At 35.1% G+C, this 72,089-nt stretch overlaps 1 protein-coding gene and 1 non-coding gene across 2 annotated transcripts; one reads left to right on the top strand and one right to left on the bottom strand.

Annotated features, from left to right (window-relative positions):
* Positions 1 to 16,767: 16,767 nt before the first annotated feature.
* Positions 16,768 to 18,581, top strand: LOC139893993 (cytochrome P450 81Q32-like). The gene is made up of 2 exons (XM_071877197.1): positions 16,768 to 17,684; positions 17,801 to 18,581. Exons 1-2 carry the CDS (start codon positions 16,770 to 16,772, stop codon positions 18,413 to 18,415), a joined length of 1,530 nt encoding a protein of 509 aa, XP_071733298.1. The 5' UTR covers positions 16,768 to 16,769; the 3' UTR covers positions 18,416 to 18,581.
* Positions 18,582 to 35,223: 16,642 nt separating this feature from the next.
* On the bottom strand, positions 35,224 to 35,330 carry LOC139894886 (small nucleolar RNA R71). The gene has a single exon (XR_011775364.1). It is a non-coding gene; the product is annotated as a small nucleolar RNA R71 (small nucleolar RNA).
* Positions 35,331 to 72,089: the final 36,759 nt, after the last annotated feature.

The following is a 72,089-nucleotide window of genomic DNA, read 5'->3' on the forward strand; positions in this document are numbered from 1 at the left end:
AAAACTGAATCTCAAAATTTTTGAACTACTTTTATATATTTAAATACCCTTCGGTTGTTTTCGACGATTCGCGAACAATTATATGTAAATAGATACATATATACTATAACTTGAAAAGGTAACAATGTATTAATTGTTTGATACCGTACATTAAACTTATTGGTTTAAATATCTATTAGAATATATATGATAAGTTGAAATATTTATTATTAAAATTTATTTATAAATAACTTTCAATGTGTATTTAAAAACTGATTTATGTATATTAAAAAGATATATACATATATATAATTTCAAGTTATTTAGTAAACGATAGTAATATTCGTTTATTGATTCGATTGATATTTAGATAAGTTAACTAAAGCGTTTAAGATGAACCAGTAAAACACTAATTTGCTACAGTATTTTCAAATTGATACAGTACCCAAAATGCTACAGTGTTTTCGAAAATCACTATTTGTTACAGTGAAATTGACTTTGCTACAGTAACTTTGCTACAGTAAAAACTATTTTAAAATGTATTTTAACAAATAGCGAGACGATGATTTGTAGAAGTAAATGACCAAAACACTCAAATGTATAAGTTATATTTCGAGTGATATAATTTAGGGATAATTTAAGGCTATATTTTGACTAAGGTACGTGTCCCAAAATGTAATGTACAAGTTTTCTCAGCGTACGAAAGGACATTCGAAAAACCGAAACTGAGACATAAGTCGAGTGATGACGTACGACTTATCGGAGCAAAAGTTACAAGTCAACTAAGCACGGGAATAAAATATAATATATAATTAATTAATTTAAATTATATATATTATATATGGGGGATGATTCTCACACACTGTTTTTTGATCCTCACACACCAATTTACTTGAACTCCTCCCTAATAATAGGGTAAAAGGGTGTGTGAGGATCAAAAAACAGTGTGTGAGAATCATCCCCCATTATATATATTATTATTAAATTATGTCGACAAACAAAAAGTTAAAACATTGTGACCAGGTACAGCTGGCCATGCGATCGCAAGGCCATATCAAATGAAACTCATGCGATCGCATGACAATGGATTCCAGATTACATCTATAAATTGATCGATTTCTGCACTTTGATTTCATTTATTTCACATACTCCGTAAACATTTAATTATTATTATTATTATTATTATTATTATGATTAATATTATTATTAATCTTAATATTATTAATAGTATTATTATTAATTAGTATTATACATAAAATACTACGACGAGGTCATGAGCGTGTCACTTTCAAAATGATTTTCAAGCGGGATAGAGCTAAGGAAATTATGGGTTATTGCCAAGGAGATTATGGGTAATGTTCGGGGGTATATTTGTGAATCAAACCTAGTGTTTATCATCTCCGTTGCGTCTACGTACTTTCCTACAATATTGAATCTCAATATTGATACGTTAAAATCTACAGTTATTTGGTAATCCGTGTTTCGATCACATTTTGGTGAACGACTTTATATGCTGCTAAGGTGAGTTTCATTGATCCTTTTTTAATTGCTTTTGCAATATATATTTTTGGGCTGAGAATACATGCACTTTATTTTAAACGCAATGGATACAAGTACATACTAAATTCTACACTGAGTTTGAACCGAAAATCCCTTAGTTTTGGTAATTGTTAACTGCCAGTTATAAGAACTGTGAAATGTCCCGTTCTTATTGATTAAAAACGTTCCATATTAATTGATTTCGTTGCGAGGTTTTGACCTCTATATGAGACATTTTTCAAAGACTGCATTCATTTTAAAACAAACCATAACCTTTATTTCATCAATAAAGGTTTAAAAAGCTTTACGTAGATTATCAAATAATGATAATCTAAAATATCCTGTTTACACACGACCACTACATAATGGTTTACAATACAAATATGTTACAACAAAATAAGTTTCTTGAATGCAGTTTTTACACAATATCATACAAGCATGGACTCCAAATCTCGTCCTTATTTAAGTATGCGACAGCGGAAGCTCTTAATAATCACCTGAGAATAAACATGCTTAAAACGTCAACAAAAATGTTGGTGAGTTATAGGTTTAACCTATATAATAATAGACCACAAGATTTCATATTTCAATACACATCCCATACATTGAGATAAAAATCATTCATACGGTGAACACCTGGTAAACGACATTAACAAGATGCATATATAAGAATATCCACATCATTTCGGGACACCCTTCGGATATGATATTAATTTCGAAGTACTAAAGCATCCGGTACTTTGGATGGGGTTTGTTAGGCCCAATAGATCTATCTTTAGGATTCGCGTCAATTAGGGTGTCTGTTCCCTAATTCTTAGATTACCAAACTTAATAAAAAGGGGCATATTCGATTTCGATAATTCAACCATAGAATGTAGTTTCACGTACTTGTGTCTATTTTGTAAATCATTTATAAAACCTGCATGTATTCTCATCCCAAAAATATTAGATTTTAAAAGTGGGACTATAACTCACTTTCACAGATTTTTACTTCGTCGGGAAGTAAGACTTGGCCACTGGTTGATTCACGAACCTATAACAATATATACATATATATCAAAGTATGTTCAAAATATATTTACAACACTTTTAATATATTTTGATGTTTTAAGTTTATTAAGTCAGCTGTCCTCGTTAGTAACCTACAACTAGTTGTCCACAGTTAGATGTACAGAAAAAAATCGATAAATATTATCTTGAATCAATCCACGACCCAGTGTATACGTATCTCAGTATTGATCACAACTCAAACTATATATATTTTGGAATCAACCTCAACCCTGTATAGCTAACTCCAACATTCACATATAGGGTGTCTATGGTTGTTCCGAAATATATATAGATGTGTCGACATGATAGGTCGAAACATTGTATACGTGTCTATGGTATCTCAAGATTACATAATATACAATACAAGTTGATTAAGTTATGGTTGGAATAGATTTGTTACCAATTTTCACGTAGCTAAAATGAGAAAAATTATCCAATCTTGTTTTACCCATAACTTCTTCATTTTAAATCCATTTTGAGTGAATCAAATTGCTATGGTTTCATATTGAACTCTATTTTATGAATCTAAACAGAAAAAGTATAGGTTTATAGTCGGAAAAATAAGTTACAAGTCGTTTTTGTAAAGGTAGTCATTTCAGTCGAAAGAACGACGTCTAGATGACCATTTTAGAAAACATACTTCCACTTTGAGTTTAACCATAATTTTTGGATATAGTTTCATGTTCATAATAAAAATCATTTTCTCAGAATAACAACTTTTAAATCAAAGTTTATCATAGTTTTTAATTAACTAACCCAAAACAGCCCGCGGTGTTACTACGACGGCGTAAATCCAGTTTTACGGTGTTTTTCGTGTTTCCAGGTTTTAAATCATTAAGTTAGCATATCATATAGATATAGAACATGTGTTTAGTTGATTTTAAAAGTCAAGTTAGAAGGATTAACTTTTGTTTGCGAACAAGTTTAGAATTAACTAAACTATGTTCTAGTGATTACAAGTTTAAAGCTTCGAATAAGATAGCTTTATATGTATGAATCGAATGATGTTATGAACATCATTACTGCCTTAAGTTCCTTGGATAAACCTACTGGAAAAGAGAAAAATGGATCTAGCTTCAACGGATCCTTGGATGGCTCGAAGTTCTTGAAGTAGAATCATGACACGAAAACAAGTTCAAGTAAGATCATCACTTGAAATAAGATTGTTATAGTTATAGAAATTGAACCAAAGTTTGAATATGATTATTACCTTGTATTAGAATGATAACATACTATAAGAAACAAAGATTTCTTGAGGTTGGATGATCACCTTACAAGATTGGAAGTGAGCTAGCAAACTTGAAAGTATTCTTGATTTTATGTAACTAGAACTTGTAGAATTTATGAAGAACACTTAGAACTTGAAGATAGAACTTGAGAGAGATCAATTAGATGAAGAAAATTGAAGAATGAAAGTGTTTGTAGGTGTTTTTGGTCATTGGTGTATGGATTAGATATAAAGGATATGTAATTTTGTTTTCATGTAAATAAGTCATGAATGATTACTCATATTTTTGTAATTTTATGAGATATTTCATGCTAGTTGCCAAATGATGGTTCTCACATGTGTTAGGTGACTCACATGGGCTGCTAAGAGCTGATCATTGGAGTGTATATACCAATAGTACATACATTTAAAAGTTGTGTATTGTACGAGTACGAATACGGGTGCATACGAGTAGAATTGTTGATGAAACTGAACGAGGATGTAATTGTAAGCATTTTTGTTAAGTAGAAGTATTTTGATAAGTGTATTGAATTCTTTCAAAAGTGTATAAATACATATTAAAACACTACATGTATATACATTTTAACTGAGTCGTTAAGTCATCGTTAGTCGTTACATGTAAGTGTTGTTTTGAAACCTTTAGGTTAACGATCTTGTTAAATGTTGTTAACCCAATGTTTATAATATCAGATGAGATTTTAAATTATTATATTATCATGATATTATCATGTATGAATATCTCTTAATATGATATATATACATTAAATGTCTTTACAACGATAATCGTTACATATATGTCTCGTTTAAAAATCATTAAGTTAGTAGTCTTGTTTTTACATATGTAGTTCATTGTTAATATACTTAATGATATGTTTACTTATAATAGTATCATGTTAACTATATATATATATATCCATATATATTTCATCATATAGTTTTTACAAGTTTTAACGTTCGTGAATCACCGGTCAACTTGGGTGGTCAATTGTCTATATGAAACATATTTCAATTAATCAAGTCTTAAAAAGTTTGATTGCTTAACATGTAAGAAACATTTAATCATGTAAATATCAATCTCAATTAATATATATAAACATGGAAAAGTTCGGGTCACTACAGTACCTACCAGTTAAATAAATTTCGTCCCGAAATTTTAAGCTGTTGAAGGTGTTGACGAATCTTCTGGAAATAGATGCGGGTATTTCTTCTTCTTCTGATCTTCACACTCCCAGGTGAACTCGGGTCCTCTACGAGCATTCCATCGAACCTTAACAATTGGTATCTTGTTTTGCTTAAGTCTTTTAACCTCACGATCCATTATTTCGACGGGTTCTTCGATGAATTGAAGTTTTTCGTTGATTTGGATTTCATCTAACGGAATAGTGAGATCTTCTTTAGAAAACATTTCTTCAAATTCGAGACGTGTAAAGTGTTATGTACAGCCGCGAGTTGTTGAGGTAACTCAAGTCGGTAAGCTACTGGTCTGACACGATCAATAATCTTGAATGGTCCAATATACCTTGGATTTAATTTCCCTCGTTTACCAAATCGAACAACGCCTTTCCAAGGTGCAACTTTAAGCATGACCATCTCTCCAATTTCAAATTCTATATCTTTTCTTTTAATGTCAGCGTAGCTCTTTTGTCGACTTTGGGCGGTTTTCAACCGTTGTTGAATTTTGATGATCTTCTCGGTAGTTTCTTGTATAATCTCCGGACCCGTATTCTGTCTATCCCCCACTTCATTCCAACAAATCGGAGACCTGCACTTTCTACCATAAAGTGCTTCAAACGGCGCCATCTCAATGCTTGAATGGTAGCTGTTGTTGTAGGAAAATTCTGCTAACGGTAGATGTCGATCCCAACTGTTTCCGAAATCAATAACACATGCTCGTAGCATGTCTTCAAGCGTTTGTATCGTCCTTTCGCTCTGCCTATCAGTTTGTGGATGATAGACAGTACTCATGTCTAGACGAGTTCCTAATGCTTGCTGTAATGTCTGCCAGAATCTTGAAATAAATCTGCCATCCCTATCAGAGATAATAGAGATTGGTATTCCATGTCTGGAGACGACTTCCTTCAAATACAGTCGTGCTAACTTCTCCATCTTGTCATCTTCTCTTATTGGCAGGAAGTGTGCTGATTTGGTGAGACGATCAACTATTACCCAAATAGTATCAAAACCACTTGCAGTCCTTGGCAATTTAGTGATGAAATCCATGGTAATGTTTTTCCATTTCCATTCCGGGATTTCGGGTTATTGAAGTAGACCTGATGGTTTCTGATGCTCAGCTTTGACCTTAGAACATGTCAAACATTCTCTTACGTATTTAGCAATATCGGCTTTCATACCTGGCCACCAAAAATGTTTCTTAAGATCCTTGTACATCTTCCCCGTTCCAGGATGTATTGAGTATCTGGTTTTATGAGCTTCTCTAAGTACCATTTCTCTCATATCTCCAAATTTTGGTACCCAAATTCTTTCAGCCCTATACCGGGTTCCGTCTTCCCGAATATTAAGATGCTTCTCCGATCCTTTGGGTATTTCATCCTTTAAATTTCCCTCTTTTAAAACTCCTTGTTGCGCCTCCTTTATTTGAGTAGTAAGGTTAGTGTGAATCATTATATTCATAGATTTTACTCGAATGGGTTCTCTGTCCTTTCTGCTCAAGGCGTCGGCTACCACATTTGCCTTCCCCGGGTGGTAACGAATCTCAAAGTCGTAATCATTCAACAATTCAATCCACCTACGCTGCCTCATATTCAGTTGTTTCTGATTAAATATGTGTTGAAGACTTTTGTGGTCGGTATATATAATACTTTTAACCCCATATAAGTAGTGCCTCCAAGTCTTTAATGCAAAAACAACCGCGCCTAATTCCAAATCATGCGTCGTATAATTTTGCTCGTGAATCTTCAATTGTCTAGACACATAAGCAATCACCTTTGTCCGTTGCATTAATACACAACCGAGACCTTGCTTTGATGCGTCACAATAAATCACAAAATCATCATTCCCTTCAGGCAATGACAATATAGGTGCCGTAGTTAGCTTTTTCTTCAATAATTGAAACGCCTTCTCTTGTTCATCCTTCCATTCAAATTTCTTCCCTTTATGCGTTAATGCAGTCAAGGGTTTTGCTATTTTGGAGAAATCTTGGATGAATATTCTGTAGTAACCAGCCAATCCTAAAAATTGACGTATATGTTTCGGAGTTTTTGGGGTTTCCCACTTTTCAACAGTTTCTATCTTTGCCGGATCCACCTTAATACCTTCTTTGTTCACTATGTGACCGAGGAATTGAACTTCTTCCAACCAAAATGCACACTTTGAAAACTTAGCGTACAATTCTTCCTTCCTCAATACTTCTAACACCTTTCTCAAATGTTCACCGTGTTCTTGGTCATTCTTTGAGTAAATAAGTATGTCATCAATGAAAACAATGACAAACTTGTCAAGGTATGGTCCACACACTCGGTTCATAAGGTCCATGAACACAGCTGGTGCATTAGTTAAACCAAACGGCATGACCATAAACTCGTAATGACCGTAACGTGTTCTGAAAGCAGTCTTTGGAATATCATCTTCTTTCACCCGCATTTGATGATACCCGGAACGTAAGTCAATCTTTGAATAAAAAGACGAGCCTTGTAGTTGATCAAATAAGTCATCGATTCTCGGTAGTGGGTAGCGGTTCTTGATGGTAAGTTTGTTCAACTCTCGGTAGTTGATACACAACCTGAATGTTCCATTTTCTTCTTGACAAACAAAACAGGAGCTCCCCATGGTGATGTGCTTGGTCGAATGAAACTACGCTCTAAAAGTTCTTGTAATTGGCTTTGCAGTTCTTTCATCTCGCTGGGTGCGAGTCTGTAAGGAGCACGAGCTATTGGTGCAGCTCCTGGTACAAGATCTATTTGAAATTCAACGGATCGATGTGGGGGTAATCCCGGTAATTCTTTCGGAAATACATCGGGAAATTCTTTTGCAATGGGAACATCATTGATGCTCTTTTCTTCAGTTTGTACTTTCTCGACGTGTGCTAGAACAGCATAGCAACCTTTTCTTATTAGTTTTTGTGCCTCCAAATTACTAATAAGATGTAGCTTCGTGTTGCCCTTTTCTCCGTACACCATTAAGGGTTTTCCTTTTTCTCGTATAATGCGAATTGCATTTTTGTAACAAACGATCTCTGCTTTCACTTCTTTCAACCAGTCCATACCGATTATCACATCAAAACTCCCTAACTCTACTGGTATCAAATCAATCTTAAATGTTTCGCTAACCAGTTTAATTTCTCAATTCCGACATATATTATCTGCTGAAATTAATTTACCATTTGCTAATTCGAGTAAAAATTTACTATCCAAAGGCGTCAATGGACAACTTAATTTAGCACAAAAATCTCTACTCATATAGCTTCTATCCGCACCCGAATCAAATAAAACGTAAGCAGATTTATTGTCAATAAGAAACGTACCCGTAACAAGATCCGGGTCTTCCTGTGCCTCTGCCGCATTAATATTGAAAACTCTTCCGCGGCCTTGTCCATTCGTGTTCTCCTGGTTCGGGCAATTTCTAATAATGTGGCCCGGTTTTCCACATTTATAACAAACTACATTGGCATAACTTGCTCCGACACTACTTGCTCCGCCATTACTCGTTCCGACACCATTTGTTCCTTTCGTTCTATTAACCCCTGGTCCGTAGACCTCACACTTTACCGCGCTATGACCATTTCTTTTACACTTGTTGCAAAATTTGGTGCAGAACCCCGAGTGATACTTTTCACACCTTTGGCATAGCTGCTTCTGATTGTTGTTGTTGTTGTTGTTGTTGTTGTTGTTGTTGTTGGGCCATTTGTTGTAGTTGCGATTGATGTTGCGATTGTTGGGATAATTGTTGCGATTATTGTTGTAATTGCTGTTGTTGTTGTATTGGTGATTCTTATCACCGTTTTCCTCCTACTTTCTTTTTACTTGCTTCACATTGGCCTCTTCAGCAGTCTGTTCTTTAATTCTTTCTTCAATCTGGTTCACTAGTTTTTGAGCCATTCTACATGCCTGTTGTATGGAGGCGGGCTCGTGTGAACTTATATCTTCTTGGATTCTTTTCGGTAATCCTTTCACAAATGCTTCGATCTTCTCTTCCTCATCTTCGAATGCTCCCGGACACAACAGGCACAATTCTGTGAATCGTCTTTCGTACGTGGTAATATCAAATCCTTGGGTTCGTAACCCTCTAAGTTCTGTCTTGAGCTTATTGACCTCGGTTCTGGGACGGTACTTCTTGTTCATCAAGTGCTTGAATGCTGACCATGGTAGTGCGTACGCATCGTCTTGTCCCACTTGCTCTAGATAGGTATTCCACCATGTTAACGCAGAACCTGTGAAGGTATGCGTAGCGTACTTCACTTTTTCCTCTTCAGTACACTTACTTATGGCAAACACCGATTCGACCTTCTCGGTCCACCGTTTCAATCCGATCGGTCCTTCGGTTCCATCAAATTCCAAAGGTTTGCAAGCAGTGAATTCTTTGTAGGTGCATCCTACACAATTTTCTGTACTGCTAGATCCAAGGTTATTGTTGGTATGTAGCGCAGCCTGTACTGCGGCTATGTTTGACGCTAGAAAAGTACGGAATTCCTCTTCATTCATATTCACGGTGTGTCGAGTAGTCGGTGCCATTTCCTTCAAAATAGTCAAATGGAACAAGTTAATCATACAGAATATTAAGAGTAGTTAATAGTATTTCGTAGCATAATATGAACTCATTTATAAAAGCTTTTTCTTCATATTAGCGTTTTATAAGTTTAAATTCGGGTAGTACCTACCCGTTAAGTTCATACTTAGTAGCTAATATACAATTCAACTACTACAATTCTATATGAAAAACTGATTATAATAATATTTCGCGTTCAAACTTTTACACAATATTTTACAAACTTACAATACCGCTTATTTTACATATAGCATGAAATATAGCACACAATAAATTTGATACAAGATGGTTGTGAAGATAATTCTAGCTAGTACACAAGTCGTTCAGCAAAGGCAATAAAGATACGTAATTCATACGTCCAGAAACAAGTCATGCATTCTGGTTTTACTAGGATTACTTCCCATCCTTGGTCTTGTGGAACATAACCGTTATGGCAGTTGATAAGACAGCGTGTTGTAACGTCGTCAAAGGGACGAGAGTTACGTAATGTCCAACAGTCCCGTAACAATCTAAAAACCTCATTTCTTACCCCAATTACCGACTCCGTCACTTGTGGGAATGTTTTGTTTAATAGTTGTAGCCCGATGTTCTTGTTCTCACTTTAGTGAGAAGCGAACATTACTAATCCGTAAGCATAACATGCTTCTTTATGTTGCATGTTAGCCGCTTTTTCTAAATCACGAAGTCCAATATTCGGATATATTGAGTCAAAATAATTTCTTAACCCATTGCGTAAAATAGCATTTGGGTTCCCCGCAATATATGAGTCAAAGTAAACACATCGTAACTTATGGATTTCCCAATGTGTGTTCCCCCATCTTTCGAACAAAAGCCTTTTATAAACCAAGGTATTCTTGGAACGTTCTTCGAATGTCTTACAAACTGATCTCGCCTTAAATAGTTGTGCCGAAGAATTCTGACCGACTCTAGACAAGATTTCATCAATCATGTCTCCGGGTAGGTTTCTTAAAATATTGGGTTGTCTATCCATTTTGTGTTTTTATACTGTAAAATAGACAAGAGTTAGATTCATAAAAAAAATACTTATTAATACAAGCAATTTTTACATATATCATAAAGCATAAGCACACTATATTACATATATTACACCACACGAATACAACTATCTTATTCCGACTCGCTTGTTTCTTCTTCTTCGGTTTTGGTTCGTTTTGCCAAGTTTCTAGGGATATATGATGTTCCCCGAATACGAGCCGTCGTTTTCCACACTGGTTTAGAAAAACCTGGTGGTTTAGAGGTTCCCGGGTCATTGTTACAACTTAAGGACTTCGGGGGTTGACGATACATATAAAGTTCATCGGGGTTGGAATTAGATTTCTCTATTTTTATGCCCTTTCCCTTATTATTTTCTTTTGCCTTTTTAAATTCAGTTCGGGTAATTTCTATAACATCATCGGAATTCTCGTCGGAATCCGATTCATCGGAGAATTGGTAATCCTCCCAATATTTTGCTTCCTTGGCGGAAACACCATTGACCATAATTAACCTTGGTCGGTTGGTTGAGGATTTTCTTTTACTTAACTGTTTTATTATTTCCCCCACCGGTTCTATTTCTTCATCCGGTTCCGATTCTTCTTCCGGTTCCGACTCTTCTTCCGGTTCCTCTTCGGGAACTTGTGAATCAGTCCACGAATCATTCCAATTTACATTTGACTCTTCATTATTATTAGGTGAGTCAATGGGACTTGTTCTAGAGGTAGACATCTATCACATAATATCAAACGCGTTAAGAGATTAATATATCACATAATATTCACATGTTAAAAATATATACTTTCCAACAAAATTTGTTAAGCAATCATTTTTCAAGTAAACACGGTCGAAGTCCAGACTCACTAATGCATCCTAACAAACTCGATAAGACACACTAATGCAAAATTCTGGTTCTCTTAGACCAACGCTCGGATACCAACTGAAATGTCCCGTTCTTATTGATTAAAAACGTTCCATATTAATTGATTTCGTTGCGAGGTTTTGACCTCTATATGAGACGTTTTTCAAAGACTGCATTCATTTTAAAACAAACCATAACCTTTATTTCATCAATAAAGGTTTAAAAAGCTTTACGTAGATTATCAAATAATGATAATCTAAAATATCCTGTTTACACACGACCATTACATAATGGTTTACAATACAAATATGTTACAACAAAATAAGTTTCTTGAATGCAGTTTTTACACAATATCATACAAGCATGGACTCCAAATCTCGTCCTTATTTAAGTATGCGACAGCGGAAGCTCTTAATAATCACCTGAGAATAAACATGCTTAAAACGTCAACAAAAATGTTGGTGAGTTATAGGTTTAACCTATATATATCAAATCATAATAATAGACCACAAGATTTCATATTTCAATACACATCCCATACATAGAGATAAAAATCATTCATATGGTGAACACCTGGTAACCGACATTAACAAGATGCATATATAAGAATATCCCCATCATTCCGGGACACCCTTCGGATATGATATAAATTTCGAAGTACTAAAGCATCCGGTACTTTGGATGGGGTTTGTTAGGCCCAATAGATCTATCTTTAGGATTCGCGTCAATTAGGGTGTCTGTTCCCTAATTCTTAGATTACCAGACTATATAAAAAGGGGCATATTCGATTTCGATAATTCAACCATAGAATGTAGTTTCACGTACTTGTGTCTATTTTGTAAATCATTTATAAAACCTGCATTTTTCTCATCCCAAAAATATTAGATTTTAAAAGTGGGACTATAACTCACTTTCACAGATTTTTACTTCGTCGGGAAGTAAGACTTGGCCACTGGTTGATTCACGAACCTATAACAATATATACATATATATCAAAGTATGTTCAAAATATATTTACAACACTTTTAATATATTTTGATGTTTTAAGTTTATTAAGTTAGCTGTCCTCGTTAGTAACCTACAACTAGTTGTCCACAGTTAGATGTACAGAAAAAAATCGATAAATATTATCTTGAATCAATCCACGACCCAGTGTATACGTATCTCAGTATTGATCATAACTCAAACTATATATATTTTGGAATCAACCTCAACCCTGTATAGCTAACTCCAACATTCACATATAGAGTGTCTATGGTTGTTCCGAAATATATATAGATGTGTCGACATGATAGGTCGAAACATTGTATACGTGTCTATGGTATCTCAAGATTACATAATATACAATACAAGTTGATTAAGTTATGGTTGGAATAGATTTGTTACCAATTTTCACGTAGCTAAAATGAGAAAAATTATCCAATCTTGTTTTACCCATAACTTCTTCATTTTAAATTCGTTTTGAGTGAATCAAATTGCTATAGTTTCATATTGAACTCTATTTTATGAATCTAAACAGAAAAAATATAGGTTTATAGTCGGAAAAATAAGTTACAAGTCGTTTTTGTAAAGGTAGTCATTTCAGTCGAAAGAACGACGTCTAGATGACCATTTTAGAAAACATACTTCCACTTTGAGTTTAACCATAGTTTTTGGATATAGTTTCATGTTCATAATAAAAAACATTTTCTCAGAATAACAACTTTTAAATCAAAGTTTATCATAGTTTTTAATTAACTAACCCAAAACAGCCCGTGGTGTTACTACGACGGCGTAAATCCGGTTTTACGGTGTTTTTCGTGTTTCCAGGTTTTAAATCATTAAGTTAGCATATCATATAGATATAGAAAATGTGTTTAGTTGATTTTAAAAGTCAAGTAAGAAGGATTAACTTTTGTTTGCGAACAAGTTTAGAATTAACTAAACTATGTTCTAGTGATTACAAGTTTAAACCTTCGAACAAGATAGCTTTATATGTATGAATTGAATGATGTTATGAACATCATTACTACCTTAAGTTCCTTGGATAAACCTACTGGAAAAGAGAAAAATGGATCTAGCTTCAACGGATCCTTGGATGGCTCGAAGTTCTTGAAGCAGAATCATGACACGAAAACAAGTTCAAGTAAGATCATCACTTGAAATAAGATTGTTATAGTTATAGAAATTGAACCAAAGTTTGAATATGATTATTACCTTGTATTAGAATGATAACCTACTGTAAGAAACAAAGATTTTTTGAGGTTGGATGATCACCTTACAAGATTGGAAGTGAGCTAGCAAACTTGAAAGTATTCTTGATTTTATGTAACTAGAACTTGTAGAATTTATGAAGAACACTTAGAACTTGAAGATAGAACTTGAGAGAGATCAATTCGATGAAGAAAATTGAAGAATGAAAGTGTTTGTAGGTGTTTTTGGTCGTTGGTGTATGGATTAGATATAAAGGATATGTAATTTTGTTTTCATGTAAATAAGTCATGAATGATTACTCATATTTTTGTAATTTTATGAGATATTTCATGCTAGTTGCCAAATGATGGTTCCCACATGTGTTAGGTGACTCACATGGGCTGCTAAGAGCTGATCATTGGAGTGTATATACCAATAGTACATACATCTAAAAGTTGTGTATTGTACGAGTACGAATACGGGTGCATACGAGTAGAATTGTTGATGAAACTGAACGAGGATGTAATTGTAAGCATTTTTGTTAAGTAGAAGTATTTTGATAAGTGTATTGAAGTATTTCAAAAGTGTATAAATACATATTAAAACACTACATGTATATACATTTTAACTGAGTCGTTAAGTCATCGTTAGTCGTTACATGTAAGTGTTGTTTTGAAACCTTTAGGTTAACGATCTTGTTAAATGTTGTTAACCCAATGTTTATAATATCAGATGAGATTTTAAATTATTATATTATCATGATATTATCATGTATGAATATCTCTTAATATGATATATATACATTAAATGTCTTTACAACGATAATCGTTACATATATGTCTCGTTTAAAAATCATTAAGTTAGTAGTCTTGTTTTTACATATGTAGTTCATTGTTAATCAATTAATCAAGTCTTAACAAGTTTGATTGCTTAACATGTTGGAAACATTTAATCATGTAAATATCAATCTCAATTAATATATATAAACATGGAAAAGTTCGGGTCACTACAAACTGGTGGGCGCGAGTAGTAGTATATGGATCCATAGGGCTTGATATCCCCGTCCGAGTTAGAGCACTAGCCTTTTAACGGACGTATGCTATTTGAGAAGCGTACACATTGGTTTGCGTGTATTATTAAGATGATTATACAAAGGGTACAAATCAGGGTGCTCAATTTTGTAGAATATTTTGATAAACGTTTCGGATGAAACAACTGAAATCTTGTGATCCACCTTTATATACAGATTATACGAAACATTAAAACTATGAACTCACCAACCTTTGTGTTGACATTTGTTAGCATGTTTATTCTCAGGTTTCCTAGAAGTCTTCCGCTGTTTGCTTAGATGTTAGACAAGCTATGTGCATGGAGTCTTACATGACATATTTTTCAAGGAAACGTTGCATTCACCAAATCATCACCATGTATCTTATTTTGACTGCATTGTCAACGGAAGTACTGTTGTAAACTATTATTTATGGTGATTGTCTATATGTAGAAATCATCAGATGTCGAGTACCTTTGATTTAAATATTCATTTATGGTGTGCCTTTTCAAAAGAATGCAATGTTTACAAAACGTATCATATAGAGGTCAAATACCTCGCAATGAAATCAATGAATGACGTGTTAGTCCATATGAATTTGGAGCGATCGTCACACCTGATCTAGGTATTGTCGATTTTTTTCTCTCGTGTATACTTTACATTTGATAACGCTTATCTCTATGTTGTTTTTTCTTCCGCTAGTATAGGTTTATTCTTGCCAAAAGCAAACGCTATATTTTAGCTTAATTAACATAATATTACATCTGTTAGAACACAATTATTATTATTATTATCTTGCATGACAAGGTAAAATTATAATGAATACAACGATACCTTTACTCTTTTAAGACCATACTTTACGGGAGACAAATATATTGCCGTTGTTGACGTGGAACTCCCCCCAACACCACAACGGGCTTTGTGGGGCAGTTTGGTGGGGGGTTGGGGGGGGGGGGGTTGAGTGTTGTGATGTTGTAGGGGCACACCACGATGAATACAATGGAGAAGCTCTTTCTTTGATTGACTAGCAATCTTTATTTTTTATTTTTTCTTTGTATTTCATTATTAAATCAATATCAATTATATTTTAACATATTACCCACAAAAATAACAACATTACAACAATACATTTACTACAGTGTCCCTCAATCTCACAATAATGCCACGTCAGCAAAAATACTCTCATAATACGACGACACCACAACAATTGCTTTTAGAGCACCAGGAGTCGAACGAAAAATCCACCGTTACCATGATTTAACGGTGGGGATGGTGGCAAACACCACTCCGCCCCGCCGTTAAATCGGCGTTAAATGTGTTTAACGGCGGCCACCGTTATGTAGGCAACGGTGTACAAAATATCGCTGTTATTTTTTTTTTCTTTTTACTTCTTCTACTCATTATTTGAAGTAACTTTGCAGTTTTAATGGAGGAGTTTTGCAGGTTTAACGGAGGAGAAGAGAAGAAGTAGATGAAAAGAAGAAGTAGATGAAAAGAAGAAGCGGATGAAAAAAGGCATATCTTTTTTAGTGTATATCAATTTGTGAATTTGGACCAAATTTTATATTTTAACTTGCGTCAAATACTTTTTAAAAGTTGGGTCAAATTTGTTTTATAATGTTGGGTTTTTTCTTAATTTATTCTTATTTATTTTATTATTTTATATAGTATGTTATATAAAATTTAATAATATTGACACGGATTTATTTTATATATCATTTGTTTTTATATTTTTAATATATATATATATATATTTAAATTAAATAATATTATTAAAAGTGTTAAAAAAATAATTAAATAATGATTTAACACTGAACCATTTCCCCTGTTTTGGCCTCAGTGTTAAATCCAGTGTTAAATTTAACACTGAGATTTAACACCGAACGACTCCTTGTGCTCTTAGCGTAAAGAATGGTCAAAGTATATACCTTGATACCCAAAGAATATGCCCACAACTAGCTAGTTAATTACTAATCCGTAACATAAAATTTTACCTCCTTTTTTATAATTTCTAGTTCCAACAAATATCTGAAGTCATGAACTAGTGTTCATATAATATCTAATATATAATATAATATAATATAATAATTTTATATAATAATCTAGAATCTATAAATATATCCCCTGTGACCATAAACATTGTAAGAACACCCTAGCTAACCATACATATCCAGACAATGGATGAAACTCATCTTTTCATCACTTTTTTTCTATCTTTGGTCTCTCTTATTTTTGTTTTCAAACTATTTGTACACAAAAAGAATATAAATGTGGCACCAAGTCCACTTTCTATCCCAATAATTGGCCATCTTCATCTAATGAAAAATGGACCAATTTATAGAGTCTTGAAACACCTTTCTTCCAAGTATGGACCTATCATGACTCTTCGGTTTGGTTCACGCCCGGTGCTTGTAATAACCTCGGCATCACTAGTTGAAGAATGTTTCACCAAAAACGACGTCGTTTTAGCCAATAGACCACTTCTTATGAGTGGCAAGTATCTTGACTATAAATACACCACAGTTAGTTCTGCACCATATGGTCAACTCTGGAGAGACCTTCGTCGCGTCATGACTCTTGAACTATTTTCGACAACTCGACTTAAATCTTACATGAGTGTCCGAGAAGATGAAGTTAGATCGATGATCAAGACTCTTATTATGTCTAAAGATTCATTTCAAAATTTTGAAAAAGTGGAAATGAGGCCCCGAATTCAAGCAGTGTCGTTTAACATAACCATGATAATGGTTGCTAATAAACGATATTTTGGGACTGATGTGGAAGACTTTGAAGAAGCTGATAACTTTAAGAAAGTGATAACAAATGTATTTGAAACCTGTGGAGCTTCAAATCCAGGAGATTTTATTAGTGTTTTACGTTGGATCGATTTTCAGGGTTATAAGAAGAGGCTGTTGAAATTACATCATGAATGGGATAGCCTTTCGCAAAATCTAATAGAGGAAATTAAAAGTAGACGGTCTGGTTCGTGTTCACCCAAAGGAGAGGATAAGACGTTTATCGACTCTATGCTTTCTTTGCAGGAATCGGACCCGCAATACTACACTGACGAAGTAATCAAAGGCAATCTATTTGTATGTATGCTTATCCCTAACTATAAAATGTTACTATTTCCGTTACAAATTAATAGTCATGTTTTGACTTTTGAAAGTCTTTATTTCTCGATTGAAGTCCTAAAATATGTGTGTAGACATTGCTACTAGCGGGAACGGACACTTCATCAGTGACGATAGAGTGGGCTATGTCGCTTCTACTAAATCATCCGGATGTGTTAGAAAAAGCTAGAATAGAAATCGATAAATATATTGGACAAGAACGTTTAGTACAAGAAACTGATCCACCTAATTTACCATACATCCAATGCATTGTTAACGAAACACTAAGACTATACCCGGCAGCACCAATATTGGTGCCACACGAGGCATCAGAAGACTGCACCATTGGTGGTTTTGACGTAGCTCGTGGAACAATGGTGTTGATCAACGCATGGGCCATCCATAGGGATCCAACGATATGGGATGACTCATTAAGTTTCAAGCCTGAAAGGTTTGAGGAAATAGGAAATGAAGGGTATAAGTTCATACCATTTGGGATGGGTCGACGACAGTGTCCTGGTTCAGGACTCGCGTATAGGGTTGTTGGGTTAACGTTAGCATCGTTGATCCAATGCTTTGAATGGAAAAGGGTTGGTGAAGAGTTAGTGAGTTTTTCTGAAGGGAAAGGTATAACCATGCCCAAAGAGGTGCCACTCGAAGCTCGGTGTAGGGCCCGCAAAAGTATGAGTCATGTTCTTGTAGAACTTTGAGTTAGTGTAATTTTTCAAAGACAATGCCCTAAATTGCAGAACCATCTCACTACACATTGATGTTTGGTTTTGTTATAAAAATCTACATCCTCTTAGGTGTTTGGTCTCATTATCCTGCCTTAATATAAGAATATTTATGTCACAATGTATATGTAACTTTGTGTAGTCTCAATCATCAATAATATATATTTGATCATAATTTTATTACTTAGTTGCCCAATAATGCATTACTTAATTCGGAGTACTATCTTTTTCTAAGATTGCAAGGAATAATGTTGGAGTGATCAACATTATTAATTCGACCAGATAAAATCTGTTACAATAAGTGAACAGTTTTGACTAAATTTACATATATATATGATAAATTAACTGTTATGAATTTATGATAAAAGTTGCAAGTTTTGAAACGTATTCTCACTTTGAATAATTTTCATTGATCCAAAAGCTCTGTTTTTGGGGTGCTTTTATAAGAGCGCTCCCAACCATGACAGTGTTTCTTCCAGGACTAACCAATCATTCAGCGCCACATCAGCACCTCCATCCCACTTTCTTCCCAGGACTGAACCTGGACTAAATACTCCCAACAATAACATACCTTCTCAAATAAATTGGGACCCACTTAAATTATTTAATTAAAGATGTTACAAGTTTTAATGCTCATGGTACAAGCAATATATACGTCCAGCCGTCCTCAAATATGTTGTAAATGGACAAGAACCTGGGCGGAAGAGCTGGGCTAGACCCCTGGACTAGAGCTGGGCTAAATGGTGCCATCAGTGTCCTCCTGGACTAAAACTTGGGCGGAGCCCGGGCGCATGCGTTAAGAGCAATCTAAGGCATCTCAATAAATGTTTGCATGGAATTGTTAAAAAAAAAAAAAAAGTTTAATTCACGAATATATACATATTCACATAGGCCAATGGTGATTTGTTGGACAACCCATATCATAACTCATATAATTAGGATATATAGTGTTTGATAAATAATGGGGTAAAGTGTTCATGGTGACGGGCCATGTAACAAAGTAAATTCATAATATTAGAAATTTACAACCATTGGAACTTGATTCACATACCTAAAAATCAGGGCGAATCTATGTATTTATTGACGTACGTTTACGAAACACCACTAGTTAAAAAAAATTCTTACAAAATACTCTTCAAATTTTATGGAACACCACAAAATATAATTAGAGGATCCCATATATTTTTAAAATTTATAGTTTTTTTAGATAAACAACCAATATATTATTCAAATTGTATATGACTACTATTCAAATTGTATATGACAAACATATGAACTACAACACAAGGTTACCTAATAATCATAGTTATTACCCACCGTGTAACAAATAGTTAAATCACAAGAACACACAAAGATGATAAACAAACAAGTGCAAGAAACGTAAAGAACAAAAGGAAGTTAACGTGTATATGTCCAATCGTTTCTAAACTATTCGTATAGTTCACGGCCAAACAGAGAGAGTTTTGTTAATAATTTTCGTAGGTGCTTCGCTAATACATAAGATATGGGTTACAATTTATAGGAAACAAACGAGATCGCTTTCAAACATACAAATTTGTTGGACACGACAAATTTCCGCGACCCTCAACCTCGTCACCGCGAGACCTAAAACTCCAAAACCGTAAAACCAAAAAGTAAGATTAAGACTCGATTGCTTCTGTTTAGGATTCCGGTTTTTACCATCTTCGCGACCGCTAGAATCACCTCGCGACCGGGAGACATCCAGCTTAAATCTTCTTTGTTTTCCGTTTAATATGTTCAAACCCAACAAATCTCCCATTTTGAAGATTTTGAATGAACCCGAACCATATCACCATTTTGACTTAATTGAATCTACTCGTCTATACCGCCAAGAAAGCTTCTTGGGACGCGCACATTCTAACCACAACGAGCTAGCTGCATTCGATAAAGAGCACTTCAACATCTCTCACCAAAACGAAATCAACAACCTCAAATTTTGTAAACGTCTACTACAATCATCATACACCAACAATCAATTACCTAACCATAACTCCTTTTGAAATTACCGTTGAATAAACGACCTAGGACAAACCGCAATTCCACGCCATGTGAAGATAGACTTTTGACACCTTAAACTGAGCCATAATCTAATCGACGTTATTCTCTTGGGATTAATCAAACTCTTTGTTTCTGGCAATCATCTCACTAGACTGTGAGATACCGGGTTGAAGCCCGACCCGACTCTAACAACCCAAGCACCCGAGTGATCCATTCGTACAAATACGATCTATGCATTATATCTCTCCAACAAAGAATAGACCATCAGGTAGAACAACCCCGTGGACACAACCATCAAGGTACCCTTGAGAAAACACCATCACATTCTTGATCTTCCAATTTACCGCTTTTCCTTTCACCATTGGAACACCGACCATGATATCGGCTAAAAAGTCACGTTTTCACCTCGGTATTAAGGCCCAAAAACAATAAAGTTCCAAACTTTATCGTCAAAATATCGCTTCGTCGGTTAAAATTGAAGAACAAGTAATTACGAAGACAGTGCAAAAAGAATCAAGAGAATCGGAGCTAAAACGAAGATTCTAGAGTGAAAACGGTGCATTATCTTTCTTTCAGAAGATCTTCAAGAGAAGTACCGGATCTGTTACCGCTTTTGGTCCGACACTTTCTCAGAATTTATCCACCATGACTCACATTCCCTCGAGAAGACCAAAATCATAACTACCAGAGGGGATTGATTACTCTTTAGACATCATTACGGTCGAGCCAACGACCTTAAACAAAAGCGCTTCTCGGAAGGAAACCCGTGCAATAAAGTAGAGTAGAAGAATAAAGGATGACAAATAAGCCGATATATAAAGGACGAGACTTCCAAGCCAGCCAGCTTCTACAAACAAGCACGTCTGCTGGGGGTACTCCTTTCTTTCTGCTACTAGCTCAAATTTTAAAATTATGCCGCATTCTAAGCTTATCACTAAGTGTGGGATTCCAACCCAAATAAACACTAAACGAATAATCCCAAATCTTCAACTAAAACTCCTAAGTATGGGATACACTAGGAACATTGAGGACAATGTTCGTCTAAGGGTGGGATGTTGGTATAATCTTTTTATGCTGTATTAAAATAACTCATTTCGAAGATTCCAAGTTCTTAGGCCAAATTTCAAAAATTTTTAACAAAAGAAAGCCTTTTCGAAAAAGTATTTTTGAAAACCTGAAACGTTTGTAAATAAAAATGAGGCTTAAGTAAGGTGGAAATCTTGTTAGGACGAACCGAATCTCTAAAAGAGCATTGCATGACTAGGCATTATCGACCTAAATTGATTATGGTGAGGCATCCAAATAAGACCAGTATTCATCTTTAATGCTCCACTATTTTCTGTTGAGAGTGCTGATGTCTGTGCTCGGAATCAGAACTTGCGTTATATCTGCATTTTCAAGTAACAAAATGTGATTCGGTTATAATCAGAAGAGCTAAGCCATTTGTCAAACAACCCTCTCACACCTTCGCTACTTCTACCACACCACCTCATCCACATCATCTTTACTATCACTTGAAAACCCAGAAAATGAGATTCCTTCCGTAAACCCGATGTTATAAACTTCTCAAGTATCCCGGCAAAGGTCTTGAAAAAGTTTACCGGCAAAAAAGTTTCTCGAGATTAAATATCTAAAAAAAATAAAAGAAAAAAATTCAAAGTTCTGAGAAAAGGAGCAGAACTTATAAAAAGAAACGCCGAAGAAGAAATTGACCACAAATGCCTATCACTTCAAAGGAAGATGTAGAGACCCGTCCTAATCCATTCGGACGAAGTCCATATCGATTACAAACGATTCACAACAGTTGATTACATCGCGAGGTAATTGACCTCTATATGATAAATTTTACAAACATTGCATTCGTTTTTAAAAGACAAACTTTCGTTACATCGACAGTTGACAGGCATGTAAAGCATTTCATAATATATCCAAATATAATCGACTTAATAATAATCTTGATGAACTCAATGACTCGAATGCAACATCTTTTGAAATATGTCATGAATGACTCCAAGTAATATCTCTAATATGAGCAAATGCACAGCGGAAGATTTCTTTCGTACCTGAGAATAAACATGCTTTAAAGTGTCAACCAAAAGGTTGGTGAGTTCATTAGTTTATCATAAAGAATCATTTCATAATTTTAATAGACCACAAGATTTCATACTTCCATTTCTCATAATCATACGTCCCATGCATAGAGACAAAAATATCATTCATATGGATTGAACACCTGATAACCGACATTCACAATATGCATATAAGAATATCCCAATCATTCCGGGATCCTCCTTCGGACATGATATAAATTTCGAAGTACTAAAGCATCCGGTACTTTGGATGGGGCTTGTTGGGCCCGATAGATCTATCTTTAGAGTTCGCGTCAATTAGGGTGTCTGTTCCCTAATTCTTAGATTACCAGACTTAATAAAAAGGGGCATATTCAGTTTCGATCATTCAACCATAGAACGTAATTTCGATTACTTGTGTCTATTTCGTAAAACAGTTATAAAAGTTGCGCATGTATTCTCAGCCCAAAAATATAAAGGGTAAAAAGGTAAATGAAACTCACAATACTGTATTTTGTAGTAAAAATACATATGACGACATTGAACAATGCAGGGTTGGCCTCGGATTCACGAACCTATATCAAGTATTAATACATTATAGTATAAATCAATTAAGTTTATATATTTGTTATGTATTAATTATTCTTATAATATATTATGATACTTATTTGATATTTAATTAATGTTATATCAATAATATTAGTTGAAACATAATTTTATGTAATATTAGTATATTTTATGTAATAATATATTTACATATATATCTTTTGTTTTGTAAAATTAATAATTGTAAAAATACCTAAGGATAATAATAATAATATTAATAATAATAATAATTTTTAAAAGTATAAAACTACCTTAGGAGTCAGTTTTAAAAAAATTGCACCAAGCCGGGCTCGAACCCGAGACCTCTCGCTCACTCATCAACACCCTTAACCATTCCTCCATTTCAGTTTTTCTGATTTATAATACAAACCCAAATACTTATCTATTACATGTTTCAACCCACTTCATCTTCTTCACCAAAATCTAAACAATCAAACAACTTCATTCTTAATAGTCAATCATCAAAATGGTTTTAGGACTTCTAAACAAACATGAAACAAAAAATAAAAATGTGTTCATGATATAAAAAAAATGAGAAAAAAAAACAAAAATATCCTACTGCTTGCTGGTAGCCAAGAAAAAAAAAATTTTGTTTTCAATTTTGAGTTCGTTTTGGACAATCTTTACAACATGAAACATGTTTCAAATCATTCCTAAAAACTATTGAAATCGTCAATTGAACTTAAAACATCAAAACAAGCTCTAATTTCTCCAAGAACAAAACAGTTGACTTTTGACAATTTAACTTTGACTCGCAAATTCGAATTCGTTATCAAGAATTGGAACTTGAGATTTTGCAGGAAGTTTAAGTAAATGATTCCTAACAACTCTACATTTTTAGTTTTTGAAATTTGTTTCGAATTTACGTTAGTGTATATCACTGTGAAGAACTCAAGAACTCAAAAATTGATTTTTAGATTAAGAGTGTTATAGGTTATGATTACAACATGAATTGTGTTGCAAATCATTCCTATAATCTTTATGGATCATCAAATTAACTGGAGATATCAAAACAAACTCGAATTTGATTCAAGAACACTTAGTTGACTTTGAAAACCAAAACTTTGACTCTCAAATTAGAAATTAATAGAAAGAATTGAGGATTGAAAACTTACAGATAGTTTAGATAGCCGATTCCTAACATGACTGCATTATTACATTTTGAAAATTTGTTCTAAATCAAAATATGGTGAAAAAGATGAATGTACAGAGTGTCGAGCTTATTTTCTGGGTTTTCTTTGTTTTCAACTCAAATTGCAGTTTGTAACTTATATAGAGTGATTAGGTACATGATTTAACAGTTAAATTGATTTCCAATTGATTTGTGAAGTAGACTTGTAACAAACTGGAGACATGAAGTACGTAAATTATTTTCATGTGAAGAAAAAGAAAAAAAATTGATAGTTACTTCTAACAGAATGAGATTCCCTATTTTTATTTTTAATAAATATTAATAGCAAATACCCTAATAATGTTAATAATAATTCTAATAAAATAACTAAATAATATCATAAAAAATGATAATAAATAAAAATAAGAATTCGTTTAAATCATAAATAAATTTTAATCTTAATTATCTTGTACATTATTTTACATTTTCAATTCAAATGATTATTTTGTATTTTATTAATACAACTTAATATGCACTCTTATATTTATATATGTATATATATTTACATATTTATTTACACACAATTGTTCGAGAATCGTCAGAAATAGTCACAGGTTAAATGAATCTATATAAATAGTTCAAACATTTCGAGACTCAACATTACAGGCTTTGCTTATTGTGTTGGAACATATAAAGATTAAGTTTTAATTTGGTCGGAAATTTCCGGGTCGTCACAGTACCTACCCGTTAAAGAAATTTCGTCCTGAAATTTGAGTGGAATGGTCATGGCTAACAATAAGTATGTTTTCATGACGTATCCGAGCTAGAAATTAGAGTTTTATCATCAGTGAGTAATATAGGTAAAAAAAATTTTGATTACGCGAAGAGTATAATCGAAGCTATCGCAAGAGAGGGAACTGATGACGTAGTTATGATTGATTTCCGGAATTCATGGGATTTAAAGAAAATCTTCGTAATAAGATTTGGTTCTTCGGCGATATAGGAAATCAGATCTTCTTTGATTAAATGCAATAATCTGTTTCGATTGCTCTGTCGGATATTTTACTATAAATCCACTCCCTTCGTTTCCTTATTTTCACAGCTCACACCTTCCATTCTTTCTCCCCTGATTCATATTTTTAAAGCATTCATTAATATGCTCCATCCAGTTCTGATCCTTGATATACTCTTAACTTTCATATCTGTCATTCTTCTCTTTCATCTACCACCGGAGGATTATATTTACTTCTACTATTATCTTGGGGTTATAGTGTTTTTAATTTTCCCGTGCCTTTACATGGCAATACGTATTGATATGCACGGTTTGTAATTTATGTGTTGTTGTCGAGCTTTATATTTTCTTTATATTCAAGAGTTCCATACTTTCGTCTCCTCTTCCCGACTTCAAGTCAAGAGAATAATGGTCCGGAATTCGTAGATATGGATTTTGAAATGAACATAGTTAATGTTCTAGAAGGAAATCGTAATGGCACGATCTTGATTTTTCAAATTACTAGAATATCTGAAAAGATAGAACTATTAAGAATATATGTTCTTGATATACTTGGAGATTGGGTAGAATGTAAGAGTCGTGTAACATGGCACATGATGACGTTATGATCTGTGAATCATCACGTTCCATTAGAAACTCAGCATGACTTACTGTAATATAATCACGTTGATCAAGTGTCATTATATTATACTAACTCATGCATCAGTTCCCAACATTACTTCAATAACATTCATATTTCAAGCTCGAAAGTTTACAGAATATAGAAACTAACAGTTTCTATATGATGTAACACTGATAGCACGAAGAGATTAATGATTTCAGATAAGAATTGTTATGAAAATATTCTCGGAAATATCAAAGATATTTATGATGATATTTTCAGAATTTCTGAGATCGAATGTTGATGAAGAAAATCCTTTCGCAAGGATTTAGAATAAATAAGGAGCAAGATATTCACTAAAGACTTCATCAGAAACAGAATCATCAGGGTTCTTTATGTACAAGTTTAGTCCTTGTGATTTGCTCAGAGTCTCCTTCATGGTTTGCTCAATTCGTTTTTCAGTACCAAACTTCCTTTTGAGCTTTTCCAACGTATCTTTTTTTTTTTTATCAAACTTTTGACTGTTAAAATCATCCATAGTTTTTGTTGCTTCATTCAACTTTTCAAAATTTAGAGCATTAATTCACAGACTGGGTGCTTTTCTGAATTTTAGAATGGAAGATCATAGTTCTAAGAGATAAATGTTATATGGATACATATAACTGTTGATGTGGAAACGTTGCGAGACTCAAAATACAAATTTGCTGATTCCCGGTAATTGGTATGGCAGTTCTCGTTACAAGATGCGGATGAGTATATGATAGGGTTTCAATGAATAAATATAATGATTTGTCAGAGAGATTTAAGCCAAAAAAAACAACGAGGCTGCTGGTACGTCTTCTGGTAATATGGTGGAATATAAAAGAATTCTCCGTTATAAAAAGGGTAATTGTATATATCAGGATTATAGTAAGGCTACTTCGAATGAAAAGTCGAAGTTGACTTGCTGGAGCTGTGACAAAATTGGCTACTTTGAAAAGGGATCGCAAAGTTATTTTTGCTAATAAATGCCAAAGGATCTGATGCGGCTACGTGTTAAACTTTTACTCAGTTGTCGAGAGTTTCTTAAGTGCATAACTATATGCATAAACCTTTCCTTCCGTAGATGAAGTGCGGTTGATTCATCCTATCGATTGAGGTGTTTTCAAGAATCATGAAAGGTTTGAATGCAGATTGTAATCGTCAAGATACAGATGAGGTTTAAGATGAGATCAAGTGGCAAACTTGAAGATATGTTTAGTTTCATATGTTATAATCAATATTTTAATTCATTTTAATTATCCAATGTCGACAGTCCATATTTGATAGTCCACAATTAACAGTCCGATAATACATATATAGCTTAATATATAATATCCGAATTAATTAATACGTATCGGGACCCGTGTACATGTCTCAGACTCGATCACAACTCAAAGTATATATATTATTATAGAATTAACCTCAACCCTGTATAGAGAACTCGATCATTACTGCATATAGAGTGTCTATGGTGATTCCAAATAATATATATAGATGCATCGATATGATATGTCAAAACCTTGTATACGTGTCCTGATATTTAAAGTGCGTAAAATAAATAACAGGAATTAAATAACGATAACTAAAGTGCGTAAAGTAAATAACAGAAATTAGATGACAATAAATAAAATTGCGGGAATGTAAATTGCGATAATTAAATTGCAATAAATAAAATGCGATAAATAGAATGTAATCAGTTAGCTAGGAACAGTTAGCTGGAATAGTTAGCATGGTTTCTTAACAAAATTCCATATTGTTAATTAGTCTGTTTCTAATCAATTTTTATTGTGTCCATTATTTCTTCATTATGCCACTTGTTGGATTCTGGTAAGTAAAAATCCAAATATGAAATTGAATTTGAATGAAAATGGTTATTCTGTGGTGAACGGATTCGTATATCGATAGATGTAGGTAGGATGGTAATCGACCGTTGAATCAGATTCGAAGACTGTACAATGTAACTTATTAATGTGAAATCTTAAATATTTCTCGGGTATTACCTACCCGTTAAAATATTTTTACCATTAACAGTTTGTACGAAAGAATTTTTAATCACAATCTTTATGAAAATATATTTACATATATATTTTCTTCAGATGTAATTATGGATTTAATGAGTCAATGTGATATTAAACTCATCAGATTTACTATTAGAACTATGATACATAATCTCTAAAACATTAGAGTTTACATAATCGTCATGTCGAACGAAGATAAATGATGTAGAATGATTTGTGAAACGATAATTATACTCTAGGTACAGAATGAGATGTTGAGGCATGGATTGTTGAAACTTGGGTTGTTGGTGGTACTGGTGCCATTGGTGCTAAGGCTAGTGATGTTGCTGGTGTTGGTGATACTGTTGATGATTGCAAATTGTATACCGTGCTCTCTAAAGTTAATACTCGAGCTCGGAGTTCTCTAACTTCTTCTACTAACCCGAGTTGTTTATCAATGTGAGGTAGAGGTCGGATATCTTCTCTAGTTCCATTAATGGTAGTTTCAAGACGAAAAATTCTTGCAAATTGGGTATAAACGGTATTGCGAACGGGTTCGCCGGTGAGCGGGTTAAGTACTCCAAGGTTAGGTGGTAGATTTGATTCATGATATGGAGTACCTTCTTACTTTCTCCATAGGGTGAGTAATCACGGTAGTTGATTGGTTGGTGTGCTCCTGTCACGCTGTCTTCGGAGTCAGAGGAATTTGGTCGATTCGTAGAGGCCATCTTAAACGATCTCAGGAAAGATTTTTGGTATGAAGAGTTTAGTGGCATAAATTGATAGTTAGATGGTATTCTATATGCATAATTTGCATAGATATATATAGTACCAGGATCCCTTAAATTAAGGAGAAATTTACGAGAGATATCAGGCAAGGTCTACAGTAATAGATACACTAAGATATGAATTGTCAGATACGCTAAGATATGAATTTTGTCTATACACTATTTATGCAGTCAATGCAGTAAAATGTGTCTAGACTAAGAATAATGAGTAGGTAATTTCCTAAGGATGATAAGCAGATGTTTTTCGATAAAAATGATAAGCAAAACTTTTGACATGCAGACACGGTCGAAGTCCAGACTCACTAATGCATCCTAACGACTATCAGTTAGGCACGCTAATGCAAGACCTGGTTAACTAAGACCACCGCTCTGATACCAACTGTAGAGACCTGTCCTAATCCATTCGGACGAAGTCCATATCGATTACAAACGATTCACAACAGTTGATTACATCGCGAGGTAATTGACCTCTATATGATAAATTTTACAAACATTGCATTCGTTTTTAAAAGACAAACTTTCGTTACATCGACAGTTGACAGGCATGTAAAGCATTTCATAATATATCCAAATATAATTGACTTAATAATAATCTTGATGAACTCAACGACTCGAATGCAACATCTTTTGAAATATGTCATGAATGACTCCAAGTAATATCTCTAATATGAGCAAATGCACAGCGAAAGATTTCTTTCGTACCTGAGAATAAACATGCTTTAAAGTGTCAACCAAAAGGTTGGTGAGTTCATTAGTTTATCATAAAGAATCATTTCATAATTTTAATAGACCACAAGATTTCATACTTCCATTTCTCATAATCATACGTCCCATGCATAGAGACAAAAATATCATTCATATGGATTGAACACCTAATAACCGACATTCACAATATGCATATAAGAATATCCCATCATTCTGGGATCCTCCTTCGGACATGATATAAATTTCGAAGTACTAAAGCATCCGGTACTTTGGATGGGGCTTGTTGGGCCCGATAGATCTATCTTTAGAGTTCGCGTCAATTAGGGTGTCTGTTCCCTAATTCTTAGATTACCAGACTTAATAAAAAGGGACATATTCAGTTTCGATCATTCAACCATAGAACGTAATTTCGATTACTTGTGTCTATTTCATAAAACAGTTATAAAAGTTGCGCATGTATTCTCAGCCCAAAAATATAAAGGGTAAAAAGGTAAATGAAACTCACAATACTGTATTTTGTAGTAAAAATACATATGACGACATTGAACAATACAGGGTTGGCCTCGGATTCACAAACCTATATCAAGTATTAACACATTATAGTATAAATCAATTAAGTTTATATATTTGTTATGTATTAATTATTCTTATAATATATTATGATACTTATTTGATATTTAATTAATGTTATATCAATAATATTAGTTGAAACATAATTTTATGTAATATTAGTATATTTTATGTAATAATATATTTACATATATATCTTTTGTTTTGTAAAATTAATAATTGTAAAAATACCTAAGGATAATAATAATAATATTAATAATAATAATAATTTTTAAAAGTATAAAACTACCTTAGGAGTCAGTTTTAAAAAAATTGCACCAAGCCGGGCTCGAACCCGAGACCTCTCGCTCACTCATCAACACCCTTAACCATTCCTCCATTTCAGTTTTTCTGATTTATAATACAAACCCAAATACTTATCTATTACATGTTTCAACCCACTTCATCTTCTTCACCAAAATCTAAACAATCAAACAACTTCATTCTTAATAGTCAATCATCAAAATGGTTTTAGGACTTCTAAACAAACATGAAACAAAAAATAAAAATGTGTTCATGATATAAAAAAAATGAGAAAAAAAACAAAAATATCCTACTGCTTGCTGGTAGCCAAGAAAAAAAAAATTTTGTTTTCAATTTTGAGTTCGTTTTGGACAATCTTTACAACATGAAACATGTTTCAAATCATTCCTAAAAACTATTGAAATCGTCAATTGAACTTAAAACATCAAAACAAGCTCTAATTTCTCCAAGAACAAAACAGTTGACTTTTGACAATTTAATTTTGACTCGCAAATTCGAATTCGTTATCAAGAATTGGAACTTGAGATTTTGCAGGAAGTTTAAGTAAATGATTCCTAACAACTCTACATTTTTAGTTTTTGAAATTTGTTTCGAATTCACGTTAGTGTATATCACTGTGAAGAACTCAAGAACTCAAAAATTGATTTTTAGATTAAGAGTGTTATAGGTTATGATTACAACATGAATTGTGTTGCAAATCATTCCTATAATCTTTATGGATCATCAAATTAACTGGAGATATCAAAACAAACTCGAATTTGATTCAAGAACACTTAGTTGACTTTGAAAACTAAAACTTTGACTCTCAAATTAGAAATTAATAGAAAGAATTGAGGATTGAAAACTTACAGATAGTTTAGATAGACGATTCCTAACATGACTGCATTATTACATTTTGAAAATTTGTTCTAAATCAAAATATGGTGAAAAAGATGAATGTACAGAGTGTCGAGCTTATTTTCTGGGTTTTCTTTGTTTTCAACTCAAATTGCAGTTTGTAACTTATATAGAGTGATTAGGTACATGATTTAACAGTTAAATTGATTTCCAATTGATTTGTGAAGTAGACTTGTAACAAACTGGAGATATGAAGTACGTAAATTATTTTCATGTGAAGAAAAAGAAAAAAAATTGATAGTTACTTCTAACAGAATGGGATTCCCTATTTTTATTTTTAATAAATATTAATAGTAAATACCCTAATAATATTAATAATAATTCTAATAAAATAACTAAATAATAACATAAAAAATGATAATAAATAAAAATAAGAATTCGTTTAAATCATAAATAAATTTTAATCTTTATTATCTTGTACATTATTTTACATTTTCAATTCAAATGATTATTTTGTATTTTATTAATACAACTTAATATGCACTCTTATATTTATATATGTATATATATTTACATATTTATTTACAAACAATTGTTCGTGAATCGTCGGAAATAGTCACAGGTTAAATGAATCTATATAAATAGTTCAAACATTTCGAGACTCAACATTACAGGCTTTGCTTATTATGTTGGAACATATAAAGATTAAGTTTTAATTTGGTCGGAAATTTTCGGGTCGTCACAGAAGAATAGTTCAAAAGTGCTTCTCAAAAATACCAGCATTCCTATCTATCTTAAATTTTCCAAAATAAAAGTCTTTTGAGACTATGTTACCCTTTTCACCCCTTAAAACAACTTCACCACCACTCCAAAAATTCCTTTCCATCATCGACAAATGACCTAGAAGATATGGTTACTACCGTTTTCACATTAGTAGCAAGGATTTGAGTCTTTATCAAGCCTATGACGATGAGTGCAACATGACTGGCTATGAGTGAAATTCATTTCTTAGATCTATAGGGAACCCTAAATACTTGAATGATTTGAGTGATCCGTGAAAGCTAGCCTAAGTCATGTAACCTCCTCACATGCTTGCAGAGATAGTTTCAACCCTAACAATGATGACTCACCTTATTTTTTGCTCTTATAATAAAAAGCAAACCTCTTAGGCTATTAGAAAAGAAACTCCGAAAAGATTTGTCGATGTAAAAACGAGAAATTTGCTTGAGGACAAGCAAAGTCTAAGTGTGGGATATTTGATATCGGCTAAAAATTTACGTTTTCACCTCGGTATTAAGGCCCTAAAATAATAAAGTTCCAAAATTTATTGCAAAAATACCCGCTTCATCGGTTAAAATTAAAGAACAAGTAATTACGAAGACGGTGCAAAAAGAATCAAGAGAATCGGAGCTAAAACGAAGATTCTAGAGTGAAAACGGTGAAAGACAAGAAATTAAGTTACGATCCAGGGAATCAGCAAGCCAAACGGCCTGCCTGGCTCACAAACGGCCTGCCACACGCCCAGATCAAATGACCTCAGCAAACGGGCTGGTTTAGCAAATGGCCCCTGCAAATGGCCTGCCAAACGGCTTGCCAAACGGTCTGTCAGCCGTTTGCAGGCAAAAATCCAAGCTTATTTAAAGGGTCTTTGTCATTCATTTCAAACACACACTTAAATTCACTTTTTCTCTCTCTTGTACAATATTAGTCATACTCTCAAGGCTTTAAACTCCGTGCGGGAAACCTAGTACCCGGAGAAGAACGCCGAAGATTGTATTAGGAGCGGTCTGGAGTTTTGAAGTTGTCACTTTTGTATTCGGAACTCGTTTAATCTACTGGTACTTCTATCCATTGTCTTTATATAATGTCTTCAATTACTATGCTTTGTGATACTGTTGCCATGATTAGCGAGTAGTTATCTTTAGTGTATGTTATGATGTAGTCGGTTATAATGCCAAAATTATATTATGGCTTGTGTATGTTGTCAAAATACTTTTCGATTATGCTTTGAAATCACTTGCTTTTCCAAATAATAGAACGTAGTTATTGTCTCTGTTATTGGGAAGTTGCGAACCCCGATTCAGAGTACACAATTTGTGTCACCCCTTGGTAAGAGAAGCCTATCGGATACAACGTGAGTTTGACTGAGGCACACCGGTTGTAGTAAGTCCACCGAGTCTTGGATTCCGACTGAAGACTCTTTCGTAGTGAAACATCTAACTAGACCCCTAGTACATTATCGGTCCTAGACCATGCTAGTGTAGTCACCAAGTATATAAACTTCGTACGTGCACGCTGAAGCACAACAGTTGTTGTAAGCTGTACCTCTACTAAGTAAGGCCATGGAACACGATTAGTGTTGACTAGTACACTTCACCATAACGCGGTCTCAAGCATTGCACCCCGCTTGAGGGATTCTTGATTAATTAAGGAACTGTTTGTTCGAACACATAAAGGATTGGACCATTAGGATAACCGAACGTATTCATGGAAGTCAACTTGATTTGGCCATGGTGTTCTTTATGGTTGAACTCTTTTAAGGGCCTAACTATCTTTTAAACTAATCATTAACGAAAGTATCGAGGCACATCACGTCTCTCGGATATGGAAAACCATGTTTTCTATTATACTTAAGAAAGTTTAGACCATTTTGGAATGTTAATACGTCACCCAACCGAGTCGCTCAATTGGATGAGCCGTCTAAACGTGTATGCCTGTAATCAGACTGCACGAGCGTCGGGGGTAAGGGACATTGTTGTCTATTCAGAATCTTCAAGCCTATCGCATTACCCAATGACATGTCTTATGAAAGGGGCGTTTAGGACTATTGTAGTAAATACAAGGTCACTGCCTATCCATGAGCCAGCATTCCATAATACCGGTAAAGTAACTGATGAAATCCTAGCATGCACTTGTTTTAGCTTTATCTGAATTACAAATTTTATCGCATTTACTTTACTTTATCTAGAAAACCCAAAATTAGGTAATCAACCACTACTCCTGCTCCTTAGAATTATCTTAAGTTTTAGATATAGGTTCAATTCTACTATTATCTCAAAAATACGACTCTAGGTCATACTTCCCTTACTCATAATAAGGAGTAGTAAGATTTAGGCCCCGCTAAATATAAATTTAAAACACCGTCACCGCCTTGATTGTTGTTGATTTTGACGCCTTGCGGCCTAACGACACTGCATACATAAACCGTCCATTTTGATCGTACCACGGTGGTTACATCAAGTTTTTGGCGCCGCTGCCCGGGACTGGTATCAGACAGTACTACCTCTATCAAACTCATTCACAAGCATTTAAGTGGGGTCTAAGAAAGACAATTATACACGAACTTGGTTGTTGGATTTTTCGAACAGTCTCCAATTATATTGGAACCAAAAGGATCCTACCTCTCCTTAGTCGGCCTGGCCACTTGGTTTGTTGAACAGTTCGTGTGAAGCTCTATTATCGAAATACCAGGGAATTAGTAGCAAGAACCAAAAATATATCTATAATTAGGATAATTAGAATACCTTAGATTAGAATACCTTAGACTACTTTAGATTAAGATTGCCTTAGATTTCCTTAGATTAATCTTAGATTGCTTTAGACTAAATTAGGAACCTAGTTTATCTGTTTAAAATTTAAAAAACAAGAAAAAGAGGCATACCCAGTGTATGACCCAAACCCGATCTAGACCAGGACCATTGTTATTCGTACCTGATCCAGATGCCATAATCTCTAAAGCACGCAAGGAAGCACGAATCAGAAAACAAATGGCGTTACACGTTACTTTAGCAGAAAACACTAAACCCTCGATTGAAGATCGAGGAGGACCGATCAGATTTTCGGAGATTCAAGGACACTCGTTCGAGTTAAAACATCATATTATACAGCTCATCCAAAATGGCTGTCAATTCCATAGATTACCGAATGACGATCCTAATTCTCACCTTGATAAATTCATATCTCTTTCGAATTCCTACAAACAACCAGGGATAGGACAAGATATAGTCCGACTATACTTGTTCCCATATTCTCTCACTCATCATGCACATACATGGTTCGAAGGACTGGAAAAAGATTCCATCACGTCTTGGACGGAGATGGCTACTAAATTCCTAACCAAATATTTCCCTCCTTCTAAACAAACCAAACTCAAGAATGACATCATTAACTTTAAACAAAGTTATGATGAATCTCTTTACACTGCATGGGAGCGATTCAAAACCCTGCTGAAGAAATGCCCTAATCACCATTTAGAACGGTCAGCCCAAATCTGTACCTTCTACAATGGTCTTACGAAAAATCATAGGACGACGATCGATGCCGCCGCTCAAGGAAATTTGACGAACCAAACCGCAGACGAAGCATGGGAGTTGCTCGAAAATATGACAATGCATCATCATGACTGGAACAGTGGTGAAACAACTTCATCATTTGTTAGATCCCGTACATCAGTTGCTAGGATCGTTTGATCAAGGAACAAGCTTCGATTAGCAATTTGAGCATAAACATGAGATAAGATGATGAATAAAGATGAATACGGAACAAAGTAATAAAAATCTGCTGATTATAGTCCAAATTACATGTAATAAACTGATAGAAATGATTAAAATAAGCAAATACATGAATTAGACTAATCACTTTGTCATTTCCATGGTGGTTAGAGCATCAATCCACCATGGATCCTCTCCACCATGAAGGTGAAGAGGAGGAGCACTCACCTCACACACACTCAAGTGTTCTTGGTGGAAACCTCAAATGAACATGAACAAGGAAAACTCTATTTATAGTGTCTATCATCTATCAACTCGCACGCACGATTGAGGTCTCAACCGTACGTCTGACAGTATTCAACCGTAGGAGTGACATCAGTCACTCGTATGACAGACCTATATTACACATTTGGTCACATATGCTCCTGCGACATGAGTTTTCTAGTTCAAACCTATCCTAGGTGTACAACATAGACCTAAACCATTCTCATGTTGTTCGACAGCGATGGACAACTCCATTTCGTGCACTAACAACCCCCTCTTGGACATTGCTGGCGAATCTGTTGCTGTCGATAAGTCGTTGAAAACACCTCTTGAATCTGCAGTGGTACCGGGTCTTCTGAATCTTCAGGCTTCATTAAAGGTCTTCTTGAATGCATGTAATACAGAACTTCGCACCTCAATGATTTTTGGTCATTGAGATTCCGCCTTATGAATTGCCGTTTGATATTCTCGAAGAAACTTCAAATCCACTTGTTACCCACAGAACCAATTGCAGCAGTACTCCCCCTAAGACTGAAATGAGATAAATCTCAGACGAACTCCTCGGATAAAAGACACTCTCAAAGTATCTTGACTGTAGAATCTTCTTTCTCAGTGTTCAATGTATCCCATTCTCTCTACACTTTTCTCAAGCATAAACTTCTTCATCACGACTTGCCTACTGTAATGGGCAAAATATTAGAGAAATATAATCCATAATTTATATAATTCATCACACGTCGTCAATTTGGTATCTCATGATTGCGCATCACTCTCATCAATTCCCTTGACAGAGTGGAATCTTCTCAAACATGCTCTATATCCAGCGGAATTTCCACAACCAGCTTCCATCACACAATGGAACTCTCGAAATTGGGAATTTAAAACGTTTCGGCCCATAAATAATCAGATCATCTGATTACCCCACAAAAACTCTTCATAACACTCGTGTCTCGTGTACTCATTTTACAAGGACGATGCAGAAATAAACATGTCGTTGGCCCATACACAGTCAGATGCTCCTGGCTGCCCCACTAATCTTCGCATAACACAAGTGCTTTACATAAATACTTACTAAATCAGTTCAACGGACAAAGGAAGTTGTCCACTAAACTTTAATCAACAATACTTCAGTGAATAGTAAACATCTTCTCATTATCAATAACGCTTGAGTAGGTCGATGTTGACTGTGCTTCTTATAATTACACCCCACGAATAAAAATCTAAAGTAGCTTCGCACGAGTTCAAATCTTCATTCGTACAGATCAATCGAACCTATACGACTGAATTTAAGATACGTGTGACATCACTTAACGCATAACAGCAAAGCTTCACGGGCTCATGGTGTCTCGTTGCTACTTCTCTCGTGCAGACCAAGGTCGGGTCAGAATTATCATGATGCAATACCCCAGTGAGTCACTAAATTCTTAAACGTGTAGCTTAAATTGTATTTCCAGCACAAATCACATTCTCGTACGTTTCTCGATACAATCACATCTCAAATCATCTCTCGATCGCATCTCAATCACACATCAATCGGTATAAATGACTTTGTTTTGTTGACAAATCCTCCAACGCATAGATTAACAGCTGAAAAGTAACATTCCAGGACCATTGATAAACAATTACACAAGTTAAGGACCCATCTCTGAAAATTCTGGAAAGTTCAGTGACCGCAGTGTAAACTTCAAAAGTTGAGGGACCAAAACTATAAATTTTTAAAACTTCAGGGGCTGAAATTGAAACTGTCTTAAACTTCAGGGGCTAAAAATAAAAATTCTAAAATATTCTCAAAATTCTGCATTGGAGGTCCCTGAGGTTTAACAGCCGTTAAAATATTTAACTGTAGGGACTAGCAGTGTTAAATATTAAGTTGGATGATGTTGGATCAAGTATTCGGGTCGGATCCTGGGTCTAAATCCGCATCTGGTAAGATTCATGAGTATATGGGTTTAAAATTTAGAATTAATTTAGTCAAGATTCTGTCGAGGTTCATTAGCATTTGGTTTGTTGGTGACAAGGGAACAAGGAGACAAAGCATGAACTCGTGGGACCCATATATGTTTCACTCCTTTTAATTCATCCGACAAAGGAAAAGTTCCAGGTGAGACCCAGCTGCAATGTTTCATTTAATTACAATAGTGCCATCGTCTTTTTCAACTGCATGTGTCCTCTTTTTTTTGTACAGTGACAAGAAAAGATACCAGGTGGGACCCGCAATAAAGTTCTCTTTATTTACACACTATGCCATCGATGGTTTGTCTGGTACACTGTATCTGCTTCTCTTAAACCTTATACGCACGCATGATACTAACATCACCAAATTCGAAATTTTTCACATGTTAAATGTACGTTTCATCTATCCACTCGTACATACAAGCTCTCACTCGTGCGTTTCACCAGTTCATGGTGTTCTTCACCATTTTCCCGAATCGGGCAGCCGGCGGTGGTTCTCACGGTGGTTGGTGGCGGCGGTCATGGAAAACACATCAAATCACCACCAAAACACTTGAAACTTTGCAGATAACACCATTAGGACACGTTAAATATGATTCCAGGCTCAGCTTATCCAAACAAACAACCAAAATAGCAGAATCGATCGAAATCAGTTTCATACATTTGAAAATAAAAATTTCTTATAACTCGATCAAAACAATGAATTAAGAGCTGAAACTTTGAGGAATCATTCACAAGATGATTACCAACAACTCCTCATTCATAGTTTTCCTAGATTCTTGCTAAATCACCAAAACCCAAATTTAGTCAACAAAAGTCAAACCGAAATTCAAACTTCAAATTCATCAAATTGCAACTGTTTAATCTAATCTTGTTTGATCTTAGGCTCTGATACCATTTGTTAGATCCCGTACATCAGTTGCTAGGATCATTTAATCAAGGAACAAGCTTCGATTAACAATATGAGCATAAACATGAGATAAGATGATGAACAAAGATGAACAATGAACAAAGTAATAATAATCTGCTGATTATAGTCCAAATTACATGTAATAAACTGATAGAAATGATTACAATAAGCAAATACATGAATTAGACTAATCACTTTGTCATTTTCATGGTGGTTGGAGCATCAATCCACCATAGATCCTCTCCACCATGAAGGTGAAGAGGAGGAGCACTCACCTCACACACACTCAAGTGTTCTTAGTGGAAACCTCAAATGAACATGAACAAGGAAAACTCTATTTATAGTGTCTGTCATCTATCAGCTCACACGCACAGTTGAGGTCTCAACTGTACGTCTGACAATATTCAACCGTACGAGTGACATCAGTCACTCGTATGACAGACCTATATTACACGTTTGGTCACATATGCTCCTATGACATGAGTTTACTAGTTAAAACCTATCCTAGGTGTACAACATAGACCTAAACCATTCTCAGGTTGTTCGACAGCGATGGACAACTCCATTTCGTGCACTAACATCATCTGCACGCCTCTCCGCACTTAATAATCAAACAGAAGCCATCAAATCTCTCACTGACAAGATGGAGTCTCTTGCCAAACAACTCGGAGAATTGAAGACGCAGCCGCAGCAAGTTAACCAGGTCCAGGCCTGTGTTAATTGTACCAATCCGTAACCCACTGAAGAATATCAAGTTGAGTACGAAAACCCTGACGGTTCAGTCTCTTACGTTCAATACCCAGCTCGCCAATCAAATCCCGGATTCAATCAACAACCTAGGCTTAACCAATTCCAAAGAAACAACCAACCTTTTCGCTATCGTTACCCACCTTATCCACCCCAACAATCTCAATTGACCTACGATCAACCACTTCCACTCACTGGTCCACCAGCTGAGGAAAATTCCCCAACCACCCAAATTACAAAAGTAGCCAACCCTACTCTCGGAACTGATGATCAGTTGACACAGTTCATCCAAGGACAACAACAGTTAAATCAGAGAACTACATCTAGACAAGACCAGAGGGTGATACTAATGAGAAATCAACTGGCTCTACTCAAAAGTCTAGAAACGCAGCTCGGACAGTTATCACAACGCCTTGAAACCCGACCGCAAGGAAGGTTACCTAGTAATACTATTCAAAATCCCCACATAGTGGAAGCTAAGCAAATGGACTCAGTAATCACAGGAGAAGAACCACGGAGAAGGTCAGCTAGAATAAAGAACAAATCGACATATATTCAGCAGTTGTCCACCGCAACTCCGGTTCGTGTACCCTACCCTGAAAGGTTACAGGAGGAGCCATCCAAGCTTGATTCCTTCAAACTTGATGGAAAATTCCTGGACACCGTGTCCAAAGTGCCTAATCAAAAGAGATATATCCGAAATCTTCTCTCTACAAAGGAAAAGATACCAGATTCTAACAAAATTCCGCTGAGTGAAGACTGTTCAGCAGTACTCAGAAACTCTCTACCGCAGAAGCTAGGAGATACGGGCCGATTCATTTTCCGGTGTTCAATCTACCAATCTGGAACCATTCATGCGCTAGCAGATTTAGGAGCAAGTATCAACCTAATCCCCTACTCTCTCTATAAGAGATTAGAGTTAGGAGACTTGTCACAAACTAAAATGACAATCCAACTTGCCGATCACACAATTCGATATCCAAAGGGCATAGTTGAGAACGTCTTGGTGAAAGTTGACAAATTCTTGTACCCTACGGATTTCGTCGTGATGGACATTCAGGAAGACCTACACACACCAATAGTGTTAGGAAGACCTTTCATGAATACGGCTAAGACTGTCATTGATGTGTACAATCAAACCCTGATCTTACGATCACATGGGGAGAGTGTTACCTTCAAAATTGACCGACCTACCGATCTTTCTGGACAGGCAGAGATGTTTGCTATTTCCACCAGACGGATCACTTCCGATGATGAGTCCCCACCACCAGCTGACGATATCGAGATGGGTGTCGAGTCACAGTCTGTTGACAACCCAGAAATGGAAGAAGAGGATCCCAGTGAAGAAATAGAGGAAGAGGAAGAATCTGAGAAGGAAGAGAAAATGGAAGACGTAAAAGAAACTGAGATAATACCATCTCCAAGCCCGAAATGTCACGAACAATTAATGAGGCTTGAGACTAAAGATCACAGTTTAATCATTCGCTTCAAGAAGAAGACTGATAATATTGAAGTTAAGGACATAGAAATTGATCCCAAAAGTGTCAAAGTGAAGAACCAGAATACTGAAGAAACCCGTTCATCAGACGAATCTTCAGACAATTATTCTGCCGATGATAACGAGGAAGAGCAACATGAAGACATCCTGGATATCTCGTGTTCTCCATCCGAACCAGATCAGGAGGAGCCGGACTCTTCTTTAGATCGAATTCCGATTATATCTACTCACGCCGACATGATAACCTTCATCAATGACACCGACGAATTTGAAGATATTCTCGAAGCCATCCGTAAATCAACAATTGATTACATACTATGCTTAACCAAAAGAATCATGGCTATCAAAGACGAATATACCCTCTATCTACAGAGAGAAGACAATAATGCTGAAATCCTAGAAGAACGCATTCAAGATTTTATCAATACCCTTCACGATCATATTTACCGTGAAGAAAGGCAACGAGAGCACGATTCAGTAGTTCGCACTATTCTCGAGGCAAGATTCTGTCGAGATCAGAAGATCATTTACTCTAAGGTCTACAACGCCTTAGCCGGATCTGCGCTTCCGTTCTCAGCAAATCAACGAGCACTGCTGACTCTCATCCGGAAGCATATGGGTCTTTCCACTGGACGCCCGACTTATCACTCTGATTTGCAAATGATAGAGGATATTCACAACTTTTTCGCTCTCTTAGAAAGAGATAATTTTGAAAGCACACCAGAGAGGCTAGTAATTTACGTAACAATTGATCGCCACGCTGATCTAATTATCAACGAGTTACAAGACGCAGTCGCAGAGGAAGTAAGACGCAACAATCCGTTTTCTCATCTTGAACCAGATCGAGTCAACATTGCCACCTACGTTACGAAGCAGATAGCATGTATCTTCCAAGAATCCATGAATCCTAGTTTACATTCAAATCTGGTTGTAGGGAGATATACTTAAAGACGGTGACATTAATGCTTGGGTCAGGGCTGCTCTTCACTTCTTTTCAGCTTCGCTTTTTGACTACTCTGTGCAAAGCTACAGACTCCTACTGTGGAGACCACAGATCAGAAGATTTTGAGATACTAAAGATACAATTTCTGACACTATTTGAAGATCTCCGAAATAAACATCCTATCAGAGAAATAATCACCACTAGCACTGCCTCAATGATCGACATTTATGGATCAATCAGCAGAGCAGTGGATCATATTCTTATCGGACTTCAAGATTTGTCACGAGCCTAAACCGCGCATTTTCTTTCTTTCAGAAGATCTTCAAGAGAAGTACCGGATCTGTTACCGCTTTAGGTCCGACACTTTCTCAGAATTTATCCACCAAAACTCACATTCCCTCGAGAAGACCAAAATCACAACTACCAGAGGGGAATGACTACTCTCTAGACATCATTACGGTCCAGCCAACGACCTTAAACAAAAGCGCTTCTCGGGAGGCGACCCGTGCAATAAAGTAGAGTATAAGAATAAAGGATATCAAGTAAGCCGATAAATAAAGGACGAGACTTCCAAGCCAGCCAGCTTCTACAAACAAGCACGTCTGCTGGGGGTACTCCTTTCTTCCTGCTACTAGCTCAAATTTTAAAATTATGCCACATCCTAAGCTTATCACTAAGTGTGGGATTCCAACCCAAATAAACACTAAACAAATAATCCCAAATCTTCAACTAAAACTCCTAAGTATGAGATACACTAGGAACATTGAGGACAATGTTCGTCTAAGTGTGGGATGTTGGTATAATCTTTTTATGCTGTATTAAAATAACAAATTACGAAGATTCCAAGTTCTTAGGCCAAATTTCAAAATTTTTTAACAAAATAAAGCCTTTTCGAAAAAGTATTTTTGAAAACCTGAAACGTTTGTAAATAAAAATGAGGCTTAAGTAAGGTGGAAATCTTGTTAGGACGAACCGAATCTCTAAAAGAGCATTGCATGACTATGCATTATCGACCTAAATTGATTATAGTGAGGCACCCAAATAAGACCAGCATTCATCTTTAATGCTCCACTATTTTCCATTGAGAGTGCCGATGTATCTGCTCGGAATCAGAACTTGCGTTAGATTTGCATTTTCAAGTAACAAAATGTGATTCGGTTATAATCAGAAGAGCTAAGCCATTTGTCAAACAACCCTCTCACACCTCCGCTACTTCTACCACACCACCTCATCCACATCATCTTTACTATCACTCGAAAACCCAGAAAATGAGATTCCTTCCGTAAACCCGATGTTATAAACTTCTCAAGTATCACGGCAAAGGTCTTGAAAATGTTTACCGGAAAAAAGTTTCTCGAGATTATATCTCTAAAAAAAAAAATTTCAAAGTTCTGAGAAAAGGAGTAGAACTTATAAAGAGAAACGCCAAAGAAGAAAATGACCACAAATGCTTATCACTTCAAAGGAAGAATAGTTCAAAAGTGCTTCTCAAAAATACCAGCACTCCTATCTATCTTAAATTTTCCAAAATAAAAGTCTTTTGAAACTATGTTACCCTTTTCACCCCTTAAAACAACTTCACCACCACTCCAAAAATTCCTTTCCATCATCGGCAAATGACCTAGAAGCTATGGTTACTACCATTTTCACATTAGTAGTAAGGATTTGAGTCTTTATCAAGCCTATGACGATGAGTACAACATGACTGGCTATGAGTGAAATTCATTTCTTAGATCTATAGGGAACCCTAAACACTTGAGTGATTTTAGTGACCCGTGAATGCTAGCCTAAGTCATGTTGAAATGTCCCGTTCATATTGATTATAAACGCTCCATATTACTTAATTTCGTCACGAGGTTTTGACCTCTATATGAGACGTTTTTCAAAGACTGCATTCATTTTTAAAACGACCATAACCTTTATTTTATCTATAAAGGTTTAAAAAGCTTTACGTAGTTTATCAAATAATGATAATCTAAAATATACCATTTACACACGACCATTACATAATGGTTTACAATAAGAATATATTACATCAAAAATAAGTTTCTTGAATGCAGTTTTTACATAATATCATACAAGCATGGACTCCAAATCTTGTCCTTATTTTAGTATGCAACAGCGGAAGCTCTTAATAATCACCTAAAAATAAACATGCTTAAAACGTCAACAAAAATGTTGGTGAGTTATAGGTTTAACCTATATATTATCAAATCATAATAATAGACCACAAGATTTCATATTTCAATATACATCCCATACATAGAGATAAAATTCATTCATATGGTGAACACCTGGTAACCGACATTAACAAGATGCATATAAGAATATCCCCTATCATTCCGGGAAATCTTTCGGACATGATAAAACAACATCGAAGTACTAAAGCATCCGGTACTTTAGATGGGGTTCGTTAGGCCCAATAGATTTATCTTTAGGATTCGCGTTAATTAGTAGATCGGTTTACTAATTCTTAGGTTACCAAGCAAAAGGGGCATATTCGGCTTCGATCATTCACCCATATAATGTAGTTTCAATTACTTGTGTTTATTTCGTAAAACATTTATAAAACTGCATGTATTCTCATCCCAAAATATTAGATTTTAAAAGTGGGACTATAACTCACTTTCACAGATTTTTACTTCGTCGGAAAGTAAGACTTGGCCACTGGTCGATTCACGAACCTATAACAAATATGTACATATATATCAAAGTATGTTCAAAATATATTTACAACACTTTTAATACATTTTGATGTTTTAAGTTTATTAAGTCAGCTGTCCTCGTTAGTAACCTACAACTAGTTGTCCACAATTGGATGTACAGAAATAAATCGATATATATTATCTTGAATCAATCCACGACCCAGTGTATACACATCTCAGGATAGATCACAACTCAAAGTATATATATTTTTGGAATCAACCTCAACCCTGTATAGCTAACTCCAACATTACTGCATATAGAGTGTCTTTGGTTGTTCCAAATAATATATACACATGGGTCGATATGATATGTCAAAACATTTGCATACGTGTCTATGGTATCTCAAGATTACATAATATATTAGAATATATGTATAATACAATATAAGTTAGCTAGGATAAGATTTGTATAGGATTGTTACAATATTTCCCGTAGCTACAACAATCAAAAAAATATCCAATCTTGTTTTACCCATAACTTCTTCGTTTTAAATCCGTTTTGAGTGAATCAAATTGCTATGGTTTCATATTGAACTCTATTTTATGAATCTAAACAGAAAAAGTATAGGTTTATAGTCGTAAATATAAGTTACAAGTCGTTTTTGTAAGAGGTAGTCATTTCAGTCGAAAGAACGACGTCTTGATGACCATTTTGAAAAACATACTTCCACTTTGAGTTTAACCATGATTTTTGGATATAGTTTCATGTTTATAAAAAAAATAATTTTCCCAGAAGAACAACTTTTAAGTCAAAGTTTATCATAGTTTTTAATTATCAAACCCAAAACAGCCCGCGGTGTTACTACGACCGCGTATGTTCGGTTTTACGGTGTTTTTCGTGTTTCTAGGTTTTAAATCATTAAGTTAGCATATCATATAGATATAGGACATGTGTTTAGTTGATTTTAAAAGTCAAGTTAGAAGGATTAACTTTTGTTTGCGAACAAGTTTAGAATTAACTAAACTATGTTCTAGTGATTTCAAGTTTAAACTTTCGAATAAGATAGCTTTATATGTATGAATCGAATGATCTTATGAACATCATTACTACCTCAAGTTTTGTGGATAAACCTACTGGAAAAGAGACAAATGTATCTAGCTTCAAAGGATCCTTGGATGGCTTGAAAGTTCTTGAAGCAGAATCATGACACGAAACAAGTTCAAGTAAGATCATCACTCGAAATAAGATTGTTATAGTTATAGAAATTGAACCAAAGTTTGAATATTAGTATTACCTTGAATTAGAAAGATAACCTACTATAAATAACAAAGATTTCTTAAGGTTGGATGATCACTTCACAAGATTGGAAGTAAGCTAGCAAACTTGGAAGTATTCTTGATTTTATGAAACTAGAACTTATAGAATTTATGAATAACAATTAGAACTTGAAGATAGAACTTGAGAGAGATCAATTAGATGAAGAAAATTGAAGAATGAAAGTGTTTATATGTGTTTTTGTTCGTTGGTATATGGATTAGATATAAAGGATGTGTAATTTTGTTTACATGTAAATAAGTCATGAATGATTACTAATATTTTTGTAATTTTATGAGATATTTCATGCTAGTTGCCAAATGATGGTTCCCACATGTGTTAGGTTACTCACATGGGCTGCTAATAGCTGATCATTAGAGTGTATATACCAATAGTACATACATCTCAAAAGCTGTGTATTGTACGAGTACGAATACGGGTGCATACGAGTAGAATTGTGGATGAAACTGAACGAGGATGTAATTGTAAGCATTTTTGTTAAGTAGAAGTATTTTGATAAGTGTCTTGAAGTATTTAAAAAGTGTATGAATACATATTAAAACACTACATGTATATACATTTTAACTGAGTCGTTAAGTCATCGTTAGTCGTTACATGTAAATGTTAATTTGAAACCTTTAAGTTAACGATCATGTTAAATGTTGTTAACCCAATGTTTATTAAATCTAATGAGATGTTAAATTATTACATTATCATGATATTATGATATATTAATATATCTTAGTATGATATATATACAGTTAAATGTTGTTACAACGATAATCGTTACATATATGTCTCGTTTCGAAATAATTAAGTTAGTAGTCTTGTTTTTACATATGTAGTTCATTGTTAATACACTTAATAACATGTTTACTTATCATTTATCATGATTAAACATAGTGTATCAATATCTTAATATGATTCATATGTATTTAGTAAGACGTTGTTATAACGATAATCGTTATATATACCGTTTCGAGTTTCTTAATTCAATAAACTCAATTTTATGTATATAACTCATTGTTAAAATACCTAATGAGATATTTACTTATCATAATATCATGTTAACTATATATAATCATATATATGTCATCATATAGTTTTTACAAGTTTTAACGTTCGTGAATCACCGGTCAACTTGGGTGGTCAATTGTCTATATGAAACCTATTTAAATTAATCAAGTCTTAACAAGTTTGAATGCTTAACATGTTGGAAACACTTAATCATATAAATAAAAATTTCATTTAATATATATAAACATGAAAAGGTTCGGGTCACTACAGTACATACCCGTTAAATAAATTTCGTCCCGAAATTTTAAGCAGTTGGAGGTGTTGACGTATCTTCTGGAAATAAGTGCGGGTATTTCTTTTTCATTTGATCTTCTTGTTCTCAGGTGAACTCGGGTCCTCTACGAGTATTCCATCGAACTTTAACAATTGGTATCTTGTTTTGCTTAAGTCTTTTTACCTCACGATCCATTATTTCGACGGGTTCTTCGACGAATTGAAGTTTTTCATTGATTTGGATTTCGTCTAATGAAATAGTGAGATCTTCCTTAACAAAACATTTCTTCAAATTTGAGACATGGAAAGTGTTATGTACAGCCGCGAGTTATTGAGGTAACTCAAGTCGGTAAGCTACTGGTCCGACACGATCAATAATCTTGAATGGTCCAATATACCTTGGATTTAATTTCCCTCGTTTACCAAATCGAACAACGCCTTTCCAAGGTGCAACCTTAAGCATGACCATCTCTCCAATTTCAAATTCTATATATTTTCTTTTAATGTCGGCGTAGCTCTTTTGTCGACTTTGGGCGGTTTTCAACCATTGTTGAATTTGGATGATCTTCTCGGTAGTTTCTTGTATTATCTCTGGACCCGTAATCTGTCTATCCCCCACTTCACTCCAACAAATCGAAGACCTGCACTTTCTACCATAAAGTGCTTTAAACGGCGCCATCTCAATGCTTGAATGGTAGCTGTTGTTGTAGGAAAATTCTGCTAACGGTAGATGTCGATCCCAACTGTTTCTGAAATCAATAACACAAGCTCGTAGCATGTCTTCAAGCATTTGTATCGTCCTTTCGCTCTGCCCATCAGTTTGTGGATGATAGGAAGTACTCATGTCTAGACGAGTTCCCAATGCTTGCTGTAATGTCTGCCAGAATCTTGAAATAAATCTGCCATCCCTATCAGAGATAATAGAGATTGGTATTCCATGTCTGGAGATGACTTCCTTCAAATACAGTCGTGCTAACTTCTCCATCTTGTCATCTTCTCTTATTGGCAGGAAGTGTGCTGATTTGGTGAGACGATCAACTATTACCCAAATAGTATCAAAACCACTTGCAGTCCTTGGCAATTTAGTGATGAAATCCATGGTAATGTTTTCCCATTTCCATTCCGGGATTTCAGGTTGTTGAAGTAGACCTGATGGTTTTTGATGATCCGCTTTGACCTTAGAACACGTCAAACATTCCCCTACGTATTTAGCAACATCGGCTTTCAAACTTGTCCACCAAAAATGTTTTTTGAGATCCTTGTACATCTTCCCCATTCCAGGATGTATTGAGTATCTGGTTTTATGAGCTTCTCTAAGTACCATTTCTCTCATATCTCTAAATTTTAGTACCCAAATCCTTTCAGCCCTATACCGGGTTTCGTCTTCCCGAATATTAAGATGCTTCTCCGATCCTTTGGGTATTTCATCCTTTAAATTTCCCTCTTTTAAAACTCCTTGTTGCGCCTCCTTTATTTGAGTAGTAAGGTTAGTGTAAATCATTATATTCATAGCTTTTACTCGAATGGGTTCTCTGTCCTTTCTGCTCAAGGCGTCGGCTACCACATTTGCCTTCCCCAGGTGATAACGAATCTCAAAGTCGTAATCATTCAACAATTCAATCCATCTGCGCTGCCTCATATTCAGTTGTTTCTGATTAAATATGTGTTGAAGACTTTTGTGGTCGGTATATATAATACTTTTGACCCCATATAAGTAGTGCCTCCAAGTCTTTAATGCAAAAACAACCGCGCCTAATTCCAAATCATGTGTCGTATAATTCTGCTCGTGAATCGTCAGTTGTCTAGACGCATAAGCAATTACTTTCGTTCGTTGCATTAATACACAACCGAGACCTTTCTTTGAGGCATCACAATATATCAAAAAATCATCATTCCCTTCAAGTAATGACAATATAGGTGCCGTAGTTAACTTTTTCTTCAATAATTGAAACGCTTTTTCTTGTTCATCCTTCCATTCAAATTTCCTCCCTTTATGCGTTAATGCAGTCAAGGGTTTTGCTATTTTGGAAAAATCTTGGATGAATCTTCTGTAGTAACCAGCTAGCCCTAAAAATTGGCGTATGTGTTTCGGAGTTTTCGGGGTTTCCCAATTTTCAACGGTTTCAATCTTTGCTGGATCCACCTGAATACCTTCTTTGTTCACTATATGACCGAGGAATTGAACTTCTTCTAACCAAAATACACACTTTGAAAACTTAGCGTATAGTTTTTCTTTTCTCAGTAACTCTAGCACTTTTCTCAAATGTTCTTCGTGCTCTTGATCATTCTTTGAGTAAATAAGTATGTCATCGATGAAAACAATGAAAAACTTGTCAAGATATGGCCCACACACTTGGTTCATAAGGTCCATGAACACAGCTGTGCATTAGTCAATCCAAACGGCATAACCATAAACTCATAATGATCGTAACGTGTCCTAAAAGCAGTCTTTGGAATATCATCCTCCTTCACCCGTATTTGATGATATCCAGAACGTAAATCGATCTTTGAATAAACCAACGAGCCTTGTAGTTGATCAAATAAGTCATCAATTCTCGGTAATGGGTAGCGGTTCTTGATGGTAAGTTTGTTCAACTCTCGGTAGTCGATACACAACCTGAATGTACCATCTTTCTTCGTGACAAACAAAACAGGAGCTCCCCATGGTGATGTGCTTGGTCGAATGAAACCACGCTCTAAAAGTTCATGTAGCTGACTTTGTAATTCTTTCATTTCGCTGGGTGCGAGTCTGTATGGAGAACGAGCTATTGGTGCAGCTCCCGGTACAAGGTCTATTTGAAATTCAACGGATCGATGTGGGGGTAATCTCGGTAATTCTTTTGAAAATGCATCGGGAAATTCTTTTGCGACGGGAACATCACTGATGTTCTTTTCTTCAGGTTTAACTTCCTCGATGTGTGCTAGAATGATGTAACAACCTTTTACTATTAGTTTTTGCGCCTTCAAACTACTAATAAGATTTAATTTTGCGTTGTTCTTTTCTCCGTACACCATTAAAGGTTTTCCTTTTTCATGCATAATGCGAATCTCATTTTTGTAACAAACGACCTCTGCTCTTACCTTCTTCAACCAGTCCATGCCAATTATTACATCAAAACTCCCTAACTCAACTGGTATTAAATCAATTTTAAACGTTTCATCACCCAGTTTAATTTCTCTATCCCGACATATATTATCTGCTGAAATTAATTTACCATTTGCTAATTTGAGTAAAAATTTATTATCCAAAGGCGTCAATGGGCAACTTAATTTAGCACAAAATTCTCTACTCATATAGCTTCTATCCGCACCCGAATCAAATAAAACATAAGCAGATATATCGTCAATAAGAAACGTACCCGTAACAAGCTCCAGGTCTTCCTGTGCTTCTGCCGCATTAATATTGAAAACTATTCCACGGCCCTGCCCATTAGTATTCCCCTGATTCGGGCAATTTCTAATAATGTGGCCTGGTTTTTCACATTTATAACAAACAGCGTTGGTATTACTTGCTCCGACACTATTCGTTCCAGCATTACTTGTTCCGACAGTATTTGTTTCTTTAGTTCTGTTAAACTTTGGTCCGTAGATCTCACATTTTGTCGCGCTATGACCATTTCTTTTACACCTGTTGCAAAATGCCTTGCAAAACCCCTGAGGATTTTCTTCACACCTATGACATGGCTGTTTTTGGTTTTTGTTGCCGTTGTTGTTATTGAGGTTGTTGTTGGGATTGTTATTGTTGTTGAAACGGTTGTTGTAGTTGTTGTTTTTGTTGGGATATTTGTTGTAGTTATTGTTAGGATTGCGGTTATTGTTTCGATTGTTGTTGCGGTTGTTGGGATAGTTGTTGCGATTGTGGTTGTAATTGTTATTGTTGTTGTACTGGTGACTCTTGTCACCGTTTTCCTCCCACTTCCTCTTGAGTTGTTTCGTGTTGGCTTCTTCGGTCGCCTGCTCTTTAATTCTTCCCTCAATCTGATTTATGAGTTTATGAGCCATTCGACTTGCCTTCTGTATAGAAGCGGGCTCGTGTGAACTCACATCTTCTTGAATCCTTACTGGTAACCCTTTTACAAATGCGCCGATCTTCTCTTCTTCATCTTCGAATGCTCCCGGACACAATAGGCACAACTCTGTGAATCGTCGTTCATATGTGGTAACGTCGAACCCTTGTGTTCGTAACTCTCTAAGTTCTGCCTTGAGTTTATTGACTTCGTTTCTAGGACGGTACTGCTCGTTCATCAATTGCTTGAATGCCGACCACGGTAGTGCGTAAGTAGCATTTTGTCCTACCTGTTCAAGATAGGTGTTCCACCACGTTAACGCAGTACCTGTGAAGGTATGCGTAGCGTACTTAACTTTGTCCTCTTCAGTACACTTACTTATGGCAAACACCGATTCGACTTTCTCGGTCCACCGTTTCAATCCAATTGGTCCTTCGGTTCCATCAAATTCCAAAGGTTTGCAGGCAGTGAATTCTTTATAGGAGCATCCTACACGATTTCTTGCGCCATTTGCTGCATTTCTAGATTCAGAGTTATTGTTGGTATGTAGCGCAGCCTGTACTGCGGCTATGTTTGCAGCAAGAAAGGTACGAAATTCCTCTTCGCTCATATTCATGGTGTGTCGAGTAGTCGGTGCCATTTCCTTCAAAATAGCCAACTGAATCGAGTTAATCATACAGAATATTAAGAGTAGTCAATAGTATTTCGTAGCATAATATGAACTCATTTATAAAAGCTTTTTCTTCATATTAGCGTTTTATAAGTTTAAATTCGGGTACTACCTACCCGTTAAGTTCATACTTAGTAGCTAATATACAATTCAACTACTACAATTCCATATGAAAAACTGATTATAATAATATATCACATACAAATATTCTTCAAACTTACAACTTCGCTATATTACATATAACATGAAATATAGTACACTTTGATATAGGACAGTTTTTGAAGATAAACCTAGTTAATACGCAAGTTGTTCAGCAAAGGAAATAAAGACACGTAGTTCATAAGTCCAGAAACAAGTCATGCATTCTGGTTTTACTAAGACGACTTCCCATCCTTGGTCTTGTGGAAAATAACTGTTATGACCATTGGCTAGGCAGCATGTTGTAATGTTGTCAAAAGGACGAGGGTTTCGTAATGTCCAATAGCCCCGTAATAATCTAAAAACCTTGTTTCTCACCCCAACTACTGAATCCGTCACTTGTGGGAAGGTTTTATTTAAAAGTTGCAATCCGATGTTCTTTTTCTCACTTTGGTAAGAAGCGAACATCACTAACCCGTAAGCATAACATGCTTCTTTATGTTGCATGTTAGAAGCTCTTTCTAATTCACGAAATCCTATGTTGGGATATGTTGAGTCAAAATAGGTTCTTAACCCGTAGCGTAAAATTGCATTTGGGTTCCCCGCATTTAATGCTTTAAAGAAAACACGGCGTAACTTATGGTCTCCCCAATGTGATATACCTCACCTATCAAAGGAAAGCCTTTTATAAACTAAGGCATTTCTGGAAAGTCTTTCAAATGTTTGACAAGTTAATTTTGCCATAATTAATTGTGCTGATGAATTCTGACCGACTCTAGACAAGATTTCCTCAATCATATCCTCTGGTAGATCTTCTAAAATATTCGGTTGTCTACCCTTAACGTCCATTTTGTTTTTATACTGTAAAATAGACAAGGATTAGATTCGTAAAAGATAATTAACAAACAATACAAGCAATTTTTACATAGAACATAAAAGTACAAGCACACTACAATACATATAATACACAACATGATTACAACCCTCTAATCTGAATCACTGGTTTCTTCTTCTTCAAACTTGGTTCATTTTCCTAATTTTCTAGGAATATATGGTGTTCCTCTAATACGAGCCATCGTTTTCCATAATGGTTTAGAAAAACCTGGTGGTTTAGAGGTTCCCGGGTCATTGTTACATTTTAGAAAATACGGATGTTGCCGATACATATAAAGTTCATCGGGGTTGGAATCGGGTTTCTATATTTTTATACCTTTTCCCCTATTATTTTCTTTCGCTTTATTAAATTGGGTCGAGGTAATTTCTATAACATCATCAGAATCCTCATCGGGATCCGATTCATCGGAAAATTGGTAATCTTCCCAATATTTTGCTTCCTCGGCGGAAACACCATTGACCATTATTAACTTTGGTCCGTTGGTTGAGGATTTTCTTTTATTTAATCGATTTACTATAGGTATCAATATTTCTTCCTCCGGAACCTCTTCTTCTTCTGGTTCCTCCTCTTCCGATTCCTCCTCTTCTGGTTCCTCTTCTTCCGGTTCCTCCTCTTCCGGTTCCTCCTCTTCCGGTTCCTCTTCGGGAATTTGTGAATCTTCCCAAAATATATTCGACTCTTCATTATTATTAGGTGAATCAATGGGATTTGTACTAGAGGTAGACATCTATCACACAATATCAAACACGTTAAGAGATTAATATATCACATAATATTTACATGTTAATAATATATAGTTTCCAACAAAAGTGTTAAGCAATCGTTTTTAAAGAAAATACGGTCGAAGTCCAGACTCACTAATGTATCCTAACAAACTCGATAAGACACACTAATGCAAATTTCTGGTTCTCTAAGACCAACGCTCGGATACCAACTGAAATGTCCCGTTCATATTGATTATAAACGTTCCATATTAATTGATTTCGTCGCGAGGTTTTGACCTCTATATGAGACGTTTTTCAAAGACTGCATTCATTTTTAAAATGACCATAACCTTTATTTTATCTATAAAGGTTTAAAAAGCATTACGTAGATTATCAAATAATGATAATCTAAAATATACCGTTTACACACGACCATTACATAATGGTTTACAATAAGAGTATATTACATCAAAAATAAGTTTCTTGAATGCAGTTTTTACATAATATCATACAAGCATGGACTCCAAATCTTGTCCTTATTTTAGTATGCAATAGCGGAAGCTCTTAATAATCACCTTAGAATAAACATGCTTAAAATGTCAACAAAAATGTTGGTGAGTTATAGGTTTAACCTATATATTATCAAATCATAATAATAGACCACAAGATTTCATATTTCAATATACATCCCATACATAGAGATAAAATTCATTCATATGGTGAACACCTGGTAACCGACATTAACAAGATGCATATAAGAATATCCCCTATCATTCCGGGAAATCCTTCGGTCATGATAAAACAACATCGAAGTACTAAAGCATCCGGTACTTTGGATGGGGTTCGTTAGGCCCAATAGATCTATCTTTAGAATTCGCGTCAATTAGTAGATCGGTTTACTAATTCTTAGGTTACCAAGCAAAAGGGGCATATTCGGCTTCGATCATTCACCCATATAATGTAGTTTCAATTACTTGTGTCTATTTCATAAAACATTTATAAAACTGCATGTATTATCATCCCAAAATATTAGATTTTAAAAGTGGGACTATAACTCACTTTCACAGATTTTTACTTCGTCGGGAAGTAAGACTTGGCCACTGGTCGATTCACGAACCTATAACAAATATGTACATATATATCAAAGTATGTTCAAAATATATTTACAACACTTTTAATACATTTTGATGTTTTAAGTTTATTAAGTCAGCTGTCCTCGTTAGTAACCTACAACTAGTTGTCCACAATTGGATGTACAGAAATAAATCGATATATATTATCTTGAATCAATCCACGACCCAGTGTATACACGTCTCAGGATAGATCACAACTCAAAGTATATATATTTTTGGAATCAACCTCAACCCTGTATAGCTAACTCCAACATTACTGCATATAGAGTGTCTTTGGTTGTTCCAAATAATATATACACATGGGTCGATATGATATGTCAAAACATTTGCATACGTGTCTATGGTATCTCAAGATTACATAATATATTAGAATACATGTATAATACAATATAAGTTAGCTAGGATAAGATTTGTATAGGATTGTTACAATATTTCCCGTAGCCTTGTTTTACCCATAACTTCTTCGTTTTAAATCCGTTTTGAGTGAATCAAATTGCTATGGTTTCATATTGAACTCTATTTTATGAATCTAAACAGAAAAAGTATAGGTTTTTAGTCAGAAATATAAGTTACAAGTCTTTTTTGTAAGAGGTAGTCATTTCAGTCGAAAGAACGACGTCTTGATGACCATTTTGAAAAACATACTTCCACTTTGAGTTTAACCATGATTTTTGGATATAGTTTTATGTTCATAAAAAAAATCATTTTACTAAAATAACAACTTTTAAATCAAAGTTTATCATAGTTTTTAATTATCAAACCCAAAACAGCCCGCGGTGTTACTACGACGGCGTATGTCCGGTTTTACGGTGTTTTTCGTGTTTCTAGGTTTTAAATCATTAAGTTAGCATATAATATAGATATAGGACATGTGTTTAGTTAATTTTAAAAGTCAATTTAGAAGGATTAAATTTTGTTTGCGAACAAGTTTAGAATTAACTAAACTATGTTCTAGTGATTTCAAGTTTAAACCTTCGAATAAGATAACTTTATATGTATGAATCGAATGATGTTATGAACATTATTACTACCTCAAGTTTTGTGGATAAACCTACTGGAAAAGAGACAAATGGATCTAGCTTGAAAGGATCCTTGGATGGCTTGAAAGTTCTTGAAGCAGAATCATGACACGAAAACAAGTTCAAGTAAGATCATCACTCGAAATAAGATTGTTATAGTTATAGAAATTAAACCAAAGTTTGAATATGAGTATTAACTTGAATTAGAAAGATAACCTACTGTAAATAACAAAGATTTCTTAAGGTTGGATGATCACTTCACAAGATTGGAAGTAAGCTAGCAAACTTGGAAGTATTCTTGATTTTATGAAACTAGAACTTATAGAATTTATGAAGAACACTTAGAACTTGAAGATAGAACTTGAGAGAGATCAATTAGATGAAGAAAATTGAAGAATGAAAGTACTTGTAGGTGTTTTTGGTCGTTGGTATATGGATTAGATATAAAGGATGTGTAATTTTGTTTACATGTAAATAAGTCATGAATGATTACTAATATTTTTGTAATTTTATGAGATATTTCATGCTAGTTGCCAAATGATGGTTCCCACATGTGTTAGGTGACTCACTTGGGCTGCTAAGAGCTGATCATTGGAGTGTATATACCAATAGTACATACATCTAAAAGCTGTGTATTGTACGAGTACGAATACGGGTGCATACGAGTAGAATTGTTGATGAAACTGAACGAGGATGTAATTGTAAGCATTTTTGTTAAGTAGAAGTATTTTGATAAGTGTCTTGAAGTCTTTCAAAAGTTTATGAATACATATTAAAACACTACATGTATATACATTTTAACTGAGTCGTTAAGTCATCGTTAGTCGTTACATGTAAATGTTAATTTGAAACCTTTAAGTTAACGATCATGTTAAATGTTGTTAACCCAATGTTTATTATATCTAATGAGATGTTAAATTATTACATTATCATGATATTATGATATATTAATATATCTTAGTATGATATATATACAGTTAAATGTTGTAACAACGATAATCGTTAAATATAAGTCTCGTTTCGAAATCATTAAGTTAGTAGTCTTGTTTTTACATATGTAGTTCATTGTTAATACACTTAATGACATGTTTACTTATCATTTATCATGATTAAACCTAGTGTATCTGTAACACCGACAAATTTTTTTTTTTAAACACAGCGGAAGACTTTATTAACAAACACACTATAAGTCGCGTCATTACATTAAACTGAGTAATTAAGTTTAAGTTTGCACAACGGTGTTACGTTATTACAAAACATGATTTAAACAAAAGTCCACATCAGAGTAGGGTTGTCAAACATGTCTTCTGTATCAGCACCCATCCCGACTAGCAGTACCTAAACCTGCAAGGGGTAATTATGTGGGGGATTAACGCACCGCTAAGTGAATGGAATCTATCTAACAGATATAGCTTAAGCCACACACAAGCTATATACTAACAACATCACATGAAAACTACCAACTAGCATATAATAAGACAATACGAGGATCAGTGGCTTGTACGAGCATACGACTCCTAGCTGATCGGACTTAAGTCTACCGATAGTCCCTGCTACTCAATTCACAGTATACTTATTCAGATGCAGGGGGTGCATCGTTCACACTATACTCCACAATCAGTAGCCTATGGACCCAACCTCCCCTAGGCACGGTTGACCTAATATGGACTCTAACCTCTCCCAGGCACGGTCTCGAGTCCCCAGTCTCCCTAGGCCCGACTGGTGCCATTCACACAGTGTACACATAATTTACACTCAACATTAAGCATACTATATTATTATAACATGGCAATCTCTATACTATGCATGGTAAAAGAGTCAACCACAGTAGCAGGATATGCTACTTAAACTCTATCCGGAGATAGACCCACTCACCAATTACCAGCAACTGCTCAGTTATTATTTCTGAGCTTCCTCCTTGTCCTTATAACCTGAGAACAACACAAACAATGTTAATATACATATCCAATAAATAATATAATCATTTCATACAATTAACTAGGTCATAATACCATATATTCATAATTTTATGAGTCTACATCATGACTCCATTCAATAATGGCATACATGTGCGTGCAAAACACGACATACACACTAAAACTCCTTTTCTGATCCAAAAATAGTTTAATCCAGTTTCTTAAAAGTTCACCATTGAAAAGTATTCTTTATTATGATTCTAACGATAGTTTATTCATCAAAAATGGAGTTACGTTTTGAAAGTTACGCCCGTTTCAATTTCATAAAAGGTACTGTAGCAAATAGTGGCACTGTAGCAACTCGGGTACTGTAGCAAATAGTGACACTGTAGCAACTCGGTGCTGTAGCAAACTAGGTTTCGAACAAGTTCGCTGATTTTGTGATTTTTTTCCCAAAAAACTCGATTTCTAAGTGTTTTTGACCAAATTTTAAGCACAAGAAAGTTACTAAACATATATACAACCTATTTCTAACATCAATTAAGCATAACCAACACATTTAAGCAAGAATCAAACCCAAAATCACACTTTTTAACTCAAGAACATAAAAACCCAATTTCTAACAATCAAAGCATGGATTCAACAAGACAAACCTGAGATGACGCTCACAATAATGCTAGAAATCAGTTTCTAAAGTTTCTTAATCCAATTTCAAGTTTAGATCAATTAGGGTTTGTGAAGAGGATGAAGTTTAGGTACGGGTGTGTGTGTGTAGAATTTTCAAGAAGGAAAAGAAATGAGATGTACTATACACTTAAAAGGGTTAAAAACCCATACCCCATCACACACGGGTATTTACCAGTTATCTTATCTGATAGCCTTTCGTATCTCCTTAGGCGGTCGTAACGGAATCCAAATTAAATAAACCAACCTGTTCTGGGACCCTTGTCACAATCTGGTCACAACACAATTATAATAAAACACTAATAAAATAATTAAAATAAAAGCACTTAAGACTAAGCACAAACTCTAAGGGCAAAATAGGCAACTTACAACTAGCACGGGTTTCAGTCTGTTACAAATCTACCCCCTTAAGAAGATTCCGTCCTCGGAATCTGGTCTTGGTCAAACAAATGAGGGTAGCGATTTCTCATCAACTCTTCTGTCTCCCACGTAAAGTTAGAACCCAAACTGTGTTTCCACTCAATCAACACCATCAGAATCTCTTTCTTTCTCAGCTTAGTCACCTTTTGGTCAACCACATGGACCGGCTCTTCCACCAATTTCTTATTCAAATCGACCCTTAAATCTTCTAAAGGAAGAAGTTGTGTTTCATCGTCGACTTTACACTTACGAAGATAACATACGTTGAATGTATTATGAATACCAGCTAACTCTGGCGGAAGATCTAACACCACAGTCTGATCATTCAACACTTCACTGATCGAAAATGGACCAATAAATCTCGGTGCTAACTTACCACGTTTACCGAATCTGATAACCCCTTTCCACGGCGAAACTTTCAGATACACTCGTTCACCCACATTAAAGGTTACCGGACGTCTACGCGGATCAGCATACATTTTCTGCCTATCTCTAGCGGCTTTCAACTTTTCTCTCGCAATTGCAACTTTTTTAGCTGTCATTTGAACAATTTCGGGACCTGCAAACTGTTTCTCCCCGGCTTCTAACCAACAAGTCAGAGTTCTGCAACGACGATCGTATAACATTTCATAGGGCGGCATCCCTATACTCAAATGATATGAATTATTATACGCAAATTCGACCAACGGCAAATGTGTATCCCACGAACCACCGTATTCTAACACACAAGCCCTTAACATATCCTCCAAAGTCTGTATCGTTCTTTCACTCTGTCCGTCTGTCTGAGGATGATAAGCTGTACTTAAATCCACACGTGTACCCAGATTCTGTTGAAGACTATTCCAAAAATTTGACACAAATCTGGAATATCTGTCTGAAACGATCGATAACGGCACACCATGACGACTAACTATTTCTTTCACATACAATTCGGCTAACTCACTTAACGAAGCTGTCTCACGAGTAGCAAGAAAATGAGCACTTTTAGTTAGACGATCCACTAAGCATAACCAACAAGTTCGAACAAGTTCGCTGTAGCAAACTAGGTTTCGAACAAGTTCGCTGATTTTGTGATTTTTTTCCCAAAAAACTCGATTTCTAAGTGTTTTTGACCAAATTTTAAGCACAAGAAAGTTACTAAACATATATACAACCTATTTCTAACATCAATTAAGCATAACCAATACATTTAAGCAAGAATCAAACCCAAAATCACACTTTTTAACTCAAGAACATAAAAACCCAATTTCTAACAATCAAAGCATGGATTCAACAAGACAAACCTGAGATGATGCTCACAATAATGCTAGAAATCAGTTTCTAAAGTTTCTTAATCCAATTTCAAGTTTAGATCAATTAGGGTTTGTGAAGAGGATGAAGTTTAGGTACGGGTGTGTGTGTAGAATTTTCAAGAAGGAAAAGAAATGAGCTGTACTATACACTTGAAAGGGTTAAAAACCCATACCCCATCACACACGGGTATTTACCAGTTATCTTATCTGATAGCCTTTCGTATCTCCTTAGGCGGTCGTAACGGAATCCAAATTAAATAAACCAACCTGTTCTGGGACCCTTGTCACAAACTGGTCACAACACAATTATAATAAAACACTAATAAAATAATTAAAATAAAAGCACTTAAGACTAAGCACAAACTCTAAGGGCAAAATAGGCAACTTACAACTAGCACGGGTTTCAGTCTGTTACAAATCTACCCCCTTAAGAAGATTCCGTCCTCGGAATCTGGTCTTGGTCAAACAAATGAGGGTAGCGATTTCTCTTCAACTCTTCTGTCTCCCACGTAAAGTTAGAACCCAAACTGTGTTTCCACTCAATCAACACCATCAGAATCTCTTTCTTTCTCAGCTTAGTCACCTTTTGGTCAACCACATGGACCGGCTCTTCCACCAATTTCTTATTCAAATCGACCCTTAAATCTTCTAAAGGAAGAAGTTGTGTTTCATCGTCGACTTTACACTTACGAAGATAACATACGTTGAATGTATTATGAATACCAGCTAACTCTGGCGGAAGATCTAACACCACAGTCTGATCATTCAACACTTCACTGATCGAAAACGGACCAATAAATCTCAGTGCTAACTTACCACGTTTACCGAATCTGATAACCCCTTTCCACGGCGAAACTTTCAGATACACTCGTTCACCCACATTAAAGGTTACCGGACGTCTACGCGGATCAGCATACATTTTCTGCCTATCTCTAGCGGCTTTCAACTTTTCTCTCGCAATTGCAACTTTTTTAGCTGTCATTTGAACAATTTCGGGACCTGCAAACTGTTTCTCCCCGGCTTCTAACCAACAAGTCAGAGTTCTGCAACAACGACCGTATAACATTTCATAGGGCGCATCCCTATACTCAAATGATATGAATTATTATACGCGAATTCGACCAACGGCAAATGTGTATCCCACGAACCACCATATTCTAACACACAAGCCCTTAACATATCCTCCAAAGTCTGTATTGTTCTTTCACTCTGTCCGTCTGTCTGAGGATGATAAGCTGTACTTAAATCCACACGTGTACCCAGATTCTGTTGAAGACTATTCCAAAAATTTGACACAAATCTGGAATATCTGTCTGAAACGATCGATAACGGCACACCATGACGACTAACTATTTCTTTCACATACAATTAAGCTAACTCACTTAACGAAGCTGTCTCACGAGTAGCAAGAAAATGAGCACTTTTAGTTAGACGATCCACTATTACCCAAATCATATCATGTCTTTTCTGAGTTCGAGGTAATTTGGTCACAAAATCCATCGTTATATGTTCCCATTTCCACTCTAGAATCTGTAACTGACGTAACAAACCATAAGGTTTCTGATGTTCTGCCTTCACTTGAGCACATATATGACACTTTTCGACATAACGGGCGATATCTAATTTCATTGTTGGCCACCAATACACTGTTTTCAAATCATGATATATCTTATTACTACCTGGATGTACTGTCAATCTGGATTTGTGAGCTTCCGTCATGATTAAATCCCTCAAATCTCCAAGCTTAGGCACCCAAACACGATTTTTAAGGTCTTTAGTCCACGTGAGTCATCAATTAAGTCCACTTTTTATTTGGTCATTTATTCAGATTTAATATGCTCGTCCTCTAAAGCACAGGCCTGAATGGTTTTTAAGCTGTTAACCAAATCTGAAGTTATATTCAAACGAAGAAATTTCACATTTTCACTTGACTTTTTACGACTTAGCGCATCTGCAACCACATTTGCCTTACCCGGATGGTATTTAATTTCGCAATCGTAATCTTTGATCAACTCTTGCCATCCTCTCTGACGCATATTCAATTCTTTCTGTGAGAAGATATACTGCAAACTCTTGTGATCTGTACATATAACACAATGGGTTCCATACAAATAGTGTCTCCACAGTTTCAAAGCAAACACTACTGCAGCCATTTCAAGATCATGCACTGGATAATTTTTCTCATGAACTTTCAACTGTCGCGAGGCGTAAGCGATTACTTTATCTCTTTGCATTAATACACAACCCAACCCAACAAATGACGCATCACAGTATACCACGAAGTCGTCTGAACCTTCTAGTAAAGCTAATACTGGTGCCTGACACAGTAGCTGTTTCAAAATCTGAAAAGCCTTTTCTTGTTCATCAGTCCATCGAAAGGCTACATCTTTACGAGTCAACTTAGTCAACGGACCCGCTATTTTCGAGGAATCCTTGATAAATCTGTGATAATAACCGGCTAATCCCAGAAAACTCATAATCTCAGTCGGAGTCTTCGGAGAATTCCAATTCATTACCGCTTCTATCTTTGTCGGATCAACTTTTATACCCTCGGCACAAATCACATGACCCAAAAACTGCAATTCACGTAACCAAAATTCACACTTTGAAAATTTTGCAAATAGTTGTTCACGTTTCAACAAGTTTAAAACCTGTCTCAGATGTTCAACATGTTCACTTTCGGTCTTTGAATACACTAGTATATCATCTATAAACACAATCACAAACTTATCTAAGAACGGACGACACACTCTATTCATTAGATCCATGAAGATTGCTGGCGCATTCGTCAACCCAAACAGCATGACAAGAAATTCATAATGACCATACCTTGTTCTGAACGCTGTTTTCGGTATATCTGATTCAGCAACACAAACCTGATGATATCCGGATCGTAAGTCTATCTTAGAAAAGAATGAAGCACCCTGTAACTGATCGAACAAATCATCTATTCGAGGTAACGGATACTTATTCTTCATTATTCTTTTGTTCAATTCACGATAATCAATACACATACGTATTGACCCATCTTTCTTTTTAACAAACAATACCGGAGCACCCCACGATGAAGAACTCGGTCGGATAAACCCACGATCTAATAGTTCTTGAATCTGTGACATCATTTCACGGATTTAAGACGGCACTAATTGGTATGGAGCTTTTGCAACTGGAGTTGTTCCAGGAACTAACTCAATTTTATATTCAACTTCCCTTACCGGCGGCAGACCTGGTAACTCATCTGGGAACACTTCGGAAAATTCTGATACTACCGGAATATCAGCCACTGTTTTTTTTCTTTCTTCGCATCAATTACATATGCAAGAAATGATTCACAACCCTTTCCCATCGACTTTTTCGCTTTCATCATGGTTATCAACGGAAGATTATACCCGCTCCGCTCCCCTCGGGCCACAACACGGGTTCCATCGGTCGAACGAAAGGTAATCATTTTCCTATTGCACTTAATATTAGCCCTAAGCGAGCTCAGCCAATCTATTCCTAATACTACATCAAATCTAGGAATAGGTAACACTAAACAAGTCACAGGGAAAGACTCCCTTTCGATCTCTATACAAACCCCAGACACATATGTTGTGACGGGTGTGATCTTACCATCGGCTACTTCTACACTAACCGGCTTGGGTAACACAGTAGCTGGTAAATTCAACTTAGCACAGAAATCTAGGGACATAAAACACCTATTGGCACCACAATCAAACAATACGCGAACAGGTATTGAGTTGATTAGAAACATACCGGTGATCACTTCGTCGGTTGCCACATCATTCTCAACCGACATCTGAAAAGCTCTAGCCTCTGCTGTTGGAGGGTTCTTCCTCTTCTGCCCACTCGAGGTAGTTGACCATCCAGCTGATGCTGAACGCGCCCCTGACCCTGCCCCGGAACTACCACTCTTCGATGGACAACTAACTGCACGATGCCCTGGTTTGTGACAAGTCCAACACACACTATTCGGATACGGACATGCTGAAGACTCATGTCCAACAACACCACACTTTAAGCATCTTCTTGTAGCCTCAGAACACTGACCACTGTGAGAAGATCGACACATGTGACACCAATTCCCTTTACCTGATCCAGATCCAGTACTACTCTGACCACTTTTACCCTTCGATTTAAACCCACTAGACTTCTTGGATTTAGATCCTGATTGACCAGATACTTGCCCACCTTGTTGTAGCACATTAACAAACATTCTGTTTCTGGCGGCCTGAACATCACTTTCTACCATCTTAGCCATCACAATAGCTTGAGACAACGATGTTGCTGTTCTAACAAAAGTTCGGTACTCTGGAAAAATAATATTAACAAAATGCTTAATACGAGATGCTTAGTCTGGCACCCATTGTTGTACAAACCTCAGTTTATCCATAAACTTCTCTACTACCTCATCGATCGTCATTTGAGGTGTCTTCATTTCAAGAAACTCAGTCTTGATTCGGTTCATATCAAACGGATTACAATACTATTCACACACCTTCCCATAAAACTGCTCCCATGTGATCATACTCACTTGCTCTTTCGGTATACTGGAAATCAAAGAATCCCACCAAATGATAGCCCTACCTTTCAACAGCCTACTAGCATATGTTACCTTCAGCTCGGGTTTACACTGACACGCTTCAAATACCCTTTCAACTTCTCGCAACCAATTGATAGTTACAGTCGGATCAGTACTTCCAGAGAACTCGGAGGGTTTGCAATCACGAAAATTTTTATAAGTACACCTTTTGGATAGTTGCAGGTAAGGTTGTTGGAACATTTGCATTTGGTATGGATTCATCATCATGGGATTTTGGTAAGTAAAGGTGTTTTGTGGTGGCATATAATATTGGTTAGATATTTGATTCTGAAACTGGTTCTGGGGCACATTAGGTTACGTTTGGGATTGCGCGGTTGGGAATCCAGGTGGTGTATCATCATTTTCAGAATGCCTCGCCAATTCAAGCTCATTAATTTTGTGCTCGGCCTCTTTTATCTTGCTTTCTAACTGAAGGATGTAACTACTCTGATCATCATCCGACTCAACACCCTCTTCTGGTGCTCTAAATGTTCCGGGGTTGGAGGGGCCAGTTGTGTTTCTATCAGCCATACCTGTGCTACAAAACATCTCACACAAAAGCTTAGTGGATAACAGTTAGTTCAATCACAACTAACACACGTATATCCTATTTTCCACTTAGCCCCCACTCCCACAGATATGTTTGACTTGCCTCAGGGTTTGGGAACAAAATACGCACACGTATTTGCTGCCAAACCATGCTCTGATACCAACTTGTAACACCGGCAATTTTTTTTTTAAAACACAACGGAAGACTTTATTAACAAACACACTATAAGTCGCGTCATTACATTAATCTGAGTAATTAAGTTTAAGTTTACAGAACGGTGTTACGTTATTACAAAACATGATTTAAACAAAAGTCCACATCAGAGTAGGGTTGTCAAACATGTCTTCTGTATCAGCACCCATCCCGACTAGCAGTACCTAAACCTGCAAGGGGTAATTATGTGGGGGATTAGCGCACCGCTAAGTGAATGGAATCTATCTAACATATATAGCTTAAGCCACACACAAACTATATACTAACAACAACACATGCTAACTACCAATTAGCATACAATAAGACAATACGAGGATCGGCGGCTTGTACGAGCACACGACTCCTAGCTGATCGGACTTGAGTCTACTGATAGTCCCTGCTACTCAATTCACAGTATAGTTATCCAGATGCAGGGGGTGCATCATTCACACTATACTCCACAATCAGTAGCCTATGGACCCAACCTCACCTAGACACGGTTGACCTCATACGGACTCTAACCTCTCCCAGGCACGGTCTCGAGTCCCCAGTCTCCCTAGGCCCGACTGGTGCCATTCACACAGTGTACACATAATTTACACACAACATTAAGCATACTATATTATTCTAACATGGAAATCTCTACACTATGCATGGTAAAAGAGTCAACCACAGTAGCAGGATATGCTACTTAAACTCTATCCGGAGATAGACCTACTCACCAATTACCAGCAACTGCTCAGTTATTATTTCTGAGCTTCCTCCTTGTCCTTATAACCTGAGAACAACACAAACAAAGTTAATATACATATCCAATAAATAATATAATCATTTCATACAATTAACTAGGTCATAACACCATATATTCATAATTTTATGAGTCTACATCATGACTCCATTCAATAATGGCATACATGTGCGTGCAAAACACGACATACACACTAAAACTCCTTTTCCGATCTAAAAATAGTTTAATCCAGTTTCTTAAAAGTTAACCATTGAAAAGTATTCTTTATTATGATTCTAACGATAGTTTATTCATCAAAAATGGAGTTACGTTTTGAAAGTTACGCCCGTTTCAATTTCATAAAAGGTACTGTAGCAAATAGTGGCACTGTAGCAACTCGGGTACTGTAGCAAATAGTGACACTGTAGCAACTCGGTACTGTAGCAAATAGTGAAACTATAGCAACTCGGTACTGTAGCATATAGTGACACTGTAGCAACTCGGGTACTGTAGCAAATAGTGACACTGTAGCAACTCGGTGCTGTAGCAAACTGGGTTTCGAACAAGTTCGTTGATTTTGTATGTTTTCCCAAAAAACTCGATTTCTAAGTGTTTTTGACCAAATTTTTAGCACAAGAAAGTTACTAAACATATATACAACCTATTTCTAACATCAATTAAGCATAACCAACACATTTAAGCAAGAATCAAACCCAAAATCACACTTTTTAACTCAAGAACATAAAAACCCAATTTCTAACAATTAAAGCATGGATTCAACAAGATAAACCTGAGATGATGCTCACAATGATGCTAGAAATCAGTTTCTAAAGTCTCTTAATCCAATTTCAAGTTTAGATCAATTAGGGTTTGTGAAGAGGATGAAGTTTAGGTACGGGTGTATGTGTAGAATTTTCAAGAAGGAAAAGGAAATGAGCTGTACTATACACTTAAAAGGGTTAAAAACCCATACCCCATCACACACAGGTATTTACCAGTTATCTTATCTGATAACCTTTCGTATCTTCTTAGGCAGTCCTAACGGAATTCAAATTAAATAAACCAACCTGTTCTGGGACCCTTGTCACAAACTGGTCACAACACAATTATAATAAAACACTAATAAAATAATTAAAATAAAAGCACTTAAGACTAAGCACAAACTCTAAGGGCAAAATAGGCAACTTATAACTAGCCCAGGTTTCAGTCTGTTACAGTATCAATATCTTAATATGATTCATATGTATTTAGTAAGACGTTGTTATAATGATAATAGTTATATATACCGTTTCGAGTTTCTTAATTCAATAAACTCAATTTTATGTAGATAACTCATTGTTAAAATACCTAATGAGATATTTACTTATCATAATATCATGTTAACTATATATATAATCATATATATGTCATCATATAGTTTTTACAAGTTTTAACGTTCGTGAATCACCGGTCAACTTGGGTGGTCAATTGTCTATATGAAACCTATTTCAATTAATCAAGTCTTAACAAGTTTGACTGCTTAACATGTTGGAAACACTTAATCATGTAAATAACAATTTCATTTAATATATATAAACATGAAAAAGTTCGGGTCACTACAAATGTAACCTCCTCGCATGCTTGCATTGATAGTTTCAACCCTAACAAAGATGACTCACCTTATTTTTCGCTGTTATAATAAAAAGCAAACTACTTAGGCTATTTAAAAAGAAACTCCGAAAAGATTTCTTGAAGTAAAAATGAGAAGTTTGCTTGAGGACAAGCAAAGTCTAAGTGTGAGATATTTGATATCGGCTAAAAAGTCACGTTTTCACATCGGGATTAAGGCCCAAAAAAATAAAGTTCCAAACTTTATCGTCAAAATACCTGCTTCATCAGTTAAAATTGAAGAACAAGTAATTAAGAAGATGGTGCAAAAAGAATCAAGAGAATTGGAGCTAAAACGAAGATTCTAGAGCGAAAACGGTGAAAGACAAGAAATCAAGTTACGATCCAGGGAATCAGCAAACCAAACGGCCTGCCAAAGGGCTTGTCTGGCTCACAAATGGCCCGCCATACGCCCAGATCAAATGGCCTCAGTAAACGGGCTGGTCTGGCAAATGGCCCCTGCAAACGGCCTGCTAGCCGTTTGCAGGCAAAAATCCAAGCTTATCTAAAGGGTCTTTGTCATTCATTTCAAACACACACTTCAATTCACTTTTCTCTCTCTCTTGTACAATAGTAGTCATACTCTCAAGGCTTTCAACTCCGTACGGGAAACCTAGTACCCGGAGAAGAACGCCGAAGATTATATTAGGAGCGGTCTGGAGTTTTGAAGTTGTCCCTTTTGTATTCGGAACTCCTTTAATCTACTGGTACTTCTATCCCTTGTCTTTATATAATGTCTTCCATTATTATGCTTTGTGATATTGTTGCCATGATTAGCGACTAGTTATCTTTAGTGTATGTTATGATGTAGTCAGTTATAATGCCGAAATTATATTGTGTATGTTGTCAAAATACTTTCCGATTATGCTTTGAACTCAATCGCTTTTCCAACTAATAGAACGTAGTTATTGGCTCTATTATTGGGAAGTCGCGAACCCCGATTCAGAGTACACTATCTGTGTCACTCCTTGGTAAGAGAAGCCTATCGGATACAACGTGAGTTTGACTGAGGAACACCAGTTGTAGTAAGTCCACCGAGCCTTGGATTCCGACTGAGGACTCTTTCGTAGTGAAACATCTAACTTAACCTCTAGTACATTGTCGGTTCTAGACCATTGATAATGCTAAAAATGAACATGTATTTCATAGCATTATCCTTCAAGAAAGACAAGCTTTTAATTGCAATTGTTATATTTACAAGTGATATTCGTTTAAATAATAAAAGGTGAAGACAAAAAAGACAGATTCGACGAATTGAAGACGCAAACGACCAAAACGCTAAAAAGTACAAAGTACAATCCAAGAGGTTTAAATTATTGTTGAGAAACGTCTCAAAATTACAAGAATACAAGTTGCAAAACGCAAAGTACAAGATATTAAATAGTACGCAAGAACGCTCGAAAATCCAGAACCGGGATATGAACCAACTATCAATGCGCGACGCAACGGACCAAAAATTACATGTCAACTATGCACATAAATATAATATAGTATATAAATAATTCTTAAAATTATATATATTATATATATTTAATAAAACCATCGGCAACAAGAAAACAAAGCTTTGTGACCAGGAAAAGGCGGCCATGCGATCGCATGGCCAGGAAGCACAAAAGCCATGCGATCGCATGGATCACTGTAGCAGTTCACATTCTATAAATTCAGCATTTTTCGGACGAACCTAACACATCTTTTTCTATCTACTCTATATCTCTCAATATATATATATATATATATATATATATATATATATATATATATATATATATATATATATATATATATATAATTTTAGTTTTAATTTAAGATTAATAATAATAAGGTTATGTTAGCGAATGTTGTAAGTGTGTAAGTCAAAATTCTGTCCGTGTAACGCTACACTATTAATACTCATTGTAAGTTATGTTCAACTTTTTTAAATTAATGTCTCGTAGCTAAGTTATTATTATGTTTATTTAAGTCGAAGTAATCATGATGTTGGGCTAAATATTAAAGACGGGGTTATTGGGCTTTGTACCATAATTGGGGTTTGGACAAAAGACCGACACTTGTAGAAATAGGACTATGGACTATTAATGGGCTTTATATTTGTTTAACTGAATGATAGTTCGTTAATTTAATATAGAGATTTACAATTTGAAGTATCTATAAATAACCATATACACTCGATCGGACACGATGGGCGGGATATTTATAAATACTAATAATCGTTCATTTAACCGGACACGGGAATGGATTAATAGTCAATGGACTCATTGAAACAGGGGCGAATTATGTACAAGGACACTTGGCGTAATTGTTAACAAAGTATTAAAACCTTGGGTTACACGCAGTCGATATCCTGGTGTAATTATAAAACAAAGTATTAAGACCTTGTTACAGTTTAAGTCCCCAATTAGTTGGAATATTTGAATTCGGGTATAAGAATAATTTGACGAGGACACTCGCACTTTATATTTATGACTGATGGAATGTTATGGACAAAAACCAGATGGACATATTGAATAATCCAGGACAAAGGACAATTAACCCATGCTAATAAATTAAAATAAACACGTCAAAAATCATGATTACGGAAGTTTAAATAAGCATAATTCCTTTATTTTATATCTTATCGCACTTTTAATTATCGTATTTTTTAATTATCGCAATTTTATTTATCGTCATTTTATTTATCGCACTTTTAATTTATCGTATTTTAATTATCATCATTTACTTTACGCTTTAAATTAAGTCATTTTTATATTTAATATTTTACATTAGGTTTTAATTGTGATTTAAGTTTTAAAATCGACAAACCGGTCATTAAACGGTAAAAACCCCCTTTTATAATAATAATATTACTTATATATATATATATATATATATATATATATATATATATATATATATATATATATATATATATATATATATATATATATATATATATATATATATATATATATATATATATATATATATATATATATATATATTGATATAAATATATTTTAAAAATATAGCGCTAAACATGGCTAGCTCCCTGTGAAACGAACCGGACTTACTAAAAACTACACTACTGTACGATTAGGTACACTGCCAATAAGTGTTGTAGCAAGGTTTAGGTATATCCACTCTATAAATAAATAAATAACTTGTGTAAAATTGTATCGTATTTAATAGTATTTCGTAATAAAAATATAACTATTTCGTATACGCTGCTGCACACATCAAGTATTTTTGGCGCCGCTGCCGGGGAACGCCGAAGCGAAATGCTATAAAAAAAATATTTTTATTAAGTTTTAATTTCTTTTTGTAAAAATACGTTTTAAATATTAAAAATACAAAAATATAAAAAGAAAAACGAAATATATATATTTTTAAGAGTTTGTTTGAAATATATAAAATTATAAAGTTTTTCTATTTCTATTTTAGTTTTTAAAAATTAAGTTTTTATTTATTTTATATAAATAAATTAAAAACAGAAAAATAAAAAAAATAAAAAAAGTAATCGGGCCACTAAACTGTAGCAGCCCAACATCTGAACTGGATCCGAGGGTCATGCGACCGCATGGATATATAACATACAACTCATGCGATCGCATGGGTTGAAAAGACAGCCCAAGTACCTAGTCCAACCAGTTTAGGGTTTATTAATAATTATTATTATTATTAACCTAATTAGGGTTAGTTATTTTATTATTTAGTTTTACTTTTAATTAATTGTGTAATTTTAGTTTTAGTTAGTTTTATTAAATTAGAAAATTAATACCTTTTTAAATAATAATATAAAAATAATATTTATATAAAAATTGTATTTTTATAACTTTAAGCTTATTTTTATTTTTATATCTTTTTATTAGTTTAATTTGTAATTTGTATTTATCGTTTGTAATTAGTTTTAAGTCTAGTTTTTGCCGTAGTTATTTTTATTTCTAGATTTTTAGGCTTTGCCGTAAAATCCCTTAAGTGTTTTTTCTTTAGATTAAGACTTAGGCGCTTTATAATTTTACGACGTCACTTATTGCTTTAGTATTTAAAATTTTAGTACTTTTTAAGTTATTGCCGTTTTGGATATAGAATTCCTTTTAAGCTTTAATGTCTTTAGACGTAAGTTTTAAATTTTAGTTTTTAGACTTTTAAGTTTCGACACTGCATTTTATTATTTTTCGACGCTTAATTTTTCGACCTTTTATTTTTCGACATTTTTGGAAGCGCTCTTTTTCTTTCTTATTTCTCGACGCTCTAGTTTTTAGGACATGGAATTTTCTATTTCTTCTCTAAAATTTCAAAACGAAAAATTATTTTAAGCGGTTAAATTGATAGACTTCCAAAATTTTCTGGTTCGTAGTAATAGTTGAATTTGTTAGTGGCGAGTTGTGGGCTTCCGATTTAAAG

This window comes from Rutidosis leptorrhynchoides, chromosome 2, assembly GCF_046630445.1.
Source record: "Rutidosis leptorrhynchoides isolate AG116_Rl617_1_P2 chromosome 2, CSIRO_AGI_Rlap_v1, whole genome shotgun sequence".
Taxonomy (NCBI): Eukaryota; Viridiplantae; Streptophyta; class Magnoliopsida; order Asterales; family Asteraceae; genus Rutidosis; species Rutidosis leptorrhynchoides.

Coding starts and splice junctions, on each gene's coding strand:
- LOC139893993 (XM_071877197.1), top strand. CDS start 16,770: ATGGATGAAACTCATCTTTTCATCACTTTTTTTCTATCTTTGGTCTCT. Junction 17,685..17,800: donor TAATCAAAGGCAATCTATTT/GTATGTATGCTT, acceptor ATATGTGTGTAG/ACATTGCTACTAGCGGGAAC.